A 72089-nucleotide genomic window follows, 5' to 3' on the forward strand; every position below is an offset into this window, starting at 1 on the left:
GCTGTTATTGATGTATATGTAGAACAAATAGAGTCGACTTTGCACAGGGAATGATGATAAAGCTCGAGAAAACATGGAAGGTGCTGTAGCGAGATGGAGAACTGGGAAGTAGGCAGAGATGACGAGAAAAGAAGTAGAAGATATTGGTTGGTGTTGCTATATTCAGAAGTGAAGAAAGAGATTTCGAAGGCGCAAAACAAGAAACTCAGGAGAAAATTATTCTCACTGATACACGAATGCCCGAGATTTTGTTAAACTAAGTTTGAAAAGTCAGGGGAAAAATATTCTCACGGACGGAGAAGTGTCCGTGGAACGACTGTGTCGAGAAACGAAATCCAGGGAAATATATTTTTCACGGACAACCTGGTATACTTGAGTTACAGAAGCTCACGGACAGAGTAGTGTCCGTGAAAGTATAGTGAGTTTTATGAAAAGTCGGGGAAAAATAATTCTCCCGGAGGGATGTCTGTCCGTGGATAGAGAATGAAGAGCTAGAAGAATATGCTTGTCAGTCTCTGGGAACTGACAGGCCAACGACAGATTGTTAAGGTAAATTGGGCTGGGCCTCTGCCACTTGCGCAAGCCTATTCAGAATTCTCAAGCCATTTTGGCACCGCCAGACTTGGAGGTGTGCTGTTTTTGGAATTTTTGGCTAATTTTGGCAACCGTTTTGCACTGGATTCGAGCACGGCCACTAGTACAATTTGGACACTGATTAATGTTTTTTCTGGGGTTGTAGTAATGAGGTTCAAACTCTCGGACTTGTGAAGGATAATTTTTTAAACTTAATAAAAAAGATAAATATATACAATAAAAATATTAACACTGGTGCGAGAAACTGGGACTAAAGATTCAGCCATTTTTCATTTTCAAGTGGTTCCGAATTTAATTCTAGGCGATTATAGTTCAAAACAAAACAAATATTAACTTTAGTTTATTGCCAAGATAGATTTTATAAAATATTACTTGTATTTCTTAAGCATGGCATATCAAAAATCCCTAGGACTAAGCATACTCCATCAAATGAAATCACAAGTAATTAATTTAAAATCTTAATTCAATTAAAATTAGTGCAAAAAGTAAATAAAAGAATTAATGAAATTACCACATGGATAAAATTCGACCTCCTCCGTCGTCCCAGTGTTGGGTTTAGCTCATCATGATAAAAACACGCTCAAAATATTTATTTATTGCTCAAAGGGTGTTTACAAGGATGAAAATGGAGATGAAATAATAAAACAGTGAATGTGTGACCCACAGAAAGCGTCCAAAATGAACGACAAAGAAGAAGTGCTATTGTTACTGTAGCTCTAAGACCCACACCTACGACCCACGGCTGTGAGTCTGTTTCACTGTTGATAAACGACTGCTGGTGCAGGTCCGTTCTTCATGTTCTTCATCTTCATCACGAACAGCAGCAGCAGCAGAGAGAATTCGTGATTCTTCCTCTGCAGCTTCCTCTCTTCTCCTCCCAACTCTCGACACCGCTTCTACATCACCCTAAGAGACTATTTATACCCATATCACGCATTGAATCTCGTCATAACTCCAAATAATCTTCATTGAACACAAATATTTTCCACGGGCAATAATTTCTATATTTTCTTTCTCTTCGCGTTTCTGAGATGTTTCGATCATTCCAATATCTTCTAAATATGTATATGAATCCTCAAGATTATTTTTATTGCCTTTACCTTTAATTTCCATAAATCAACTTGAAACCCTATTTTCCTTTTTTAACTGTTGTGAAAAATATCCGGCGATTGGGCCCAAATCAGGCCATTCCAACACTCAAAATATATTCATATACCCATAAGGAGTCTATCCCTTGAATTTCAGCTCTTTAGTCTACTCATAACCCTTTCAAATCATGCCCGTAAAATCTGCCAGTGTATGAAATAATTTTCCCGCCAAAAATATTTTCAAATTCTGGGAAGAAAGTGACCTCCCCCTAATCCATTCCTGGGGTCCCTTTAGTAATTGTGGCGGAAATAGTAATTTTTGGTGCGTAAACAATAATTTTTCTGGGGTTCCTCCGGGACATTTCTGGGGTTCTTCCGGTGCATTTCTGGAGTGTCTTTAGTACTTTATCTTAGGGTGTAAAACACCAATTTTTGAGACAATTTTTGCCGCAAGAGCTTATTTCTCTAAAAATACCTATAAAGACATAAAATAACAAAATAAATAGAAAATCGAGTACTAACAATACATACAATTGAGACATATTAGACACATAAATGTGTCTATCAACACCCCCAAACTTAATATTTGCTAGTCCTCGAGCAAAACTAATATTGAAAATAAAATCCTAACTCACTAGGTGTCCCTAGTGACCGAGTTAATCTCGGGAGGGTTTACCAGAGGTGTACCCACAAAACCAATACTCCAGACCCTAGCTATCTACAACGAACCTTGGAAGGCACTAAAGAATCTCCTTGGTTGGCATACTTATTGACTACAAGAGGAAGTACCCTGATGCGAAATTCCAATTGATGTACACGAGTTTGCACTCAAGCATACTAAAATTCATATATAAGTGACAGAGCTCTACTCAGGTAGTTGCACTATGGACATCATATTCGGAGTCAAACTAATCACATGGAAAGATTAAGAGATGGATATAGAAAAACATAGATGGTTTTGATGTTTACTAAGTGAACGTCGTTTCCCATATCTGTCTGAAGGCCTCCGCCAAAATGAACCTATCCTAATGGATTGAGATACTAGTCTGACTAATATCAACACACTGGCATGGCATATACAAGGATACCAGTGGTCGATAACCTAACTCTAAGTCAACACAACTGGCATATACAAGGGTACCAGTGGTCGACTTTATTGAATTTTCCTTTTGGTCGAATGGTCTGGTCTCAAATTTGTTTTTTTTTTTCAACTTTTTTTTTCAACTTTTTTTTTTTTGGTAACTCAATCACTCTAATTCATCCTAGCATTGGTAATAACTTGAATCGTGGGCCCCACCTATCACTTAGAGAAACATGGTGTAAAAACAAAATAAAATAAAAATAGAAGTGAAAAGGACTCAACGAGATATGGTGAAACTATCATGTTATTTCTAACACCTGAGCTCTGTGCTTTTATGAATAGACTCTTTAGATGTTTCCATCTATTCAGATTGGTTCCTCAACTCCTACAACCAAAATGCTTCCATCCACTTAGATTGATTAGTGCCATCCTAAATACGCATAAATTTCTAGGCTCTGGAGTTTATTTATTCATACTGCAACTAAAAAGTTTCTCACATACCCCAAACTTAAATCTAGCATTGTCCTCAATGTTCTAAAGATGAAATTAAAAGCATGAACAAGGAGAAACTGTTACCATTTGAAGCAAAAGAGATAAGGAAAGATATTACCGTGTTGCATGAGATTGGGTTACCTCCCAAGAAGTGCTAAGTTTAAAGTCTTCAGCCAGACATCGGAAGGAATTAGTCACCTCATAGAATCAAAAAGTAACAGCCGAAATAACTGTGGGTCTTCAAAACCAAAAAGAGCTGACCAAAGGAAACTACAATAACCCAAGAAAGTGAACAAGGATAACATGCCCTTATCTAGTTTCCTGATTAAGATATTTATATCTAATTGTGTTTCAGGTTCTAAGAAAGGGTCTAAATAAAATATTTTCATAGGTTGCGTTTCTTCATAGGTGGGATCCGAATCATTAGGTCCTAGAGTCTGGAAAAACTCAGATATGATCTTAGAAGCGCACAATAATAACCTAAATAACTGAGGATCCTCTAAGTCAATAATATTTGACTTACAATATTTACCAAAATGATAGTAGTGGTCATTCTTAAGCAAATGTGTCGATTCTAATTTCCTAAAGCATTTAGGTTTAGTCTCACAACTTAATATTCGACACATTTGAAATATAAATGTTCCCACATTTGGAAGAAAACTATTTGGTGGGAAAACAAAGTCAATCTGGGTATCATAGCCTGGGAAAACCACATCAACCATATGATGGGTTTCTAACGACTGAACTTCTTCCTGGACATCATTAGGTTCGGGAAAACGAGTATGAAGGTAATCTTGAAAAATGGTCGAGGCAGAGATATCAAGTCCTAAGTGTGGGGACTTTCTGAGAGTTAAAGGTAAGGCACTAGGAAAGTGATAATCACCCCCAAACTTAGAGTTTTCAGTGTCTCTAGATAGACCTCTAATTATTTCTTGAATTTCCGTATCTTCAGAGTTCTTAAAATATTCAAGAGATTCTTCTAAGTTATTATCAGGTAGTGCATCTTTACTCATATCTACGGGTCTATCTTCTTCTTCCAAGACTATTGTTTCTAAGTGACTAGACTCTAAAACAGTATTTTCGAAATGAACCCGTTCCTCTAAACCACTATCGGCTTCGTAATCAAAAGGAAAAACTACATCGTCTAAAACGGTGGTATCCCTAATCAAATCCTCGTCCTTTTGAATAGGTGAATAATCATAAAAATTATTTGGATTTGAACTAGAAATAATATAATCACTATACAGCTCAATTGGATTACTAGACTCCTGACCACTATGCCTACATATTTCAGATTCTTCATTATTGCTATCCTCATCATCATAGCACGAAGATGATTGAACCTTATCTAAATAAGTAGTGTCTTTTATTCTAACCTCGTCCTCTAGATTAGGCAAATATTCACTATTTACATCAAGGGTAAAATTGGAAACACTATTTTGGAAATTTAGATCTTTTAGAGAAGTTCTATTATGGGTCTCTAACAAAAGCTTTTGGGCCGACTCACATGAATTCCTGACTTAATCTAGGAAATCAGGTAAAGAAAGTTCACTCATTGCATTATTTTCGTCCATAACTAAGTTATTCATTTCAGCGAACTTACGTGCTGTCTCAGCTAACTTACGTGTCGACTCAAGTAAAGAGGAATTAGCAGAATTTTTCTCGTATGACTGATGGTTATGAGGATAGTGATTGGGCTCACCATGGTATGAACCATAACCTTGAAAAGTTTGGCGTTCCCAACCACTATTCCCACCATGGTAATAAAACTGATGATGTCCATATTCAAATTCAGGTCGATATTCATTGTATTGGCTTCTATCATACCAGCTCGACATTCTTAATTGCAAGGGAATTCTACACAATCACAAACAAGGCTGACTCGACCAAATAAAACCTATAAAATCTAGCAAACAAAAAGCATGATGGCTCCACTTAGATTGTTTCTAGACCAGCTTCTATCTTTCGAAAGGGAATTCGTTACAATTTAAGCAAACCCCTCTGGAATCAATCCGAGTCAAAGTAAGTTGAATTGAGGCGAGGGAAGCTCAGTGGAGCTTTGATACCCAAGGCCTCACCGCTATCACAAGGCGGCGCAGTCACGCATTCAACTCACAGAAACCATCATGAACTTTGGAGTGTGCTTAAAGAGCAACCAATATTTTTCGAACGAGTTTCCTATTCAGCTCTTTACCCTATCGGTCTCGTTCTATTCCAAATTTTAAGCTTGGGTTCGCGTTAGGTTTCGTTTTCCTAAGGCGGGCAAGAAGGGAGCGGTGATGAAATCCGAACCCTTATCTTGTATTGGCCAGGCCTTGCCCTTTACTAGGAATTTAAAAACAGTCCAAATTCGTCCTCAATCAATGAATCACCTTAAGGAATACAGTAAACCCGCTGATAGGAGATTTGCGAGTGTTTCGATGGACTTACCTCCCGTACCAGACGGGGGATGAACCGTTGAAGTCGACTCGGGCCACGACTCCTATGTCATGTACGAACCCGAGGGGCCGAGAAGATATAGTAATCGTCGTCCTTCCCTGCACACAGTTTATATAATTTTTTTATCTTTTTTAATAATAATACCCTTCCGTAGGGTTGAAAAAAAAAAGAATAAAGTCCAAATAAAAAGTCCAAAAATTACAAAAATTATGAAAAATAAAGCCTATTTACAAATCCTAAAAAAAAAATTATGTCTTTTTTTTCTTCTCTTTAAGCTTTTTTTTCCCAAGTCCTTAGTATTCCACTTCGAACCTGTAAATCAAAGACACAAAAAAAAACGTAAAAATGAACAAATAATAGTAAAAAAAATAATAAAAACCTAAAAATTCTACCTAAGCACAAATCCGCGTCGGCGGCGCCAAAATGATTATGATTTTTTCTGGGGTTGTAGTAATGAGGTTCAAACTCTCGGACTTGTGAAGGATAATTTTTTAAACTTAATAAAAAAGATAAATATATACAATAAAAATATTAACACTGGTGCGAGAAACTGGGACTAAAGATTCGGCCATTTTTCATTTTCAAGTGGTTCAGAATTTAATTCTAGGCGATTATAGTTCAAAACAAAACAAATATTAACTCTAGTTTATTGCCAAGATAGATTTTAAAAATATTACTTGTATTTCTTAAGCATGGCATATCAAAAATCCCTAGGACTAAGCATACTCCATCAAATGAAATCACAAGTAATTAATTTAAAATCTTAATTCAATTAAAATTAGTGCAAAAAGTAAATAAAAGAATTAATGAAATTACCACATGGATGAAATTCGACCTCCTCCGTCGTCCCAGTGTTGGGTTTAGCTCATCATGATAAAAACACGGTCAAAATATTTATTTATTGCTCAAAGGGTGTTTACAAGGATGAAAATGGAGATGAAATAATAAAACAGTGAATGTGCGACCCACAGAAAGCGTCCAAAATGAACGACAAAGAAGAAGTGCTATTGTTACTGTAGATCTAAGACCCACACCTATGACCCACGGATGTGAGTCTGTTTCACTGTTGATAAACGACTGCTGGTGCAGGTCCGTTCTTCATGTTCTTCATCTTCATCACGAACAGCAGCAGCAGCAGAGAGAATTCGTGATTCTTCCTCTGCAGCTTCCTCTCTTCTCCTCCCAACTCTCGACACCGCTTCTACATCACCCTAAGAGACTATTTATACCCATATCACGCGTTGAATCTCGTCATAACTCCAAATAATCTTCATTGAACACAAATATTTTCCACGGGCAATAATTTCTATATTTTCTTTCTCTTCGCGTTTCTGAGATGTTTCGATCATTCCAATATCTTCTAAATATGTATATGAATCCTCAAAATTATTTTTCTTGCCTTTAGTCTCCTTTAATTTCCATAAATCAACTTGAAACCCTATTTTCCTTTTTTAACTGTTGTGAAAAATATCCGGCGATTGGGCCCAACTCAGGCCATACCAACACTCAAAATATATTCATATACCCATAAGGAGTCTATCCCTTGAATTTCAGCTGTTTAGTCTACTCATAACCCTTTCAAATCATGCCCGTAAAATCTGCCAGTGTATCAAATAATTTTCCCGCCAAAAATATTTTCAAATTCTGGGAAGAAAGTGACCTCCCCCTAATCCATTCTTGGGGTCCATTTAGCAATTGGGGCGGAAATAGTAATTTTTGGGGCTGAAACAGTATTTTTTCTGGGGTTTCTCCGGGACATTTCTGGGGTTCTTTCGGTGCATTTCTGGAGTGTCTTTAGTACTTTATCCTAGGGTGTAAAACACCACTTTTTGAGCCAATTTTTGCCGTAAGAGCTTATTTCTCTAAAAATACCTATAAAGACATAAAATAACAAAATAAATAGAAAATTGAGTACCAACAATACATACAATTGAGACATATTAGACACATAAATGTGTCTATCAGACACCTATATAAGAGATATCTCTATCATATATCTTTTAATTTTTTATCAAGCTTTTGGGAGGAGAACACAAGAGGAGAAATCTGGGGTTTTGGATTTATTTTCATCACCGTAATTATTTCTCTTACTTTTATCATATGTATCTCATGGGTTTCATTAATACCATGAGTAGCTAAACTTCTTAGTGATTGGGGATGAATTCTAAGTTCTAATATATGATTCAATTTAGCATATAAATCTATTTTAACTCTTCACATGATTATTGTTTGTTTTTACAATAATTAATTTTATGTTTGACTGATAAATTGTTTAGGTGGCCAACTGAACTAGTTTATTGGTTAACCTAATGCTAGTAGAGAATTACGATATCCGTAGTTGTTGAATAATTCTCTACACGAGTAGAAATTGTGAAACCTTGCAGAGGGATTCTGTGGAGCAATCGCAAGTAGAAACAACACTAGAAAGTGAACCTTGCGCTAAGAGTTCAACTACTAGGATTGACCTAAATTCACAAAATATAAAGCATTCGGCCAAATTACACTTAAAGTGCGCTACTTCTAGGTGGTTTATAAAATATAATCTGGCATTCGAGCGCTTCGGTGTCTAGTGACTTAAGGAATTTTGAGGATAGCACTGCGTTAGATGCTTTCCTACGGTTGAAAATAATCTGTGAATGATAAAGAATAGATGAATACGCTACTTTGATGACTATTTAGTAACGAAGAAGGATTCCATGATCATATTTCTCCCTATTGCTTGCAACTCAATTTTCAATTTCTTTATTTACTTTGTTTACAATCTAAAAACAAAACCCCCGAATTGTGACCTTTTTGACAACTAAACTCCCTGCTCTTCGTGGGAACGATCCTTGCTTCCATTATATTACCAGTTAATTGTGTGGAAATAAGTGATTTAATTTGATTGCACTCACGACACGCACCACATAGAAGTATGCAAGAAACAATCGAAGCAAAGTCGGTTTTGATTCACTCGAATAGATTCATGAACATTATAACCACGGTTTGCAAAGATTGCATTCCTTATTATAATAAATGTTTTAGTTCATGAACAAACCGATTTTATAAAGTAACAACCTAAGTATGCAAACGGGTACGCGTACTTAAGTAACCGGATTGAGTTTGTTTTTACTTTCAAACTCCGGCAGAAATTCACAGATGTGAACTTTCTGCCAGTATGCGTATGGGTACGCATACCTACCCGGATTTCCAATAACCGCCAGTACGCGTACGGGTACGCATACTTTGGGTTCCCGGTTTTGGACTTTTACACAAATGTGAGAACACACTATGTTTATATCCAAAGATGGTTACAAACTCTCATTTCAATCATTGAAACTTTCTTAGAGGATGTTATATAGTTGTTATTCACAAACTATTTTTCATCAAAGCGATTTTCAAGTTATTGAAATAATCAACATGACTTTCATCACGAGTAAAGATGAACTTGGCCAAAGCGAAAGCTTACCAACACATATTTCGAGAAATAGATAAGCGAGATAAACTCGGCTTGAAATAGCAAATGTGTATAATCGAAGTCTATATAGCAATACGACTTTTTTCTCAAGATAGGAGATACAATATATAGACTTTTGAGTGATAGATAAGTTCAAGTCTCCGCATACCTTTTTGTCAATGAAGTTCCACAAGTTCCTTGAGTAGTTCTTCGTCATCGCATGATGAACGCCGTGGAGTCTAGATCTCAACTACACTTACCATCCTAGTCCGAGACTTAGCTATAAGTAGACTAGAAATCAAGACTTATAGTTTTGGCAACTAAACTTGACAAACAAGCTTGAGATAGCAACGCTTGCGAGTTCGACCGAGCAGTGCTCTAACAATCTCCCCCTTTGTCAATTTTAGTGACAAAACTATCAATACATAATAAACTTTGTAGCTTCTCATCAAATGCTTGATCTCCTTGGTTCTTCAACATTACTCGAAATCTTCGTCACTTCCAAGTACTCCAATGATACCAAAGGTATTCAATTCAGCATCATCGTTGTTGAAGGTCCGTAGCCATAACAATGAGAAAACAATAGCTCTCAATCATTGTTATACAGTGTCATAGTATTATTACACAGCATCAAAGTTCAATTGTATCACAACTTTGACAACAATACTATGGTGATATGTATCACTCCCCCTTGGTCAATACTTCATCTCACATGAAAACCACTCTCCCTTACATAATGATCCGAAAACCATATGCATTTGTAGTGTGAATTACACATTAATTCTCCCCCTTTTTCTCAATAAAATTGGCAAAGGTACGAAAATTAGTGGGATCCTAATGAAATTTCCATAGAGATACTTCATGACCAAAAGAAAAGCAAATATCAACTTTTTAGATGCAATCATATAGCCGAAACTAAATGCATTCATCAAGGAGTTTATAAAGATACAAGATAACCCCTATAATATTCCAAAGCCGCACTCCCCCACAAATATTTGGTAATTAAGCACAAGTTCAATTAAGAACTCTTCCCCATAAAATGTCATTCCCGAAAGACCAACAAGAGCGACCTTACTTTCACAAGAAAAGAAGGAATTCTTTGGATATTAACAGATCACATAAGAATATGAATTTGTATCCAAACATCTCAATTAAATTAACCACAAGAGAACCATGACTAATTTAATCGGAAATGCTCACATAAGAAAACTTACGGGGCCGCACAGTATATACATAAAAATATGGATCAGAGAAGATCAATGTTGCGGAATAAACAAAGATTCATTCTATTCTTCATCACTATTTACACAATGACATATAATAGACTTAATCTTTGTAAACAAAAGTTTATCCTACCTTCCATCAATATTTGCATAATGACATAATAGGCTTAACTTTTGTTTGTGAAAAGTTCATGCAATCTTTTATGAATACTTGCATATCGACATATGAAAGACTTAACTTTTGACCATGTATGGGATAATAACAGTTCACGGACGCAAACACACATATCCCATAACAAGTTGCAATATATAAAACCATAAAGATTAATACTGCAAAATCATCTTCCAAATAAACTTTAGAATTTAAATAAATAAATCTAAAAACATTGCAAGATGAAAATCGTTGGAAATAGCTATCTCTACTCACAATAATGGCTACTTCAAACCCTAGTTATCCTTATTAAAACATAAGAATAAATTCTCATAAGAAGTTTCCTAGACAAAAAGAAATCAAAAACCAAAAACTGATAAAGTACGAAAAATTAATCATCATCTTCATCATCAGAGACCATAAGAGTGGATTGAATCTTATCCATGTCATCCTTGATTTCTGGAAACTTAGTAGAAACCACAAGCAATTGTTCTTGCACACACCTTACCTTGGCACTAATCTTACCAACACCCTTTAGAATTTGATGGAGAAGATTAATGGAGGAGGAATCATATGAGCCATCAAGGGTGTCACACCTTTGTCTCTTACAAGCATTCTCCTTAATACGTTTGAAAGTACATGGACGAACGATCTTGGGAGTTCCAAGAGAGTTTCCGATTGGAAAAATAGAGTGTTCAAGGCAAATTTGTCCAATCAAGCAAGGAAAGCCTAACTTCTTGTTGGGTGAAGTCATCAAAACCATTTGAAAAATGATAAATCCACAAATATCGAGACTTGGGGTACCCAATTCAAGGAAATAGACCAACTCCGCAAACTCGCGACTCCAACGAGAATTTTCAATTGTGGAGGGACAAAGATTAGAGATACCAAGCTTTTCGAACGACATCAAGGCAAGACTAAGATAATTAGTAGGGAACTTTCCTTTATTCCAATTAACACTCTTGCCACAAAGACCATGTGAGATGGTTTCATAAGATGGTCTTTCATCACTTGGTCTAGGAAGACGAAAATTACCCAAAGAGATTTTGGTAGTCTTTGAAATCAACTCTCTATTTACACGAATCCTTTATCAATTAACCATGGTCTTTAATTCCATGTATTCATGATTAACATCATAGATGTTAGCATAGAAGATTCTTATAAGAGGGTCAAAACCTTCACCAAGACCATCGAAGATATTTCCAAGATTGAGATTTCCAAAAAAAATTAAATCCTCTTTATGTCCACTAGTAAAATCCAATTTCTTTTCTAGAATAAGTCCATTAGAAGAAATCCTTTCAAAAACTCTAGCACAAGAATCATTGACAAATCTAATCCTAAGAGAATTTTGGTCTATAGGAAAATTCATGCTAGAACATGAAGAACCCAAGTTTTTTGAAATTCCTTTTGAAAACTTGAAATTCATCATGAGATCTAGAAATTGGAAAGAAAAGAGGAAGAAAACACTTACTTGGAATGAACCTTGAAAACTCTTTTTCTTATTTTTCTCCAAAGATGATTTAATGGAGGAAATACATGAACCCTAGAACGTTCACGTACGCGGACAAGATGGGAGAAGGAAGAGGGTACGCGTACCGCTCCTTTATATATACCCACAGATGGGATTGGACCCGTTTATGAACCGCGATCCACAAAGGAAATATAGGATTTTCTTTGATGTTCAAACACCAAGGTTGTGCAACTCGTGAAAACACACATTCGTGTGAAAAGACGGTGCAGTAGCAAGCTTATTCAATCATCCTAAGAAAGACAGACATTAAACCAAGTATATATACACAAATCAAACCATTTTTTGCCCCATATCAAGATATACACAAATGGGGTAGTGCCAAGCAAGTTACCAAGTGGCAAGATGTGCAGAGAGATCCTCATGCACCATTTCCGGTTGATATTTGTGAGCAGTACCAGTGATATAATCATAGTAATGATGATAATCAGGGTTAACAGAGCTTTCTATCTTCTTTTTCATATGACCAGAAAGGAGATTTTTCCGATATCTTAAACCAGTATCAAACACACAAGAACCCGTTTTATTGGACCTGCTTGTGTTGACAATATGTTTAGTTTGTACATCATGATTGCATGATTTGACATGTGCGGAACTTTTATCGGATCGATTCTTATTCTTAGCAGAATTAAGCTTTTCTAAAAATCTAAAAACATTTTCAAATGCTCTAAATAGATCTTTGTCATTTGATCCATCACGATAGTACTCCTCAAAAAGAGTAAGAGTTAATCTAGTGAGATTTCATATCTTGAGCATAAGAATGTTTTCTCAACCTTCCTTTCCTTTTAATTTTTCCTTTAGATTGTCTCACATCATCTAAGTTTTACAAAGTCTTAGATGTAATGAGATTATCATGAGAAACCAGAGGTTTGGTCCATACTAATCTCTGACAATCTTTAAGGAGTTCTGGCGTGCGTTACAGATGACGAGAGCAAGTTTCCCAAAGAAATTTCCCATAAGGGAAAACTTTAAGGATCAGTCAAACACAAATTTATTAGGTTTATAGTGTCTGCCTGCTCTGATAACAATTGAAAAAGCGGGGGTCTAACAACCTCACCCAATCTTTCGCTTAGCAATTTGTATGGACTAAATCCAATATACTTCTAAGAGAATCAACTAGACAGTCAGACTCAATCTTAATAAAACTTATATCAAAGAGTTATATCTCAGTTTCTCAATTCAATCCGCAATCAAGTAAATAGGATTTTGCGAGCCTGATTGAATACAAGAGAAATAACTTGAACGGTACCAAAGATCAATATTCAAGGATCAATCAATTTCAATCAACAACCAAAGGTTGAATTTACCAATTGATCGATTCAACGCACAACCTGTGATATTTCAATTATATAACAAAATATAATGCAGAAAAGATATAACACAGACACCAGAAGTTTTGTTAACGTGGAAACCGCAAATGCAGAAAAACCCCGGGACCTAGTCCAGATTGAACACCACACTGTATTAAGCCGCTACAGGTTCTAGCCTACTTCAAACTAACTTCGGTCTGGACTGTAGTTGAACCCTAATCAATCTCACACTGATTCAAGGTACAGTTGCGTTCCTTACGTCTATGATCCCAGCAGGATACTACACACTTGATTCGCTTAGATGATCTCACCCATAACTAAGAGTTTCTACGACCCAAAGTCGAAGACTTGATAAACAAATCTGTCTCACACAGAAAAGTCTACAGGAATAGATAAATCTGTCTCCCACAGAAAAGTCTACGGTTTTGTTCCGTCTTTTGATAGATCAAGGTGAACAGGAACCAATTGATATACCGGACTTATATTCCCGAAAAACAGCCTAGAAATATCAATCAACTCACAATAATCTTAATCGACTAACGAAACAAGATATTGTGGAATCACAAACGATGAGACGAAGGTGTTTGTGACTACTTTTCTATCCTACCTATCGGAGATATAAATCTCAATCCAATCTTACGATTGCACTCAATCACGATAGAAACAGCAATATCAAATCACACAACTACAGAGAAAATAGTTGGGTCTGGCTTCACAATCCCAATGAAGTTTTCAAGTCGTTAACCTACAAGGTTTCGTGAAAAACCTAAGGTTAAAGGAGCATCGACTCTAGTTTATGCAACTAATATCACACAGGAGGTGTGGGGATTAGTTTTTCCAGTTGCTAGAGTTCTCATTTATATAGTTTCCAAACCAGGGTTTGCAATCTAATTTACCTTGGTAACAAAGCATTCAATATTCACCGTTAGATAAAAACCTGATTAAATTCAAGCTAATATCTTTGAACCGTTAGATCGAACTTAGCTTGTTATGCACAAAAGAAATGTAACTTCATTTAGGTGTGAGTAACCGTACCTAAACGTGTACACTTAGTTGGTTCAACAATAGTTAACCAATGGTTAGCCATATGAGCATTTTCATATCAACCTTATTCATCTTCACCATAACTAGTTCAAATGACTCAAATGAACTAGTTAGAGAGTTGTTCAATTGCTTAGATCTCATAGAAGTATACAAGACACAATCAAAGCAAAATCGGTTTTGATTCACTCGAATCGATTCATGAACATTATAGCCGCGGTTTGCAAAGATTGCATTTCTTATTATATAAATGTTTTAGTTCATGAACAAACCGATTTTAGAAAGTAACCTACCTAAGTATGCAAACGGGTACGCGTACTTAAGTAACTGGATTGAGTTTGTTTTTACTTTCAAACTCCAGCAGAATTCATGGGCGTGAACTTTCTGCCAGTATGCATACGGATACGCATACTTACCCGGATTTCCAACAACCGCCAGTATGCGTACGGGTACACATATTTTGGGTTCCCGGTTTTGGAATTTTACACAAATGTGAGAACACACTATGTTTATATCCAAAGATGATCACATGTTCTAGACTCTCATTTCAATCATTGAAACTTTCTTAGAGGATGTTATATAGTTGTTACTAGGCTTAACCCGTGTCGTAATGGCACGGGCATAATTTTTATGCAGTTATGCATTTTTCGACATATGAATATTAAATATAATATGTATGGATATCATATTTAACTTTTTTCTCATTACAAAAGTAAAGGACAATCCTATAGATATTTTTATTCTTCACTTCACAAATCATTTCTAACATTTTCCGCCTTGACATTCTCCTATACTATGCCTCTCCTTTCTCGAGTTGTATCCTCAAGCCAACAATGAAATTATATCGAAATTATTTTTTACATATTTTGGCCCCCAAAAAACGTTATTTGATATGTTTTTTTAGTTTATAAAGCTATCTTATCGATCCTTTGAATGGTATTACTTTTCTGCGCCTTCCTTATTTTAGTGAACGATGTTAAGACTTTCATGGACAAAAAGAACCTACTATAGGCCCGACCAAATATCACCGATGATGTCCCTACTTGACCACATTGGGATAAGAGGTGTGCGATTTTAACCTAAAAGGCCTCGTTATTACGTAAGGATCTCAAGCTTATTAAGCTCCACATGTGCTCTTCTTTCTTCCATGTTGGACTATCCCTATCTATACTTTTGTGGTTTATCGCGCCACATACTCCAACAATCTCCACCTTGGAAAGATTAAACCACTTCACCATTCCAATCATACTTCATCATATGATTACCATCTGTATATGCTACCCATCGATCATGATTACTGTCATTATGCGCCCTAGAATCCTACTCCTCCTTGAGTTAATTAGAAGGCAAGCACTAACTCCACCTTGAGCATTTCCTTGCCCACCTATAACCCTGCTTCACAGTTAATATGTGAGAACTAACTCCACCTTGAGCGCCAGTTCAATCTTGAGCATTGCCTTGCTGATCTAGAACCCTGATCCACCTGAGTTAATGGGTGAGATACTAAATCCACCTTGAACGCCAGTTCAACTTTAGGCATTACCTGCTCCATCTTGATTATAATTCCACTTGCACCCTAAACCAGGTGACATCCACAACCACTTTAACGTTCGGATAGTAGCCCCAACCATGGGCTCTGATACCAATTTTTAGGATCTTCACGGACCATCATACACTACTCAGGGCCCGACCACATAACCCTGAACCCCACTTGACTACCTTGGGATAAGAGGTGTGGGGTTTTTAACTAAAATACCTCGGTGTTGTGTATGGAGATGCCCAAGATTATTAAGCTCCACATGTATTCCTCTTTATTTCATGAGGGACTATCCCTAGATATACATATGTGGTTTATCGTGCCACATACTCCAACAAACGAGCGGAACCAAAACATTAAACTATGTAAGATGTAACAAATTACAGCACCTGAACTCATTTGTCTCAAGACTAATTGTGTAGATATTAACAATGTTCGGATCCTTGTTGTTTTTCCCCCTTTAAGAATAGTCTGGAAAGAGTAAACTCAGAATTGACTCAACAGTACATATCGTATTGTATGTTCTTACCATTTCAATGACATAATGAAAAGCTAATTCATTCACTTAAGGTATTATACTTTAAAATGTTAAGTCATTTGCGATGGCAACCATTTTACTGACACACGATGTAGTTATAGTTTTTCAAAATTCCCATATATAGTATTCATGTAATTCAATTCGAAAGAAAGAGTTCACCGAAAAGAATACAGGTAATGGCTTGTCCTTTCATAACATTATGGCCTTTTCGACGTAGTTGGATCCAGAGTTGGTAAAAATCACTAAATGTATGTTTTTTCGGGAGGAGTAATCTAGGGATGGGATACCTCCCAGAAAACTGCCGATGGATGACCACATCAATGTCAGTTGAAAATCCCACACTGTAGGATAACCACAATGACTAAGTGGGGACAGTGTTGGCGGAGGATCAGGTCCTTACAAATGGTATTAGAGTCTCCCACAGGTTACCCATCGAGGGTGAAAGAGTATTCTTGAAGGATTGTGTCGGGAAAGGGTCTCATGAGTGAGAAAAAATGCCATAGTCTAGGATTGAACATATTCCCGAACCAAGGACGGCTCCAAATTAAGTTGGTGGTATTATAGTACTCCGACTCGGCAGGTACGATTCGTCAAATGGAATATAGGTAATGGTTTGTGCATTCCTAACACCGAGACCTTTTCAAAATAATTGGATTCATAGTTGGTGAAGATCGTTATAGTTAAACATGCTCGGTATTGAGTAATCCTAGGATGGGTGACCTCCCGAGAAGCTGTTGTTGGATGACAGCAGCGGTCTGAAAATCCCATACTGTCAGATGACCGCAGTGACTAACTGGGGACATTATCGGTAGCAGGTCAGTCCATTACATTTTACGACATTACGCTTCCAAATGTGAGGTTATTCGTTGCATAAAAATAATAAAACCATGATTAGTTAGTAAGTCAAATCGTTAAGTACTTAACCTAATAACGATAAGCTCTACTAACAATAAACTCTGTTATCCATCATCACTAAATAAAAATAATGTTAAATCGATTATAAAGAAATACGTGAGACGATGCGAAATTATCCACTGGGCACCAATGCTTGCCACCGTCACTATGGTCCACTTATATAATTGTTAGTCAATCTAACTAAGTTTGGTACTGATTTTTTTCTTTAAAAAAAAAAGAATTTTGAAAATATATTTGTAGCAATATTTTTTCATCATAGTGTTTGGTAATTAAAGATTTCAAAAGTGTTTTTTTATGCAAAACACTTCCAAAATCTATCAATTTTAAAAGTGAGGGAGAAGGAGCTTTTAAAAACTTCAAAAACAAATACTAAAGTTCACCCTAATTTCATATTATATTTTCCAATTCTATCCCATCTTTTTGTATAACTGATAATAAAATTATCCTTGAATCTATATATGATCACACCAATTTTTATTCGTTATATTTTATTCTTTAAAGATAATTATTTTCCAATTCTATCCCATCTTTTGGTGTTTCCAATTCTATCCCTTTTTTTTAGGATTAGACTTCTTTGTCATGATTAGTATTATTTGAGTTTCCACCAACCGGTGGTCTTTCTTTTATCTATATTTAGTTTGTTGTTTTATTTCTTTTCTTTTGGTATGTGTTCCACTTATGGATCTATAACTCTTCTGTGCAGGGAACCTCGTCTGCATCATGAAAAGCATCCAGTATGGATCCTCTCGGTTGTTTATTCTCCTTCTGTTAACTTTGTTGTTACAATCAGCTAAAGTTTTATCGGCTCCGACTACAGTATTGCAATCCATCAGTCTCAAGATGGCTTTAAACAATATGTTCAAGTATGATAATCAAGATCTTCATGTGTATGTTCGATTGAGTTTTCGTGGTGACAATCAGTTCGTCTCAGCGAAGCCGTTTCACGAAAGTCAACTAAATTTGAATTTCAAATTTTCCAACCTTCCCACAATCAAGGAACGGAATTATCTCAATTACTCTAGCTGTCTTCCGACTATTTCTCAGTTGACCATGCAATATCTAAAAGATAACAATTATCCTGCGGGTATCTCTGCTAATCTGGTATTCTCAACTGTTCTCATTGATGATAGTATTATTTTCAGTTATGAATTTCATATTCTCCTTCTTCAAAACTATAAAAGAAATTCTCAGGAGAAAAAGAAACCCTACTTCCTTCATTTGAAACTTCTTATAGTTCTTCACAGTGAAATGGCTTCTTCCTCTTCCAACAATCAGATTTCTGCAATCACTCACAAGATGCAAAACTCTTCTATTAGGGATCTATGTGCCAGACAAATGAGACGTCCTCTAGGGTCAAAGAAAACCATTGTTGCCGAAGCTTCCAGTGAATGGAAAAACACCCTTATTGGAAAACTTTTTTCTATAGATTCATTGATACTGAAGATGTAAGGAAAGCAACTATATCTCTTTGGAAAAGGTATAAGGTAAAAGAGGTTATAGGTCTTGATAGAAATATTTTCTTATTTAAATTCTATTCAGAAGACACGCAGTTCTCAAGAAGGGACCATAGAATGTCTTCAAGTGTCTCATTAATCTCAAAATTTATGATCCTTCTATAGAAGTTCAAGACCAAAAGTTTACTCATCAAGAATGGATGGAGTGTACAATTCCAGAAACTCCTCTTAGAGCATGATTCTCTTTCAGTGGTTAATGATGATGTAAAAGAACTTGGTGTAAAGATAAAAATTGATCCTGAAAACTGTAGGCCAGGTGCTGGTGGAACCATAACAGCAAGAGTGAAAATAGATCTTTCTAAACCACTTCATCGAGGTGGTTAGTGGAGCATAGCAGCAGGTGGTGTATCTTGGGTTCAATATCACTTGGAACGACAAACTCACAATCTATGTAAGCATTGTTATGTTTTTGATCATGTTGACGATGAATGTGCTAATATAGAACATGACCTAAAACTAAGGCGTTATGCAAATGAGAAATATGTAACTTACATTCACTGTTTATCTCAAGAATATGGAGTGGATATTGTGGAAGATCTTAATCTTCTAGTGCAGAAAATATGTGAAGCCTGTCAGCAAAGATCACAAGAGAAAGATGATGAAGATGTGGAAGCTAGCCGGAAACTTAAAAGATCTAGAAGCGACGAGTCAGAAGATACTCTTTTAGAGGAGGAAGATAAGTCTGAAATGATTCATAATAATGTTGAAAAGGGTCATTCTACTGAGACTGATGTGATGGAGCACGATATGGTTGAGGAAGGGGAGCTGGCTGAGAAGGAGAATTTTCATGATCCGGACGTATCCTCTGCTGTTGCGGTAAAATTCTTTTATAAATCCTACCCTACCTACTTATATGTTTTACAGTTTTATGTGTTAACCTCTTTTAATAGTTCGTTTTACTTTGCCTTTTCTTTTACTCATTCTTTCTTCAAGATGAAAGTTCTTGGCTTGAATTGTCAAGGTTTCTTAGGGAAAGATACTAGAGAACATTTACAGCATCTAAATAGGATTTATTCTCCAGACATTGTTTTTTGTCTCAGACTAAAATCAACGATAACAGGATCCTTAAACTTTCTAGTTATTTAAACTTCTCTAATAAACTTTTTGTACCATATGTGGGATTAGCTGGAGGTCTTCTTCTCTTATGGAAGGATGGCTTTTCTTTGGATATCATGGACTCGACTGATAATATGATACATGCTATAGTTTCGAATGACCCTAGTAAAGGTGAGTGGTTTCTCTCATGTGTCTATGGTACCCCATATAAGAAAGATCAGCCAGCGCAATGGTCTCATATCTTAGACCTAAGTAAAGCAGTTAAAATTCCTTGGGTTATTATAGGAGACCTTAACATCACTTTTGATCCTCAAGATAGAAACTTTATTTCACAGAATTCTACCCCTCAAGAAGTTTTAGATTCTATTAATAAGGTTGGTTTAGTAGACCTTAAATTCAGTGGTAATCCATTCACTTGGTCTAGTAACAAGTATGGAACCGGTAAATACAAGTCTAGGATTGATAGAGCTTTAATAAATGCTGATTGGTCTCTAACTTATCCTGATTCTCTATTGTCTCATTTAGCTCAACGTGGTTCGGATCATTGTCCCATTTTGTTAGATTTGTATAAACCTAACAGTTGTACAGGAAGAAACTGGAAATTTTGGGAGCATTGGCTCCAAAATAATCAATGCACTGAGGAGATTACAAAGGCCTGATCCTCTTCTTTTCAAGGTTCAAATGCTTTTGTTTTGACAAAAAAACAATACAACACAAGACATATTTTGTCGCAGTGGAGTAAAGCGACTTTTGGTGATATTAAAGGTAGAATTATAAGGTCTCAATCCTTTATTACTCAGCTTCAGGCAACAGATAAAGAAGGCAGCAATACCAATGAGGTGCTAGCAATTGAGAAAGAAATATATTATCTTGAAGAAATCCTAGCAAGCTCTAATAAGCAAAAATCTAAAGACCATTATTTCAATGATATGGATAAGAATTCCAAGTATTTTCATTTAAGGGCAAACAGAAGAAGATCTCGTAATAGGGTAGATGCACTTCTTGATTCTAATGGTAACTGGTGCTTTAATAAAGCTTCATTAGAAATTCTTCTTCGAAATCACTTCCAAAAGATAATGTCTTCTTCTTCTCCAAGAAATAGTTTTTTCTTTATGGAACATATCCCATTGCTGTTGAATGAAGCAGATAATCTCGAACTTGAATCAATCCCAACTGACGAGGAAATATATAAGGCGCTGATGACCATGGATCCATGGACCAGTCCAGGCCCGGACGGTATTCCACCAGGTTTCTATCAAACCCAATGGTCAGTGGTAAAAGATGAGGTTTGCAAGATGGTTAAGTCGTTTTTCCAATCTGGGTATCTTCTCAAAGAACTTAACAGAACAAGAATATCTCTTATTCCTAAAGTGAAATCACCAAGTAAACCTGAAGATTTTCGACCCATAGCTTTGTGTAATACGGTTTATAAGATTATCTCCAAGGTTATATCACTAAGGATGAAGAAGCATATTACAAAAATTATCTCCCCAATGCAGACAGCATATGTTCCAGGGCGCTTAATCTCAGAGAATGTGTGTTTGGTTCAAGAGATAGTACAGGCCATGAAGAAGAAATCTGGTCGCAGTGGCCACTTAGCCCTTAACATGGATATGTCGAAAGCTTTCGACAGATTAGAGTGGAGTTTTATTCTTGATGTTCTCAAAAAATTTGGCTTTGGGGAATTTTTTTTCAGTTAATCTAACAGTGCATCAGTACAACTCAAATTGAAGTACTTCTGAATGGCAACCCGACTACAGCTTTCACTCCAACTCGAGGGATTCGCCAAGGGGATCCATTATCCCCATATTTGTTCATTATTGCAATGGAGTCTTTTTCAAGAGTATTAGCCCATTGCGAAAGGAAAAAACAACTCACTGGGATGAAAATATCTAGATCATCCCCTAAGATCAATCATCTTCTCTTCGCGGATGATTGTCTTTTGTTCTGTAAGGCTAATCTTGATCAATGCAATAAACTTCTCCAAGTTATTGAAGAGTTCAGCGCCTGTTCTGGACAATTAATTAACTTCAACAAATCAGCCTTGTATTTGAGCTCCAATCTATCGCCATCAGACTGCCAAACTATCTGTGGTATACTTCAAGTCCGTGAGATGAATCCAAAGGAAGAACGTTATTTGGGTCTGCCATTTTTTGTTGGTCGTAACAGACAAGTGTCTTTTGGTGTTTTACATAAGAAGATGAATAGTCGTTTCTCGGCTTGGAATGCAAGCAATATGTCAGAAGCGGCTCGTTCAGTAATGATTAAAAACGTCTCTAATGCACTCCCTATACATCATATGCAGAGTTTTAAGCTCCCGGATGCTACAATAAACAAGTTGGATAGATCTCAACAACAATTCTGGAGAAACAAAAAGAGTTTAAAAGGAAGGAAAATCATTCAATGGAGAAAGGTCTGTCATCCAAAATCTGAGGGTGGGTTAGGTTTTTGCGACATGGAAACCTTCACAGATCTTTGCTAGCAAAGTCTGCTTGGAGGATATGCACAGATCAAGAATCAATCATGGCGAAATCTCTTAGGGCGAAATATTATCCGGACGGGAATCTCTTTGAACTTCAGAAGAAATCCAACACCACTTGGTCTTGGCGCAGCATTAGCTCTGAGATTCAATTTATTAAACAACACAACTGTTGGAACTTAGGTAATGGGGATTCAATCCTTATCTGGAATCATTGTTGGATCCCTGAATTGCAAAGTCTGCCACTACCAAAACTAGGGTGTTCTTCTGCTCAGGACTATACATACGTGAAGCAGATGTTTCTACCTGGATGTGCAGAATGGAATTCTTCATTGTTGGACCAGTTATTTAATCCAGTGTTAGTGCAGCATATTCTTCAGATTACCATCCATCCTTCTCGGGCAGATAGATTGGTATGGCTTCTAGAGAAGAATGGTAGATTCAATGTAAAATCCTGTTATAAAAAGATGTACCAGAAAAGCTCAAGTATACCACCAGTGGACATACGTATGGGGAAAATTTCAGTAGATTATGGAAACTTCCAAGTCTGCCTAAAATCTGCCAGTTCCTCTGGAAAGCCATCTCCAATCTTCTATCCACCAAAGACGTTCTGGATACTGTAATTGTGGGTGATGACACATTATGTCCGATGTGTTTATCGCATGAGGAAACTGCAACTCATCTAATACTGCACTGTAACTTTTCTAGAGTAGTATGGTTTGCTGTGTTAGGTTGGACTTCTGACAACAATGGATCTCTCTCGGAATGGATATTAAGCTGGTTTGACAGTGTGTACAATGGTTCCATCACAGAAAAGGATTTAGTTAATAGAGCAATCATAACCTGGAATATTTGGACGTAAAGATGCAAAAAAGCTTTCAACGGTAGCACGGCTTCTCCAGATGTGATTATTCAGAAATGCAAGAACGTGATTTTTGAACATTCAAACAGGATCATTATTCCCTCTCAATTAACTCCTAGAATTAATGGTCAAAATGTTTTTTGGATTCCTCCCCCGATGGGCTTCTTAACCTTTAATTGTGATGGTTCTTTTGATGCTAATACGCAGTTAGGTGGAATTGGTCTAATATTAAGAAATTTTGCAGGTATGCAACAAGCAGCAAGGTGCATTAGCATGAACGGAGCTAGAAGTGCAGAACAGGTTGAATGCATGGGATTTTGGAATGCGGTGCAATGGGCAAAGGATTTAAATCTTGAACGAGTACATTTCGAAATGGACGCTAAATTGGTTGTAGACGCTGTCAACACTGACAATAGTGCCATTGATTGGAGACTTCTTAATACTGTTCTAGACATTAAAAGTTTTTTCTTAAGTTTTTCTTCCTGGAAACTCTCTTATGTTCCAAAAGAGAGAAATAAAGTAGCTGATCTCTTAGCCAATCCGGCAAGAAAAGATAGAATTTCTTTTATTTGGAATAACTCTCCTCTACCTGGAATTGTTGATCAAGTTGTTGTGGAGTGTTCTCATGTTCTGGGATAACCTTTATTTTTCAATATAATTTTCTGTTTCAAAAAAAAAAAAAAACAATTATTTTTTATTTTCAAACTACATTTTATGTTATACCGTATCACTGAAATATACTTTTATTTATCAACAATAAATATTAAGGAATTATTGATTTTCAAAAATTGGTTAAGAAAAATAATACTTTTCAGTAATAATACTAATTAATAAATTTACTTATTTTATGCACAATAAAATAAAATAAATAATTTTCAGATATATGTTTGTTTTTGTCATTTTCTCACTAACTATAGCTGAACCTGATATTTTCTCAGACACAATTTGATCATTTTTTAAGATAGTTTTAGCTTTAGTTTATAATTTTCAACCATTCAATTGCTTTTTTTATTTACATAGCTCGGCAGAATAACGTACATCGACAACCATTCAATTGCTTTTTTTACATAACTCAGCAAAGTAACGTACATCGGAAAAGCACTTTTGTAAAGCTCGCAACAATACCAAACTAATCCTAAGTATTAACTAATAAAAATATATTTATTATCATCATTAGTAGAATAATTTATATATTATCATTTTTAGTTTCACATTTAATAAAATATTATCATGGAAAACTAATATAGTATTTATTATGAAGCAGAATAATTTATATATTATCATTTTTAATTTTACATTTAATAAAACATATCATGACAAATTAATAGAGTATCTATTATGAAGAATTATGGAACCTTAATGACATGATAAATTTTGTCCGTTAGATGCATTTCTAATCCCAATCACAACCAGCACTTATGACAAACAATTACATCCCTAGATTTATCTCTTGTGAGGACAAATCTAGACCACCACTTACACAGGCAAACTTAGCCATACTGTGCTTTATACTCTTGATTCACAAACTATTTTACATCAAAGCGATTTTCAAGTTATTTAAATAATCAACATGACTTTCGTCACGAGTAAAGATGAACTTGACAAAGCGAAAGCTTACCAACACATATTTCGAGAAATAGATAAGCGAGATAAACTCAACTCGAAATAGCAAATGTATATAATCGAAGTATATATAGTAATACGACTTTTGTCTCAAGATAGGAGATAGAATTGATAGACTTTTGAGTGATAGATAAGTTCAAGTCTCCACATACCTTTTTGTCGATGAAGTTCCACAAGTTCCTTGAGTAGTTCTTCGTCTTCGCATGATGAACTTCGTGGAGTCTAGATCTCAACTACACTTACTAACCTAGTTCGAGACTTAGCTATAAGTAGACTAGAAATCAAGACTTATAGTTTTGGCAACTAAACTTGACAAAGAAGCTTGAGATAGCAACGCTTACGAGTTCGACCGAGCAGTACTCTAACAAAAACCCTGACGAATAGCTCTTTCACTGGTGAATAACCCTTGAGGACCACCGATTATGTTAATTGAAAATGAAACTGTAGTAATACGTTCCATAATCAAAGCATGAGATTTCCCTGACACACCCATCACACGCAACATATCGTCCCGGAATTTCCAATTTACCCAACCGTATGCCTTAGCCATGCCTAGTTTCAGAGTAAAAAATTCATTAGTACAGTTATTTGTAGAATGTAGGAGATCTTTTGCAATGAATATATTATCTAAGATTTGACTACCAGGTAAGGCATCTGACACCAAAAGACGAGATTGTTTATGAATGGTTTTAAACTATTAAAAAGTAATTTTGCTACTACTTTTTAAAGGCATTCCAAAGTGCAATATGCCTATAATCACTAGGTGTTGTTGGACTCTTCATATTTGGGATTAAAGAGATATGGGTATGGTTAAGACGATTTGGAAAACGAGCATATTGAGAGATAGACTTTATTAATTTCATAACATTATTACATACAATTGAACAATAATTTTTATAAAAGGTTAGAAAGTACCCATCCGAACCAGGAGATGTATATGATCCCATCCTTACAATAACATCTTATACTTCCTTAGTTGTAGGTTCTCTAAAGATATTTTCATTCTCCTCATCTGAAATTAAAGTAGTATTTGTATAATGGCTGAGAGATGCTCAATGAGAGGTTGCTGAAATAACTTTAAAGGTGTTTCACTAAATCCCTCGCAATTTGATAATCTAAGTAGAGTTTTGTTTTTGAATATGGCTTATAATATTATTTCTTCTACATTGTTGTACAAACAAGTGAAAGTGTATATTATATATGTCACCAGATTTAGCACTATTATGTTTCATACGTTGTCCCAATATGTTGCTTTCATGAACAAGTGGTCATTAAGCTGGTTATTGATTAACTTTTCTTGTTGAATAGTTGCAGTATGAGGTCTCTATGATTGCACTCTCAAAAGTTGATTTTTAAGCTTTGTAATTTTGTATATCTCACACATCCAATTGTTGTATGGCTCCAATAAAGAAGAAAAAAAATCCAACTTGAGTAGTTTGGCTTGGATGTTCTCATCTGAATCTTGAGACCAACAATCCCTGACTTTATCTTGGAATTTTGGTTGTGAAATTCAAAAGGCTTCAAATTTATAATTGTGTGAGACTCTACCAATGTTTCTAGAAGTGTTCAACAATATAGGAGCGTGGTCACTTGCAAGTCTGGGAAGATAAAGAACTTCAGCATTTTAATTACAAATACACCATAAGCATACGATGGCGCACTATAACCTAGACCGACTAGATGGTTCTGTTAATAAATAAGTTCAAGTACGAAATATTTGTCTCCAGAACTGGTAGATCACCAAAATTTCCTCGTCCTGAAGAAACTGCATTGAAATCCCCGATGAAGCATTTACTGACATGCACACGCTAAACTTTTTGTGAAACATTAAGCCAAAATTTATTTTATCTGTATTTCTTGGAGGACCTTAAATACAAAAAAATATGTCAATCTTGTCTTGGTCCATCATTATGTACGATGGCACGAATAAGATTTGAAGAAGAATAATATACTATTTCAAATGTTAATAGAATCGTTCCAAAGTAATCAAAGACCGTCACTTCTATCCACATACGACACAATATGATAATTTGCATAATCAAATTGATTTTATTTTTTTTAGATGAAGACTCTTTAGCTAAATTTTTTTCTAAATGAAAAACAATCGAATGATTTGTACCTCTGAGGAATGAGTGTAAGCTCTAATTGTTGGGATATTCCCTAGACCCCAACAATTCGAAGAGAAGATCAACATTAATCATATTTAAGATGTTAATTGATTTATTTATTTTTATTTTCTTTTCACATCCCTTTATATATTTTATGTTCTCCTTGGTTCCTATAACAAGTGAAAAATATTTTCACTAGCAATATCGGGAAGTATTACTCGTCCTTGTTTTCCTAAACCTAGGAAAGTAGTGTTTTAAAAAAATAAAATAATAAATGATGGAAGAAGACTAGAGTATGTTTGATAATAACAACTTTTGAAGAACTACCTATGCTCACGAAATAGAGATCACTAATCACTAATTACACGAAAAATCACTAATATTAAACAGATATCACTAATTACATGAAAGATGTTACCGAATGATAGGAATTCATATTCAACCTATCCTTTGTATACTTAATGTGGAAGCAGAAGATGTAATTTTTTTTTTTAATTTGTTCGATAATTTGGAAGAATCGGGGTTATTTGATTGAATTGTATTCTAACGGTGGTTAGTGCTCAATATTGATTGAGCAACTTGGAAATTTGTTTGCTAGCTCAGTTAATAAGGTTCTTATGTTATCTTTAATATTTGGGAGGGAAATATCAAATGGGGTAGCTTATGTTTATTTATGTAACTCCGGAATTGTTTCAAATGCCAGTCCCTCGTCACTTTTTGTAAATATTTTTTCTAGATAACATATATATTTTCACTTTCGATTTCATTTTATTTATTGTTAATAATTCACAGTGAATTGATTTAAGAGGATCAAGAAACAAATATGTTGGCCTTAAAAAATAATTTTAATAAAAAACATAGACAAAAAAATATAGATTTATTTTCTAAATCCTCTCTCAAGATGCGAACATATCTTGAATTTAATATCTAATGGCTAAAAATTGCATCCTTACTTACATAATCCGTCTCGGCCGGACTTAAAAAGCTAATTTAACATTTTATATATAATTTTTTTGATGCAAATTTAACTTTTTATATATTTTCAGAACTTCGGACGAACTGATATCTCTTGATTATTGGTGGACCAAACCGATTTAAACCGGCGCAAAAATGGACCAAACTATTATTTTCCTTGTACAAATCCCCATTTCCTTCTTAAACATCACCACTAGGAATAGAGTTGTCATCCATAGCTTGGAAATATTGGTACGCAACTGCGATTGGTTGGTAGGGTGTCTGTGTGTTTACTTTCATAAGCTGTCTAGTGGTGCAAGCAAACAAGTTGTTAAATTTGACAATCTTGTGAAGACCATACAGACTTTTTCTGCCACTTTGTAATTATTAAAATTCTGAAACTGATTCGGGAAACTGATTTTTGGATTCTTAAAAGAGACACATACAACAACGTATGGAGAGAAGATATGGATGTTTGGTTTGTTGTCACTCACTGCATTCACGAAATGGCCACAAACTCGCTTCTTTTTTCCATAAGAAAAAGGCAAATTTTGGTAAAATAAAGTACAAACTCTAATTTGCTAAGATCTCGACTTGCATTGAAGATTCAGAAAATACTCCCCATCTTAAACACAGTAATCTCATGTTCTACAGCATACAAGATTACTTACATGAGAAAACTGTCTAAAGCAAGTGATCCATCTTACAATCACTTGGCTTGGCTAGTGGTTCTCTCTGATGAAGTTTTTGTAAAATGAATCTCATTCAAAAAGAACTCGAGACCTCTGGCACAGATTTACCCGAGGGCTCAGTCAGTATATGTATTGCCTTACCCCACACATTGTTTCAAAAATTAGAAATAAATAACATTTCTATCAAAAATAAATAAAGAACACACTTTGCTCAATGATAAATAAAGATTGAGTTATACCTTAATAACGGAAAATCATAAAGATTGGTCTTCGGACTCAACTAAAAACCTCATATAACTACGAAAGATGCTTCAAATATCGAAGTATTCCACATTATGCCTTGTATTATCAAGTGACCGGATACAGAAATTATCAAGCACATCCGGACTGGTACTTCCCTATGGAGCTTTACTGATCGCCAGGGTACTCATTCCTCTTCCATTGGAACTTCAGGATAGTTAAACCGATCTTCTTCAATCGGCTTTACAACAGAAGATGGTACAGGGATGTCAAGGAAACAATAGATGATGATGCATATGATGAGTAATTATATTATACTCAAGCAGATGTGAATGTGCAACAAAAAAGATGATTGTGTAAGTCAGATGCCACAGATGGGGCAAATGCAGGAGAGATTAAATGGTTGCCAAATATCAGCTTATGAGTTTCCATAAGAACCGGAACACAGGGTAAGCTGCAGTGAGGGAATTGAGCATTCATCCGAGCCACTTACTTCTAAACTCTACATTTAAAGCACCTAATTCGAGTCCAAAATTAGAGCCAAATGGAAAAAATCTTAAATCTTATACTAGAAATCCCAAAGAAGGATGCGATTATGTTAAAAAATTCATTATTTTGTATTTGTTAAAAAGGATATAGATAGACATGGGATCTTCCTTTTCACCACGGTTTCGACTGTTCATTAGCTCCCTCCTGATTTCTTCTGTAACCTAATTAAATGGGGAAAAAGATAACAGCATTAAGTTACCTTCACAAGAATTTGATAGCAAAAGTCAGTGTACCAGCTGGAGGGGATTAATGTTCTTACCATGTAGTGTTTCTGGTGCTGAACTAGACGCTCAAAGTTCTCTTTATCCTCTTTCGTTAGTTCATTCTTGTACCTGTTTGGAGTTGATTTCATTCAGAACATATAAATACATGCGAGAATAAACTAAATCCAGAAAACTAACTGATATGAAAGACTTGCGAAGATATTGACTATGCATGCATTCGCTGAAGGAGGAGAGTATCATTAAATAAGTACTAAATATCCCAAAATAAGTACTAAATATCCCTAGAAATCGTGATGCTTTTCCAATACCCTCTCATCTTTCTCTCTTTCTGCGAGAAATACCTCCCCACTCGCAATTTGTGTTTCATAAGTAATAGAAGAATATACAGACCTCTGGACAAATGATAGAAGAGACTGGTGCCATATTACAGGCATGACCCTTGAATCTTCAAGAAATCTCATAAAGTGAGCAACAACAGCATCGAGAACACGGTAAGGCAGGGCATACTTCTTATCGAGAATAAGCTTTATGAAGTAACTGCAACAGTCATAGACAGTGATTTAAAATATAGTAATAAAATATAGTTTTAAATAGGTGGAAGCAGATGATATATTTTTCTAGATCGCAATACATACTAGTGAATAGGATACTAATCCTAACTATTAGCTGTGAAAAATGTAGAGAGTAAATAGCAGTTGAGCTTCATTTAACATGGTTTTTAAAACATAACAGCTGTTTACTACTGGAAAGATATAGATCAATACCTTGTGGTCCCACAGTACTCCATTTCCGCGAGCTTCATGAGTGCCACACTATACAACAAACAGAATGTTATGTAAGCCAACTATAATATGCTGTGAAATTTGAGCTTCTAGCAGGTACATGGACTGAATATAATATTCTAACACAAGCTAGCGATTCTAAGACTTCTAAACCTTTCAAAAGTAGATGACACTTGAAAACCATTTTAAGACTTCTAAAGCTTCAAAATGGAACGGTCTTTCAAATGAGATCACCAAAAGGAGTTTGACTGTAACAATCCAATATTTCACACCCTACAAAGAGAGAACAATACCTAGAATGAAGCGGGGGAATAGAGACTTTCTGAATAATGCTTCCAACAATGACAGCCTCCCTAAGATTGCAAGTCCCTGACTGTATCAGAACCTTTTAGTTTAAAAGAACTAAATGCACCCATTTCATCAAAAATAAAATAAAAAATCAAATAATAAAATGAACAGGCTCAGTAACTTGGGTTAGAGAAGCAAGAAGAGAAAGACCATAATTTCCTAACTGGCTCCAAAGTAAAAAAATGGCAGCTTAGAATAGTAGAGGCCCAAGAATACTCTAATTGATTAACGTAGTAGTATCTAACTCACAACAGGTGACTTCAGTACTAGAATGTTTGGTATTGTCTAGTATGGCACCACACTACATCTACCACCATTTTTGTTCAGGAAGTAACACAAAATGTTTTAAACATGTATGCTAAAAGTATATCAAGTGACTAGAATATTTGGTGAAAATGGAATACTGTACTATTGGTTAAAATGGTAAAAATGAATAACAGAACACAGGAAATCTCACTTTTCCGTTCCTTGATACAAAGCTTGAAATTAGGGAAATAATCTATGAACAAAGATCACAAGGTAGCTAATTACATCATTAGAGGCATATCATAACTGTCGGTAGAGATTCCTTTTAAAGCATTTATGGTTTCATACCTCACAAAGTGGAAACAATATCCCCTTGTTGAAGGCTGCTGGCTTATAGAGAGCCTTTTTTAAAGCTTGAAAAAGAGCAAAATGGAGTCTCTTATTCTTTCTGATGTCTTCTCTAATTCGAGGGAGCAATACAAAGGTGTAGAATCTCTGTGCCTTTTTCGGGGTCAAATTGGAGGCAAATATTCTTGTAGCCTGGTAAACTGCATTAGGGGACCACTTCTCTGGTTCAGTCAAGTAAAGCACATCCTCCCAATGTTGCATTGCAGGAATGTGTTTGAATGCTTTTGGAATTTTCCCCGTAGTGTATCTACTAAAGAGTTTTCCAACTCTGCGTTACAAATTTCATAGAATCAAATGACAAATCCAACTAACAATGGAGAATCTGAACCATGAAAAATAAATTGCTCTAGTACCCTTTATATAAGTCTATGATAGAGTTGTCCAATTTAGGAAGCGGCCTCGGTTCTGTACCAGAAGTTCAATCAAAACAATTAGCAATTGGCCAGGCAAACAAATTCAATTCAGAGGCTAATAATCATACTCATTAAATAAGAAATGAGAAATTCATTACCTGAAGAGACTTTCTCATCGCTCTTTTTAATTTTGTTTATAATAAGGTCGGACAACGTGAGCGGATTACCAGGTTTCTTTAACATAAAATGCTCTAATATTTCCATTTCTTCTTCATCCACTTCCTCCTATACATATACTCAAACATAAACTTTCAAAAGTCTAACAAAAACAAAATTGAAAATTCATATGAAAAGAGTAAACAAACTCAAACTCACTTCCAAACCACCATTATATTGGCTTTGAGTTTCAGATAGTCCATCTAATAGGTCATCATCATCATCACTATCATCTGAAACGGCATCAACTTCATCATGAATAGAAGAGAAAGGATCTTCTTTTTTCGCTTCATCGTCTAATTCCTTCTGTTGAATTAACGCTTCTTTCAAGATTTTCGAACTCATGTCTGTTGAGATTTGTTTCTCATGTTGTTGATGTTGCTTGGGGGCACGAGAACGTTTTTTGGACACAGAAGAATAAGATTCATCTGCAAGAAAAGGTTGTTCATGCTTTTGCTGTGCTCTGTCTCTCTTCTTCCCCGCCATTGTTGAAAGCTTCAAAAGTATACACCAGGAAAGGAGGACTGCTTGTTCGAGAGAGGTTTTGCTTCGACTAAGAAAAACCCTAAATAAGCTGAGAGGAAAAAAAATTAGGGGTATTTTGTAATTATTATCAGCTGCCCTACTTAGTTGCTGGGTGGGAATAACCATCGACGGTGCCCTTATCAAAACAGTTTGGACCTTAGTAGCCGGCCAGAAGCGGGAACGGGGTCGGGGTCGGGAGCAGGATCGAGAACCGGAACGAGAGAATCGTAAGATTTTCAAAAAATGAAATTCAAGGAGAGAGTCGGGAGCGAATTACGTTTACTTATGTTCCTAGTTTTCCAAACTTATAAATAAAAAAGAAGACAACAACATATAACATTCAGAAAAACTTAATGAAGTACCTATTTTCTTTTAGTTTCCTACAATCTATTCTCATTGATGCTTGTCTATCCTGTGAACCCTGGGTCGGAAGTGGCATAATGTATAGACGTGTAGGGGAACTGAGAAGACGGAATACTCATTAGTCTAGATAAACAGTGACACTAACTTCTTAACAAGATAAAGACTAAAACTAACTAGATAAGTAATACAAACGTTATATGGTTATATTAAAGCTAACCTAATATATAAAATATATAGGAGCTAGATATATGATATACTAGAATATATGTGAAGCTATGAGAATATACGGTTAGTATATTTAGCCAAACATAATTAGATATGCTTCAATAAGATGTTTATTACAGCCGGAAATTGTGAGTTTTTAACTGAAACGTTCCTCCCGTATATATTAGGAGTGCTTTTCTTTTTCGTCAGGAGTGTGTTCCCCTCAAGATTTTCGCTGAGGAACGCAAATTTGCGGTTCTCACTGAGATTCGTGATGACTCTTCACGTTCCTGGCTACTAAGGTTTGGATTCGGGGTCAGGTTCTTGAGCAGCGATAAACGGTGCAACGCTTGGGGCACTGAACCATTTTGCTCACCACTACATCCCGTAAGAGATAGTTACCCTTCAGAGTGACGTTCCTTATGGCTGCGAAGAGTTGTGACCACCTGTCTCACAAAAAGTGACATTTTCATTTTTGTTTTGTACAAGGCTTACAATCTTAATTAAGATTTTCTAATCGGTTCGCATTTAACATTACTTGTGATGCAAACCTCGATAATTTTCGAGATTTGTGTAAGATGATCAGTTTTCAGTAGTTGATTCAATCCCACCAGAAATCGTTGATGATTCCACCAGAAACTGTTGATGAAGCTGAGATTGGTGCCGAAAGGCAAGGGTACATGTAAAGGCACTCCGACGCTCAAGTAAGGAAATGGCATCATGCAGAGGAGAGAAGGAATATAATTTGCATACCCATTTGATTTGGAATTCAGCCTCAAAAAAAAAACAAAAAAAAAAAGAAAATCTAACTGGGGGTCGGTAATTATCCTAAGGTAGGTTCTTGTATTCCTTAGCAAATGCTAGTATTTGTCGCATTTGCAACCAGCATGGTTATGGCAAAGCGGCAAACATAACTGGCTAAGTGACATATTTTCAACTTAGTCCATCGAGATGGAGTGTTGACCACTCAATATAGTATAAGTTGTCCGGTGATATACCATTCAATGGCTACTTATCAATCGTCATATAAGTACTCGATTTCAACCTCATTTCGAATCATAAGTCACGCCTTATTTATACTTCTAAATCTCTCACTCAAATTTGTTCTAATTTAAAACAAGATTCACCATTTTCACCCTCAGCTTCTCTGTAATTCACTATTTTTTAATTTTCTGTAATATGGCTTCTCAATCTAACTCCCAAAACCACCTGAAGTAACAAAGTTCGGGTGTATGGGGGCCGAAGATGAATGCATGCAGAAATTATATTTATTTTACACAAGTTGATATCAATAGTGCACATCAATATGTTTAAGAAATGCTAGCATTAATAATCCCGGTGCAACTGGGTTGTCAGGTTACTTCGTTATAATCAAGAGCTATTTTGTGTTTCCTCCCCTCCCAAGATCGATAATTAGCGTTTCCTCCTCAAATAGATCCAAATTAGTGTTTCCTCCCATCGTTAGTTTTTTTATCCATTTCTTGGTTAGCTGAGTCAGCACCTGTGCATATGTGGCAAAAACAAAAACCATTTTAGTAAACTATCCAAAATACCCTCACACCTAAAAATAATGATATCATATTAACGGAGACTTTTAGTCTTCTTCTTCCTTTCCTATCTAATTAGATCTTCATCATCTCCCACGTTCGGCTGTCGGTAGCAAAACTAATTTTACAATCAATAGCAAAACGACGATCACCCAAGAAAACACAATTTGAACCCTGTTTCACAATCCTCAATTTGTTTCCTTCTTAAGTCTCAACACATCAAACTTTCCAAAATTTATTGAGCTAAAATACACTAAAATTTCCAAAAAATTTTGAGTTGCAGTCTTCAATTTCACCATGACCCAATTGCATAAACGCCCAATTACATAAAATTTCATATAAAAACCAAGCCTAAATCAACAAAAACTAGAAAAAAATTGCAAATCCATTCAATCGAGGCAATCTAAAAATTTGATATCAACAATCAAAATTCAAATGATGAAAAAGAGTTTGGTGATACCTGGGATCAAACAAACTGCAAACCGATTCCACCGCGGCAAACCAAGATTTTGAAAACAGAAATCAAATTTCAAATGATGAAAAAGAGTTTGGTAATACCTGGGATCAAGTTCAGGAACATGTTCTTCGATCTGCTTCTGTTTTTTGTTCAATCGTTGCAGAAGATTTCGTTTAGCCCCAACCATTTTAAATATACAACGGAAGAAAAAGGAAACCCTAGAACTACATAGAACCAGTGGAGAAGAGGTTAGTTTGATTGAGAGTGAAATTGATGAATGCTTAAGAGTCCTAGTTTGTTAGATATCAATGGGTTGTGTATGAATTTGGTTTTGCAGGAAGGATATTTAGTAAAGAACTAGACGAATTCCAACAGAGTTCTTTCCGTCACCGTCTGTGAAATGGATATCACATGTTCGAGAGAAGACCTAAGTGACCGGATCACTGTTGTTATATTTCTAAAAATGAAATAGGATGTACACGCATATTTCCCATAAATTTAAGAGGGTATTTTGGGTACACTATAAATAATAATTTTAAATTTTCCACGTGGACAGTGCTGCTGACTCAGCTAACAGAGAAATGGATGGAAAAACTAACGATAGGAGGAAACACTAATTTGAATCTATTTCGGGAGGAAACACTAATTAGCGATCTTGGAAGAGCAGGAAACACAAAATAGTCCTATAATCAATAATAAAATAGCCATATATGTTGATGCAGTGATGTCGATGTTCATGTGGAACGAAAGTATCAGAATAATTGGCACCACAAACACGGAAATAAATTTCCATTCGAAAGTAGTTACTATACCTCAAAAAGTGTTGTCAAATATAATCTATCCTTTCTAGCAAATTTTGCAGCAGAAAGATCACCGTACATTTCTTGTCTTTTAACACCAAGTTCACAATCATCTCAACCAGCTTCAGATAATCCATTTTATTCACTAGTTACCACAACAAACACAAACTCCAACTTAAATGTCAACACTCCTAGTAAGAGAAAACAATTAAGGAGAAATGCGGTAATATCGGTGAGAAATTTAACCCATGAAGGATAAAGCTCTTAGAGTTTTAACATGCGGGATTTTATGAATCATCAACGAACATTCGATAAACAAAGAGCACTTGAGCGGAAACAAATGAAAGGGAGATGAAAAGACTTCGTCAAGCTCAATTCAAATTTGAGGTAAACTGTGACAAACATAAGATTTTTAATGCAGACACTTCAATAATAAGTGAGCGCCAAAAATATGTAAGTGAAATGGAATGTAACAAGTTGACAGAGAAGATGGAAGAAAAACGTAATAAGCAAAATTTGCAACAACAGTTTGGAGATCATGAGCAAGACGAAAATGATGATGATCAATATGAAGATGACAAAGTATAACTACTACAGTTATAATTGGTGTATTAGTTTTACTTAATTCTTCAACTTTAAAATGCAGTACTTTGAGTTATTTTAACTTATCTCATTTTGATTGAAGTGGTAGTTTTTTATTACTTAAATTTTGAATCATATAAAAAAAAACTTAGAAACACATAACAACATAACCCACATACTGACAAAACGAACATCCCATTAAACTAGCTGTTTATGGGCAAAAACCGTTTTTGCTGATTTTGGTAATTTCGGTGAGTGGGTGAGAAACAAATCTAAACTCTAAACAAATGTACTGCACGAGAGTACTTTAGATTCGAGAGATCAATCTATACAAATATGGCCTAAACCAAGAAATGGTCGTTCCGGATTTGCTTCGGTCACAAAGAGGAGGAGAATGGCTAGTTTAGGGAGGGAAGCGAAGAGAGTGTTGAGACCAGAGCAGTTCTGGAAGAGTAGTACTTGACTTGTATCAGAAGATGAAAGCTTTGAGAAAGCTAGCAAGAGTTGTCTTTCTGAGTGTTATATTTCTCCCTGACCAAAAACTTGTGTTTTGGTGGAAATAGGTAAAACCTATTTATACAAGTCTAAGTGAAATGTACTCTGGCCTCGTTAGAAAAGAAACGAATGATTTAAATGGGAAGAGGTGGTAACGCCTGGTATTGATGGAATTGATGTTCTATAATAAAAGAGCGTTTCACCATTACTTCCTGCATTTACTAACCGTTTTATTCTTCTTACACCTTCTTGAAACAGGCATTTTTGTATGCCGCACGTTGTAGACCGCCAAACCAAAACCCTAATGAGCATCCCCTAGTTTGTGACATACGTTTTTATGGCTCGAGTGTTTTCGTGGAAAACATGTATCATGTCGCTGGTGTTTGATAAGTTGAGCTTGAGAGACTTGTCGGCTCAGTGGCGACCTTCGACAGTCGAGATTTTGTATCAGAGGAATCGTGGCCTTTGATGTAGTCGTGGCATGCCAAAGTGCAAGGGTTGCACGACATGTGCCAATGACATTTGTGGCATGCCTTGGTCCTGGGTAGCACATTGGGTGCAAGTGGTAATGCCAAAGTGCCAGTGTTGCACGGCATGTGCCAATGGCATGTGTGGTACGCCTTGGCCCCAGGTTGCACGGATTGGCATGCCAAGTTGCAAGGGTTGCATGGCATGTGCCAATGGCGTGTGTGGCGTCTTTGGCCATAGGCATGCCAAGTTTCAAGGGTTGCATGGCATGTGTCAATGGCGTGTGTGGCGGCTTTGGCCCTAGGTTTGGCGTGCCAAGTTGTAAGGGTTGCATGGCATGTGCCAATGGCGTGTGTGGGAGCTTTGGCCCTAGGTTGCACGGCTTGGCATGCCAGGTTGCAAGGGTTGCACGGCATGTGCCAATGGCGCGTGTGGCGGATTTGGCCTTAGGTTGCATGGCTTGGCATGCCAGGTTGCAAGGCATGTGACAATGGCGCGTGTGGCGGCTTTGGCCCTTGGTTGCACGGCTTGGCATGCCAGGTTGCAAGGGTTGCATGGCATGTGCCAATGGCGCGTGTGGCGGCTTTGTCCCTAGGTTGCACGGCTTGGAATGCCAGGTTGCAAAGGTTGCACGACATGTGCCAATGGCGCGTGTGGCGGTTTTGGCCCTAAGTTCCCATATCCTGCGTGTTTATTTGTGGTTTGGCATGGTTGCCATATTTTGCACAATGATTGCATGGTAGATGCAATTGTTATGTTTTGTGTGACGAGTGCACGGTGCGTGCATTTTGGCATGTTTGCCATGCTTTTGCGCAATGATCGTACGGTACGTGCAATTGCTATGTTCTGCGCGATGTTTGCACGGTACGTGCATTTGGCATGTCGCGTGACATGTGTGCGTGGCATGATTTCCATGCTTTTGCGCAGTGATTGCACGGTGCGTGCAATTGCTATGTTCTGCATAATGATTGCACGGTGCGTGCATTTGGCATGCTTGCCATGCTTTTTGCGTAATGGTTGTGCGGTATGTGTGAACTTAGAGTTTCGCGCATCGAAACCCTAATTTAGTATTTGAAAAAGGGTACCCTGGTAATTTTGACATAAGCGCGTTAAATGCTCTAATAAATGTGCTGGTGTCACCGGTGACATCATGCTATACGTGAGGTTTTACGGTTTTACCCCTTGTTCAAAAACCACCATCAACATTAGGTCCCCTGCTTAGCTTGGAACAGGGGCCTTGTTGCGAGGTAAGCATAAGATGGTGACAGACGAGGATAGAACTGAGACCGTAAGTCGTGAAAGAGGGCCGAGGAGATTTTTCTGACCTTTTTCGAGATGTAAGTAAGAATCCACAATCCTCGTATCTGGCAGCTTTGCACAAATCCCAGTATGACTAGGTGTTTTTAGAGCTAGGCTTTGGAACGCGAGGCGGAGTTGCTAGCATAGACTTGGCATGAAAGGGACTTGTTGGCATCAATGGGCTTGGAATGGGCGTGGGCCGCTTGGCAGAGCATGGTGCTGGCAAGGGGAAACGTGGATTGGCATGGCTGGCGTGGTGTTGGAACGGAAAGGCGTATGCCTTGGAGTGGCAAGACTTGTTCTTGTGGGTACGATTGCCCTTCTACACGCACGTCTTCAATCAGGGCATTCTTTCCTCATTCAAAATCTGGAAGCGTTACATCCGTCACTTCTTCTTTTCTTCTTTTAGGGTTCCCCAGTATTTATGCCCGGTGAAGTTGCGTCGTCTTCCTAGTTTTACAAAAAAGGTTTCTCCTTGTTGAGTCTACCTCTCCTCATTATGTCGACCATAAGTGAATCATCTTCGAACCGACTAGATTCTATGGACAAATGTGTGAGGCTTGACTCTTGTAACAGTACCCCAACCGGGGTTATCAGGGTCAAGAAGATTATACCGGTATGTTTTTACTGATCAACATATGTTTCATTGTTTGCCGATAAATGACAAAAAATTTCTTCTGTGCAGAGATATCCTGTCGGAGCATGCGTTACCATCATTGATGAAGATGATTTGGTCACCTCTCTTCCTTCAAACACGATCCCATCAACTGCTGCAGATCTAGAGAATGCTGATTTAGGAATTTCTTGTCACGAGTACCCCAATGCAGGTTCGTCGTTTGGGACCCGTATGAGGTGCCTTTCCTCCAACTACCGGAACATCGGTGGGTTCCTGGTGCGGAAAGAATTCGTGAGTCTTTACACGAGGATATATGGTCACATTGCTACCAGGAGCGTGGTGAAGTATTGTTCGTCTGCTCTAGTTTCCACAGTGAATTGCCTCTTGCCGATGGTCGCCGAAATGGAGAGTATGTCTACCCGCGCTGTCGCAGAATCGGCCATTCAAAAGTGGGAGAACATGGTGTCTACCTGTGAATCTCTGGAGTTCAACTTCAGTTGGTTGCGACATCGTCTTGATATTGTGAAAGTCGACAAAGCCGGCATTCTTGCTGGTGTGATCCCTGCTACGAAAGCTATGCTGGAAAAGGATAAGGCTTTGGCTATGGAGTCACAGAAGGTTGAAGAGTCAATCCGGAATTTGAAAAGTAGGACTGAAAGATATCAGAGTCGGTTAAAGATGATGCTTTCTAGGGATTACAATCTACTGGATGGGATTTTCTGACTCATGTTATGAGATGTAAGGTTTTTTTTTTCCGTACTTGTTTTTGAAGAAATAAAGAAATTTTATTAATCTGTTGAGGTTGCATCAAAACTTGATAATTGAAAATGAAAAGAAAGCGGAAAGGGTGCCTGGATTTCCGTGCCCTGGTGTAGCATGTTGCGAGATAGTGGTTAGGCGTAGTATGCCTTGAGCCACTTCCCGTTGATGACTGCCTCTAGCTTTCCTCCATCTTCCTTGATAATCTTGTAGTACCCACTGTCATACGCCTTTGTAATTATATACGGCTCTTCCCATTTGGGGAAAAACTTTGGTGCAAATATGTCTTGTTGTATGTGTTTAGCAGTCTTTAGCACCAAATCTTCCGCTTGGAAAACCCGGGGTTTCACGGTTCGGTTATATGCTCTGGAAACTCTATTCATGTACGCCTGTGCGTGTTCTTCTGCCCTGAATCTTCTGGAATCTATGGTGTCTAGCTCCGCTATTATAGCATTTAGTGTTTCAGCTTCATCCCATTGAACTCCACTTGCTGCGGCAATTCTGGCCGACGGGATTTTGATTTCAGCTGGGAGGATTGTGTCTGCACCGTAGACGCGAGAGTAAGGAGAAGCGCCGGTGGAGCTTCTTGGAGACGTTCGATATGCCCAGAGAGCCATTGGCAGTTGCTCATGCCAAGTTCTGGGGTTGTCATGTACCGTTCGGCTGAGAATTCGAATCAGAATCTTGTTGGTGCTTTCGGCTTGCCCGTTTCCCTGAGGATAGTACACGGTAGAGAAGAATTGTTTAATACCGCATCTCTCGAGTGATTCCTGCACTTGTTTGTTAGCAAAAGGTGTGCCGTTGTCGGTGATGATGTGTTTAGGCACGCCAAAACGGCAGATGATGTGTTCCTTGATGAACGCCGCGATTGTGGCTCCGGTGGTTCCTCGCAATGGGATAGCTTCGACCCATTTGGTGAAGTACTCGGTCGCGGTTATTATGTATTCATGCTGCTTTGAAGATGGCGGATTGATCTTCCCAATGATGTCAAGTCCCCAGCTATAAAAGGCCATGGACTACTTATTGAGTGCAGGGGTGTCGGAGGCGCGTGGATGAGGTCCCCGTGGACCTGGCATTTCTGAACGAAAGCAGCTGCGTCATCTTCCATGGTCGTCCAGTAGTATTTCTCATGTATTTGAAGAAATAATTTATGTTTCCCTTGGTGTTCGCCTTTGTGCATTTCTCTTAACATGACCGGGATTTCCGCCTCGTTCAAACATCGCAGTAAACTTCCTCCAAAACTTCTGCGATATAAAATCCCATTATGGAACACAAACCTCTTAGATCCATGTTTTATCTTGGTCGCGTTTTCTTTGTTGGTAGGGCGTACGCCGTCGCGGAGGTAACTGACATATGGCATCTGCTAGTCCCCAGCGTGATTAATATTGAAGACTTCTGACCGATATGGTGGTGCTTGGTAATTGGAACATGTTTTCTGAAGCGATCGAGATTGAGCCTCCATTTTTGGCCAATAGTAACCAAGTCGTTGCAAATGACGATAAAGGGTTACTACTGATGTTATCCCGCAGACCTCAGCATGGACGCGGTCGAGTTGTTGTTGCGCCTTTTCCTTTCCGAGGCATCTCGACAGGGAGATGTCTGGGTTTCGATGGTATAAAACGCCTTGAAGCATAAAGAAGTTTCGCAAAGTCTTGAGACTGACCTTTCCCTGGGAAAGTGAGCTGCTGAGCTCTTGGATAATAGGGGTCCTCCAGTCATCGTTCCCGGTCTTCTCAGGTTGCGAAAGCCACGTGGAAGCTATGGTTCGCCTTTTCACTGTCAGGGTTTCTTCAAATCCTTCAAACTGAAGTTTTGATGCTAGTGTAGCTAGACAATCAGCGTGCTTGTTACTATTTCAACCGACGTGTGTGATGGTCGCGTCAGCGAAGTAGTTCAGCAGTTTTTGTGCTTCAGCTCTGTATGGCGCCAATGTTATTTCTTTTAGCGCGTAGACTCCGTTCATCTGGTTGACGAGTAGTTTGGAATCACCTCTTATTTCCAAATGTGTGGCTCCAGCTTGTTTAGCCAGTGATAGTCCTATGAGGAAGGCTTCATATTCCGCTGAATTGTTGGTGCAAGGGAAGTCTAACTTGAAAGAATATGAGAATACTTCACCAGCAGGGGATACCAGAACCACGCCTGCTCCTCCGGTACCAGTATCAGGAGTGGCAGAGCCGTCGAAGAATAGTATCCATGCCTCTTTTTTGACTAGAAGAACTTCTGGAAGATCTCCAGGGAGATCCTCGCGTAACTTTGCAGTATTTTCTCCTGGGAATGCTGCTAACAGATCCGCAACAGCTTGTCCCTTAATAGACCTCGAGGAAGCGCATGTTATGTCGAATTCTGACATCTGAAGGAGCCATTTAGCCGGTCTCCCTATCAGGGCCGGTTTTGAGAGGAGAAACTTCACAGGATCATATTTGGATATCAACACCACCTTGTTGGAGAGAAGGTAGTGTCTGAACTTCTGGATGGAATGGATTAGAGGCAGACACGCCTTTTCCGCTTTGGGGTATCTGAGTTCAGCATCTCTTAATATTCAACTGAAGTAGTATATGGGATATTCGATCCCTTCGTCGTCTTCTTGAGCGAGGAAGGCTCCAACAGCAGTATCGTTGAAGGCCGTGTAGAGACACAACGGTCTTCCTTGTACAGGAGATTTCATGATGGCCGGGGAGGATAACATTTGTTGGATCTTCTGATATGCTTCTTGTTGAAGCGTAGTCCACACGAAGCTCGCCCCTTTCTTTAGTAAAGGAGTAAATGCAGTGACAAGATGTGCCAGTCCCGGTATGAAGCGATGAATGTAGTTTATTTTACCCATGAAACTCTGGAGCTCTTTCACGGTTCGTGGCGGTGGCATCATAAGAATAGATTGTGTCTTGACTGGGTCGACTTTAATCCCTTTAGCTGTTACCTGGAACCCTAAGAATTTCCCTGAAGAGACACCAAAGGCGCATTTCAAAGGGATCATCTTTAGCTTGTATTCGCGACACCTTTCAAACACTTGTCGTAGCGTTTCTGGATGGGACGCTCGAGTTTTTGATTTAACCACTACATCATCTACATAATCCTCGACTTGTTTGTGCATCATGTCGTGGAAGATGGTAGTCATGGCGCATTGGTAGGTGGCGCCAGCATTCTTCAGACCGAAAGGCATTACGGTATAGTAGAAATTTCCGAGAGGAGTTCGGAAAGCGGTCTTACTTGCATCGTGTTCATACATATTTATCTGGTTGTAGCCACTGTACCCGTCCATGAAAGAAAACATGTCGTGCCCACTGGTAGCGTCTACTAGCATGTCGATGTTAGGAAGTGGGAAATCGTCTTTAGGACAACATTTGTTTAAATCTCTGAAGTCGACACAGCATCTGATCTGTCTATTCTTCTTCTTTACGTGAACGACGTTAGCCAACCAGGTGGGATGGTGAATGGGTTTGATGAAACCAGTGGCTAACAACTTCTGAATCTCCACTTTAATTTGTTCTTCCACGTCATGTCTAAACTGTCTCGGGGGTTGTTTGACTGGTTTGGATCCGGGTATTATGTGCAGATGGTGGGTTACTAGCTTTTCATCTAAGCCAGGCATCTCTTCGTATGTCCATGCAAATACATCTTGATACTCTTTGAGTAGGTTGACCAGCTTCGAGTGTTCCACAGAATGTAGAGCTGAGCTGATCAGGATGGGTCACGGAGACTCCTCGCTCCCTATATTGGCAGTCTCGAGTTCGTCCGTGGTCGAGTCGGTTCCGTCCTGCAGCTGCTAAGGTGCGTCCGGAATTTCCTCCTGGTTATTGTGAAAGCATTCTACTGGGCGGAGAGACCGGGTTGTGGTCTCCCCTGTTAATTGCTAACAGTGGCGGCGATACGTGGTCTTCCCTTTTCTGTCATGACTTGCGGTGAAAGCGCATCCTCGCTTGGTGCGGGCGTGGGTTATGCCTTGGCTTGGCAGAGGAAGACTGGAAAGTTTCCCTTCTGAGGAGATGGTGGGAGGGCGGACTTCTCCGTGGAGCGATGTTGACTTATCGCTTTCCTTGAGCGACGTCCATTTCGGCAGCAGAAAGTTGTGAACTCTTTCCGTCGTGTCTCGTGAAACTTTCTTTGCTTCAAACGTATCTACGCAATAGATCGACGTGTAGGGAGATAATGATGCGGAGAAACGGACAGCTTCCCCGTTCAGCAAAGTTTTTAGGCACTGGTGGTATGTTGAAGGAATGATTTTGTGGTCGTGTAGCCACGGTCTTCCTAGTATCATGTGGTAATCTGATTCTTTCTCGATCACTTCGAACTTCACATTCGATCGGAATGGTCCTACTGTCAACTTCAAGTTGATGCACCCGTACGTGTTGGTTTGGTTACCTTCAAAATCTGTCATCGTAGTAAGTTGCCGTATGACTTCGCTAAGCCGCACCCTGGCAGCTTTGAGCGTTCTGAGAGTGATGACATTGGAGGATGCTTGATTAAGATTTTTGATTGTGGTTGTTGTAGTAGTAAAGATTCGAACTCTAAGACTTGTTAAGATTAATTTCAAAGGAATAAAATAGAGAGTTACTGGGTCTAGGATTCGTCCAAACCCATATCAATAGGTTCAATTGTTCATTCTCAAACAATTATCGCTCGACAAATAAAACAACGTCGACTCTTATTCTTGCCTAGGTAGATTCTCCAAACATTAATTATAAATCGTAAGCATGGGACATCAAACATCTAAGCAAGCATGACCCATCTAATAAAATAATAACTAATTTTTTCAAATCATAATTCTATTTTAATTAAGTGCAAAATTCAAATAGAAAATAAAACAAATTCACCCAAGTATGAAGTCCGGCTTCCTCCGTCGACCTGGTGTTGGGGTTTAGCTCCACATGGTGAAAACACTCTCAAAATAATATTTCATTGCTCAAAAAGGTGTTTACAAGGAGAAAAGGTATAAAAACAGGGCTTTTGTAACAGTTATAATTGTTACAGATACAACAATAAACTGTTACTGACGTCGTAGCTTCTACGACTGTCACTATGTGTCGCAATCACTGTAGATATACGACCCAAAGCTAAGTGTCGTTGTCACTGTTGGAAAACGACTGTCTTTGCAAGCCTGTTCTTCGTTCTTCACTGTTTTTCTGCTGCTGCTGCAGATTTCTCTGCAGCAATTCTCTCGACTCTGTAGCCTCCCCAATCACTCGATATCCTTCTAGGATTCCCAGCAACTTATTTATACCCATAGCGACTCCAAATCTCTCGAGTAAATGCAAAATATTTTTGATTATTCTCCATGCAAGGTACGGGTATTTTCTTCCTTTTTTTATCTCCTCACGCGCTCTGCTGGTATTGACATGTTCCAATTACTTTGATACACGACTCTTGAATGAATTGAACTCCATCCAGCCACATGCTACCACCAAGAATATCTCAACAAAATACCAAAAATATCTCTCGAGAATATTCTTTCACTGTTTCAACCAATCTCCACGTTGCAGCCATATTTGATCAATTCCAACACACATACCTTCCCTGTTTGGATGAAACATGTCATTCTGCAACCAATTCCGACCAAAAATACGATTAAATTTCAGCCAAATCACTTCCACAAATACATGCAGATATAGTCAAACCCGTGAACCCTGTTTTCTTTGGATCCAACTATCCAGCCAACCTGGATTGATTCTAAGACCCTTACCGGCCATGTTTCACCTAATGGAGTTATCCCAAACAAGTATAGCCATTAAATCTCACTACAAAGCTTCGAATACTCATACCCTAATTCTGGTCCGTGAAGAACAACTTTCCCGCCAAAACTGTGTTGCTTCAGATCCATGATTCTAGCAAACCCAACCAAAGTTTATGAATTCCATCAATCATACCAACCCTGTTAAGCTTTAACAGACTCACCCAAGAAGTTTCAGCGATTAAATCTCATTATTCACACCACAAACACAAACCCTAACTCTGTTCCGTGAAGTTCAAAATTTCCCGGCAAAACTCAAAATTTGAATTGTTGAAGATGAAGTGCCCCTATCCTGAACTGGGGTGCGAATAACAGATGCCTTTTGGGGTGACCTGGGATGCCCCTTAGTAATTGAGGTGCCCCTTATCCAATGGTGAAAGTCCGAATAACACGTGTCCTCCGGGGTACAAAAACCACTTTTCGAGCAACTTTCTCCAAAAGAGCTTATTTCACAAAAACACCTACAAACAAGTTTATTAGTGATAAAATGAGTCCCGGCTAATGTATTTATGGGTGAAAATGTGTCGCACTTTCGTGCTCATCAAATTCCCCCCCACTTGCATTTTTCTAGTCCTCGAGCAAAACAGAAAACTGACCCGCTACACAGCTGGTCATATAATAAGAGACATAGAGAGACCCGCTACACAACTGGTCATAATTTTTTATTTTTTTTAAGACCCGCTACACAGCTGGTCATATAATGCAAGAACAAAGAAAAGACCCGCTACACAGCTGGTCATAACATGCAAGGAAATTCCTGAAAAAGAAAATTAAAACGTTAACCACTCCCCCACACTTAAACATTACATTGTCCTCAATGTAATTGAGTCATCCAATGCAAAATTTAAGATGGGAAATCCATAAGATGAAAAAAAAAAAGTAAACGAAAATATAAAAATAAAAATAAAATACACCTACTGGAATGTACAAAAAAGGATCCCCAAAAATTAACAACCTGAAAATTTGGGGATCGGCCCAAAATACAACATTTGTAAATGACAGCTTCACACTTATGTTATAACGATGCGGAGACACTGAAACTATCAAAAACAAAGATTTACCCCTAAACCAAGTTTTTACTGCACAAGGAAGCGCGTAAAGAACAAAATATGGGGATACTATTGGGACTGGGAAATTGTCAATTGGCTCATGCACGGTATTAGAAACAGGGACGTCCTCTGGGTATTTGGATGCAAAGTATTCCAACAAAATTTTTGAAGCACATAATTCTAACCCTAAATTAGGTAACTTTTGGAAGTCTAGGGGACTAGAAACAACCTCTAAGTTGGGTGAAAGATCTTGCGAGATAGGTTCTTCTATAAATTAGACAAATCATCTACACAATCATTCACAGGGTCATCTATATATTCAGTATGGGACAGAGAGTCACTACATGATTCATCATCATCATCAGCAAATAATCTTTGACATTCAAGAACTCTCAATCTTTGTTCCAAACTAGGTGGTGTGTGTTTATAATACTTCTCGTATATCTCTAAAGGAGATTCTTCATTTACCACATGTGGATCAAAAACTCCGTACCGTTGCCTCTGCATGTATTCACCAAGCGTCATCTCAGATGAGGATGCATGCTGATTTGAATTTCTACGATTATATTCTGCCAATGTCATCTTAGGTGACGTCTCCTCGGAAGAAGTCATCATCCTCAAAAATTCCCTGAAAAGAAATACAAAAAGAAACACATAAAAAGAAAAAAAAATCTAAAATAAAATGAAAATATTGTACAAATAATAATAAAAATAAATAAATAAATAAAAATAAACCTAAAAATTAATCTAAAAACAAATCCGCGTCGGCGGCGCCAAAATGATTAAGATTTTTGATTGTGGTTGTTGTAGTAGTAAAGATTCGAACTCTAAGAATTGTTAAGATTAATTTTAAAGGAATAAAATAGAGAGTTACTGGGTCTAGGATTCGGCCAAACTCATATCAATAGGTTCAATTGTTCATTCTCAAACAATTATTGCTCGACAAATAAAACAACATCGACTCTTATTCTTGCCAAGGTAGATTCTCCAAACATTAATTATAAATCGTAAGCATGGGACATCAAACATCTAAGCAAGCATGACCCATCTAATAAAATAATAACTAATTTTTTCAAATCATAATTCTATTTTAATTAAGTGCAAAAGTCAAATAGAAAATAAAAAAAATTCACCCAAGTATGAAGTCCGGCTTCCTCCGTCGACCCGGTGTTGGGGTTTAGCTCCACATGGTGAAAATACTCTCAAAATAATATTTCATTGCTCAAAAAGGTGTTTACAAGGAGAAAAGGTACAAAAACAGGGCTTTTGTAACAGTTATAATTGTTACATATACAACAATAAACTGTTACTGACGATGTAGCTTCTACGACTGTCACTATGTGTCGCAACCACTGTAGATATACGACCCGCGGCTAAGTGTCGTTGTCACTGTTGGAAAACGACTGTCTTTGCAAGCCTGTTCTTCGTTCTTCACTGTTTTTCTGCTGCTGCTGCAGATTTCGCTGCAGCAATTCTCTCGACTCTTTAGCCTCCCCAATCACTCGATATCCTTCTAGGATTCCCAACAACTTATTTATACCCACAGCGACTCCAAATCTCTCGAGTAAATGCAAAATATTTTTGATTATTATCCATGCAAGGTTCAGGTATTTTCTTCCTTTTTTTATCTCCACACGCACTCTGCTGGTATTGACATGTTCCAATTACTTTGATACACGACTCTTGAATGAATTGAACTCCATCCAGCCACATGCTACCACCAAGAATATCTCAACAAAATACCAAAAATATCTCTCGGGAATATTCTTTCATTGTTTCCACCAATCTCCACGTTGCATCCATATTTGATCAATTCCAACACACATACCTTCCCTGTTTGAATGAAACAGGTCATTCTGCAACCAATTCCGACCAAAAATCCGATTAAATTTCAGCCAAATCACTTCCACAAATACACGCAGATACAGTCAAACCCGTGAACCCTGTTTTCTTTGGATCCAACTATCCAGCCAACCTAGATTGATTCTAAGACCCTTACCGGCCATGTTTCACCTAATGGAGTTATCCCAAACAAGTATAGCCATTAAATCTCACTACAAAGCTTCGAATTCTCATACCCTAATTCTGGTCTGTGAAGAACAACTTTCCCGCCAAAACTGTGTTGCTTCAGATCCATGATTCTAGCAAACCCAGCCAAAGTTTATGAATTCCATCAATCATACCAACCCTGTTAAGCTTTAACAGACTCACCCAAGAAGTTTCAGCGATTGAATCTTATTATTCAACTACAAACACAAATCCTAATTCTGTTCCGTGAAGTTCAAAATTTCCCGGCAAAACTCAAATTTTGAATTGTTGAAGATGAAGTGCCCCTATCCTGAACTGGGGTGCGAATAGAAGATGCCTTTTGGGGTGACCTGGGATGCCCCTTAGTAATTGAGGTGCCCCTTATCCAACGGTGAGAGTCCGAATAACACGTGTCCTCCGGGATACAAAAACCACTTTTCGAGCAACTTTCTCCAAAAGAGCTTATTTCACAAAAACACCTACAAACAAGTTTATTAGTGATAAAATGAGTCCCAACTAATGTATTTATGGGTGAAAATGTGTCGCACTTTCGTGCTCATCAATGCTCCTGTGTCGATGAGTGCCCTTCGGAACTCCGTGTTCCTGACGAGAGTCGTGACGTGTAAGGCTCGGTTATGACCTTCTTCTACCATCATGTCGTCATCAGTGAACATAATATTGTTGATGGATATCTCTGGTGTTCTCGGAGTCCCCGCGTGTGAAGGAATCAGAGATGCATTCAATGCTATCTGATTGATAGCAGAGAATGTCTCTACTCGTTGATCCTTGGAGAGGTGCAGCAGTTCGCATAAGTTCTCCACCAGTGAGGATGCAACCTGGTTGACTGGCTTCCAGTTAGTGACAAAACCATTGATTTGAGAATGCTCGTCTGGGATATTAGTCCTCGGTCCCTGATCTTTTGGGAAGCGTGAGTCACTTAATTCCGACGTCAAACTGATGAGGAAGTCAAGTATGATGTTAATTGCTTCCTTTCTTCAGGTCCATGTTCTTGGTATGGATCTCCTGAGCTCGTGCCAGATCAACCAGTCTTGGAACTTCTCCGTTGGTTGTGCCGTTAGCTGGAGTAGAAAACTCACCATTCGTCTCGGTGGGATCTGAGTTTGTTGAGACAGTCTGAAAACCGACCATCCTTTGAAATCTAGAATTGAGAATAAAACTTAGGATCTGATATTGCAACCGAGAGATCAATCTCTCACTGTGGTCGCTAATTGTTTATGGGCAAAAACCGTTTCTGCTGATTGTGGTAATTTCGGTGAGTGGGTGAGAAACAAATCTAAACCCTAAACAAATGTACTGCACGGGAGTACTTTAGATTCGAGAGATCAATCTATACAAATCTGGCCTAAACCAAGAAATGGTCGTTCCGGATTTGCTTCGGTCACAAAGAGGAGGAGAAGGGATGGTTTAGGGAGGGAAGCGAAGAGAGTGTTGAGACCAGAGCAGTTCTAGAAGAATAGTACTTGACTTGTATCAGAAGATGAAAGCTTTGAGAAAGCTAGCAAGAGTTGCCTTTCTGAGTGTTGTATTTCTCCCTGACCAAAAACTTGTGTTTTGGTGGAAATAGATAAAACCTATTTATACAAGTCTAAGTGAAACGTACTCCGGCCTCGTAAGAAAAGAAACTGATGATTTAAATGGGAAGAGGTGGTAACGCCTAGTATTTATGGAATTTGATGGAATTGATGTTCCATAATGAAAGAGAGTTTCACCATTACTTCATGCATTTACTAACCGTTTTATTCTTATTACATCTTCTTGAAACGGGCAATTTTTGTATGTCGCACGTTGTAGACCACCAAACCAAAACCCTAATGAGCATCCCCCAGTTTGTGACATACGTTTTGATGTCTCGAGTGTTTTCGTGGAAAACATGTAGCATGTCGCTAGTGTTTGATAAGTTGAGCTTGAGAGACTTGCCGGCTCAGTGGCGACCTTCGACGGTCGAGATTTTGTATAAGAGGAATCGTGGCCTTTGATGTTGGCACGACATGCCAAAGTGCAAGGGTTGCACGGCATGTGCTAATGGCATGTGTGGCATTCCTTGGTCCTGGGTAGCACGTCGGGTGCAAGTGGTAATGCCAAAGTGCAAGTGTTGCACGACATGTGCCAATGCCATGTGTGGTATGCCTTGGACTAGGTTGCACGGCTTGGCATGCCAAGTTGCAAGGGTTGCATGGCATGTGCGGCGTCTTTGGCCCTAGGCATGCCAAGTTACAAGGGTTGCATGGCTTTTGCCAATGGCGCGTGTGGCGGCTTTGGCCCTAGGTTTGGCGTGTCAAGTTGCAAGGGTTGCATGGCATGTGCCAATGGCGCGTGTGGCAGCTTTGTCCCTAGGTTGCACGGCTTGGCATGCCAGGTTGCAAGGGTTGCACGGCATGTGCCAATGGCGCGTGTGGCGGCTTTGGCCCTAGGTTGCACGGCCTGGCATGCCAGGTTGCAAGGGTTGCACGACATGTGCCAATGGCGCGTGTGGCGGCTTTGGCCCTAGGTCACGGCTTGGCATGCCAGGTTGCAAGGGTTTCACGGCATGTGCCAATGGCCCGTGTGGCGTCTTTGGCCCTAGGTTGCACGGCTTGGCATGCCAGGTTGCAAGGGTTGCACGACATATGCCAATGGCGCGTGTGGCGGGTTTGGCCCTAGGTTGCACGGCTTGGCATGTGATAGACACATTTTTGTGTCTAATTTGTCCTCAATGTCCGTATTGTTGGAACTCTATTTTTGTACTAATATTGTGTTTTTATGTATTTTTAGGAAATAAACATTTTTGGAAAGATCTGCTCGAAAAATTATGCGGGACATCCCCGGAGGACATTTGTTATTCGGGCTCTCATTTTGGTTAAGGGGCAACCCAATTACTAAGGGGCACCTCAGTTGGGCATTTGTTATTTACACTCCACAGACGATTAGGGGCACTTCATCTCTTTAAATTCAAAATCTTTTTTTTGGCGGGAAATGAAGTTCTCAACTGTTAGAGTTTCAATCAACAAAATGAAGGTGTTTTAGGGAGATTCAATCGCTCAAACTTGGTAGGAAGATGTGATATGGCATGAGGAACACATTATGGGCAGTGGGTTCGATCAGAAGTGGCTGGAAAACGCGTGATGATCCTTGAGCCCAAAACAGAGCACGTGCACTGTAACACGAGCAAAAATGGAGTTCTTGTGTGCATGGAAGAGTCCTACTAGCGTTGGAAGAGTGTTGAGGCGTGGAGAAGACATTTGGGAGCGTGCAGGATCAAAGTTAACGCGTGCATGGGATTAAAACTGGAAATTTTCGTTATTATTGGCAGCCGAGAATATTTGGATTAAATGGAGAATATATGCAATCAATGGTCGGATTTTTGGCTCCAATTCACTATAAATACAAGGCAAAACAGTTTGGGAAAGGCTAGCAAGTTTAGGGAGAGTTTGGAAGAGAATAGAGACGTAAAATCGAAGAACTAGGCGCTGTGAAGAAGAAGTTCCTGCTGTTGCTGGAACTGAAGAACACGAAGAACATTGGACGAGGCAGGAAAGTCGTTAAAAACTGTCACTTTATTGCGACACTTTTCCACTCCTTTCCGCGACTGAGTCATTGTACCAACAGCACTATCTCTGTGTCGTTGATTCTGGACGCCTTCTGTGGGTCGCAGAATCATGTTTTATACAATTTACTTCTCTTTCTCTTCATTGTAAAACACTTTTGAGCATCAATGAAATATTTTGAGAGGTTTTCCAACATGATGAGCGGCTAAAATACCTGGTGACTGAGGCGACGGAGGAGCTATTCACTCATGTTTGATTGGTAAATTATTTTTATAATTTATTAATTATTTATTTTATTTAATTCACTTGGATCAATAAAAAAAGAGATAAAAATGGTTTTCTTAACTAGTTGTGAATCAGCTTGATGTTTTATGCTTAGAATTAATTCTTTGATAAATCATGCTTAAGGATTACAATTTAATATTTGGACACCTTATAGATTAATAAGTGATTTAATGGAAAAAGAGCTAGATAATAATTATGAAATATTTTTGTAACCAATCAACTTGAAGTAATAGTGAATCCGGAGCCTTAGTCCATTTTAAATCTTGACATCACTCTTTGAAAATTAATTTGCTTTATTTTTATTAAATCTAAAAATTATTTCCTTCATAAATCTGAAACGAATCTTTTTACCACTATCACTACAACAACTTTTGAAAAATCATCAGCATGCCAGGTTGCAAGGATTGCACGGCATGTGCCCATGGCACGTGTGGCGGCTTTGGCCCTAGGTTTCCATATCGTGCGTGTTTATTTGTGGTTTGGCATGGTTTCCATATTTTGCACAATGATTGCATGGTACATGCAATTGCTATGTTTTGTGTGACGAGTGCACGGTGCGTGCATTTTGGCATGTTTGCCATGCTTTTGCGCAATGATCGCACGATACGCGCAATTGTTATGTTTTGCGGGATGTTTGCACGGTACGTGCATTTGGCATGTTGCGTGACATGTGTGAATGGCATGATTGCCATGCTTTTGCGCAGTGATTGCACGATGCGTGCAATTGCTATGTTTTGCACAATGATTGCACGGTGCGTGCATTTGGCATGCTTGCCATGCTTTTTGCGTGATGGTTGTGCGGTATGTGTGAACTTAGGGTTTCGCGCATCGAAACCCTAATTTAGTATTTGAAAAAGGGTACCCTGGTAATTTTGACATAAGCGCGTTAAATGCTCTAATAAATGTGCTAGTGTCACCGGTGACGTCATGCTATACGTGAGGTTTTACGGTTTTACCCCTTGTTCAAAAACCACCATCAACACTAACATCCCGTATGGGTTATGTGAAACTCTTTAAGGATTTGGAAATGAGCTTTGTATTAAAAAAAATCATTTCCGTATTCGTCATTCCTCTTGAGATCGCGCTCCAAATTTAGCATTAGTTTCACCCTAAAGTCGATATTGATTATCAATCCAACTTAAACTATAAATTCATCAACTTGTTTTCTTTTTGTAACAAATCTACAAAATATCGTGGCACGATCCCGATGTGTGGATTACATGTGTCAGTGCATAAGGTTTCATGAATTTTAACCCAATAGCTCATATTAACTAAACCATTTTATCGTTGTTCTTCATCCTTCTTCAGATAGTATATTACATAGTTTCTGCAAATAAATATCTCTTTTTAGTAAAACTAGGGTTTAACCATATTTTCTAGAGATAGAGTAGGAGTACATTTTTTTTTTGTAATGTTAGTGTAGAAGGTCTGATTTTGAAATGGAACGGGTAGGGGTATATATGGGGATTAACATCCCCCTTTACTTTCCTTATGCCACACCCACAATGCACCTAGCACTTTTCTGGCACGAGTATAACTTGACAACAATGTGGTTCAGTGAATCAAGCTTCAGCAACTATTGTTTCAGTCTTATAAGTTTGCACCAATGCGAACAACAACACTACACAATTCTGCAACGAAAGACTTTAACCTTTCTTTCTCTTCTCTTTTCTTTTCAAATACTTACCATAAAGCATTCAAACATTGACGTACATTAACAACAACAATCAACCAACCAAGAACACTTAGAACATGACACAAATAACCCATTCTACTGCATCAAGGGGAAAATATACAAAACTTCCTCACTTAGAGCAACTGCAATGGTGCGGTCAAAACCAAAGATTAAAGACCAAAAAGAAGACCAAATTTTGGGTTTAGTCTGTGGTGCCACACTACGGTGCTGGAGTGTATTTAGTCGAGCGGGAGTATAGCCTTCGTTTGTTGTGGAACGAAGTTATAAAGTTCATCCCAAAGAGGCGTACATAAATATTACGCTTGTTATGGGGCGGTGATGAAATATACGCCTGGTATGGGGAGTACATATAATCCACGCGGGTACAAGGGAAGGAGATATTACCCACGCCATATGGGGCGGTGGCTCCTATAAACAATGGGGCGAACATTTTATGACCGCCTGTCATCAGGCACACATTATATTCACGCCTGGTGGGGCGTACATTTTACTCACGCTTGGTGGAAGCGTACTTTATATAGACGCCTCACCACGGGACGAGAAATATATAGCCGCTTCATGTGAAACGTAAGTTTTATGTTCGCCTATTAACAAACGTAGTTTATAGCTTCGCTCGACAAAATTTGATTTTGGTCCGTGTTCCAGACCAAATATAGTATGATATTTGGGTTTAGTATGGTTTCTGATCTTTAATCTGTTCGACTGCGTCACGTTTCTCGACCAAAAGTTTGGGTTTAGTCGTCCATTGTGGATGCTCTTAGGGACTTACACAGACTTGTTCCTCTTGAACCAATCTTTTTCCTTACTAAAACTCTCTTAATTTAGTCTCGCAATCTCCTATGTAAGCCTTCTGATTTTTTAATGCCTTTATACTATTTTTACAGTAGCTACAATTGCCAAAGACCGTGCACAACACTTGTACACACATGGGACAACCATCTGTCCCATAAGGCAGTTCTATAACCGCCAATAATTGTGTCTACTGGCCAGTTTCTTCTCCAACTCGAGCCAGCCTTCTACACATGTTCTAAAACACTTGTGAACACTCCCTTTATGTTATGAACTCATTATATAGCCATTCACCCTAGTCTCACACCTTTGGCATGCTCACAAAGACGATAGATAACCAACTTATAACCATCACTTGAACTATAATGTCCTAACCTTGAGCATTATTGAAATTTGGCCTTGAGACAATACTCAGCCAACATCGCACTGCAGTTGTTTTGGAATAAGTCAATGTATAGCTAACATTGCGCTACAATCATCTCGTCTATTCCCTTAGCTCATTCTGGTTACTCATGTGTCATATGCTTCACTTAATCAATTTTCTCGACAATAGCAATGCCTACTCTTGCATTATTAGCTTGCTTGTACTGTCCATGCTCTGAATAGTCTTGGACTAATGCATAGGCCAACTCTTGGGTTATTCTACCATCTCGCATCATCTTTGAGTTTGTGCCAACTCAACTTCATGGATGTGCATCAATGCCAATATCGCATGTCATTTGGTCTTGTCTTGCCTTCCTCAATGAAGCTTCATTGTGTCAACCAATAAGCTTCATTACTTGGCCACTAAATTTACAGTGTAGCGCTAGCTTAGCACTTTACTAGCCCTGTAGGGTTCCGCTGTCTTACCGCTTCATGGTCTATGCAGTGTAGCGCCATCATGGCTGCACACTGACTAGGTCGGCTAAGTTGTAATGCGTCACTATTGTGCTTCACTAGCCTTACCTGTTATAGACCTCCCCCACCCAATATGTTCATCGTCATCATCAAACGCGACCAAGTATAAACTTGCAGTAGGGTGAAAACTGATTATGGCGAAAATGGTAAAATGGGGTAGGTTGATTAAAAACCAGTATAAACCCTAAACAAATGTACTTCACAGGAGTACTTTATATTCGAGAGATCAATCTATACGATTATGGCCTAAATCAATAAATGGCCGTTCCAGTCTTGTTTCAATCACAAGTGAAGGAGAATGGTTGGTCTTAGGAAGGAAGCATATGAAGTGTTGAGATCAGAGTGGTAGACTCTGTGAGGCGTAATAGTATATGACTGTGTGTCAGAAGATAAAACTCACTTGTTGACAATAAACAGTGTGTTCTCTCTGTATTTCTGGATACTCGTGTTAATGATTCCTCCTTTGCATGTATAATGACAAGTGAAAAAGCTGGGGTAAAACAACCATACCCAATAATTCGTTCGACAATCTGTATGGACGAACTCTAATATTATTCCGAGAGCACCAGCTTATAAAGCGAGCTCAATTAAGAGATATATCAAAGATCTTAATCTCAATTTCTCAATATCAATCTGTGATCCCGATTGATATGAGAAATAACTTGGACGGTACCAAAGACCAATGCCCAAGTGACAATCAATTCCTATCCAACAATCAAAGTCGGATTTACCAATTGATTGAACTACGCACAACCTGTGATATTTCAATTATATAAACAAATATAATGCGGAAAATAAATAACATCGTTAGAGCACTGCTCGGTCGAACTCCAAAGTGTTGTTATTTCAAGCTTGTTTGTCATGTTTAGTTGTCAAAACTATAAGTCTTGATTTCTTGTCTACTTATAGCTATGTCTCGTATTAGGATAGAATGCGTAGTTGAGCTTTAAACTTCACGGCGTTCGATTGAAGACGAAGAACTACTGAGGGGATCTTGTGGAACTTCATCAAAAAAAGGTATGTAGAGACTTGAACTCATATATCACTCAGAAGTCTATTTTATCCTATCTCTTATTGAGACAAATCGTATAGCTGTGTAGACTTTACATTATACACATTTGATATTTCGAGCCGAGTTTAACTCGCTTATATCTTTCTCAAAATATGTGTTGGTAAGCTTTTTGCTTTAACCACGTTCATCATTATTCTTGACGAAATTCAAAAGATGATCATGTGAAATCACCTAGTTACATCTTACATGATTTGTGTGAGACAGTTATTTGATATAGGCTCGGAATGTTTCATATTGATCATTCGATCACTTTAAAATTATTTATAAGTTAATAGTTTGTGTGAGACAGCTATTGTCGTCTTCTAAGAATGTTTCAATGATTGAAATGGGAGTTAAGAGCTCAAATCCATGCTTGGATACATTAGGTTTGTGTACTTAGTGTACGAACTGTTTTGACGGAATTCAGGACGGAAGTTTGCATACCCATTCGCAAACTTATTCAACTGTTTAAGTCAGGGTACTTAATTTTGCATACCCGTTCGCAAACTGATTTAACTGTTGAAGCCCGGGAACCAAGTTTGTGTACCTGCTCGCAAACGGTTTCAACTGAATTCGGTCCGGAGCTAAAGTTTGCGTAACCGTTTGCATACTGTCGGCTTGTGACCAATGTTCGGAACTTAAGTTCGCGTACCCGTTTGCAAACTTAAGTGATTCAAGTTCCTTAAATCGGTTAAGTATGATTTCATACTCTTGAACAAATACATTTATAAATTAAGGAATGCAATCTTTGCAAACCGTGTCTAAAATGTTCATGAACTGATTCTTTTCAATCAACCCGATTTTCCTTCAACTGTGTCTTGCATACTTCTATGAGAATATAAACAATTGAACAACTCTATGAATAACACAATTAGATTCATTTGATTATCAATTGATATAGAAGTGTTAAGATGAACAAGGTTAAGAGAAAGTGTTGATATGGCTAATTTCGGTTAATTGTTATTGAGCCAACTCAATATACACGTTTAGGTACGGTTACCCATATCTAAATGAAGGTATATTTCATTTGTGTGTAACAAGCTAACGACCATCTAACGGTGAAAAGATATTAGCTTGAATCTTAAATTAGGTTTCATCTAATGGTGAATATTGAATGCTTTGTTACCAAGGTAACATTGATTGCAAACCCTGATTTGAAGACTATATAAGGGAGAACTCTAGCAACTGGGAAACCTAATCCCCACACCTCATGTGTGATACTAGTTGCAACTAGAGTCGATTCTCCTTTAACCTAGGTTTTTCCTAAAACCATTATAAGTTAACGAATTAAAGACTTCATTGGGATTATGAAGCCAAACCCAACTATTTTCTCTGTAGTTGCGTGTTCTTATCTTACTTTGTTATATTGTATTGAGTACTATCTTCTCTGAGATTTGCTCGAGATTTATCTCCAATAGGTAAGATATAAAAAGTAATCACAAAGCTCTTCGTCTCATTCTTTGTGATTCCACAATAACTTTTTCTACTACCATATAGTTAAGTTATTGTGAGGTGATTGATATTTATAGGTTGTTCTTCGGGAATATAAGACCGGATTATCAATTGGTTCATGTTCACCTTGATTTATAAAAATACGGAACAAAAACTTCGTAGGTATTTATATGGGACACAGATTTATCTATTCTAATAGACTTTTCTGTGTGAGACGGATTTGTTTATCAAGTCTTCGACTTTGGGTCGTAACAACTCTTAGTTGTGGGTGAGATCAGCTAAGAGAATCAAGTGCGTAGAGTCCTGCTGCGATTCAGAGACGTAAGGAACACAACTGTATCTTAATCAGTGTGAGATTGGTTAGGGATCAACCACATTCCATATGTAGTAGGCTAGAGTCTGTAACGGCTTAATACAGTCTGGTGTTCAAATATGGACTAGGTTCCGGGGGTTTTCTGCATTTGCGGTTTCCTCGTTAACAAAATTTCTGGGGTCTGTGTTATTTCTTTTCCGCATTATATTTTCTATATAATTGAAATATCACAGGTTGTGCGTAGTTCAATCATTTGATAAATCCAACCTTTGGTTATTGATTTAAATTGACTGACGCTTGGATATTGGTCTTTGGTACCATCCAAGTTATTTCTCATATTGATCAGGCTCACAGATTTGTATCTGTTCGATTGCAGATTTATTTGAGAAATTGAAATATAAATCTTGGATATATTTTCCTTGATTGAATCTGACTGTCTAGTTGATTCTTTTGGAATTATATTAGAGTTAGTCCATACAGATTGCCTAAACGAAATATTGGGTGTCGTTGTTAGACCCCCGCTTTTTCAATTGGTATCAGAGTAGGCAAACACGCTAAGACCTCATAAGTCTGTGTTTGTAGCAATCTGATCATTATGGACGAGTCTATCTCTAATAACGTACCAGTTCAGAAATTACCAGATGATCCTGAAGCTTGGATCCACTTGAGAAAACTGTCACATCTAAGTCAATATCTAGACGTTTTATTGGTGTAGAAACCGTTGATTGATAAACACGCCTAGAAGAACAATTGGATGAACTTTCTGATGAAGGTAATTCAGATATTGATAGAGATGTTGATGAGGAAGTCTCAGAGTATGTTAAGCTATTTAATTCGTTGGAAAAGAAGAAGATGACAACTTCTCTTGTCACGCCTCTTCTGACTTCTCTCTGTCGAAAAAATAAGAAATTGAAAAGGAATTACGGAGGTCTTTGTGTTTTGAATCGCTCTTGCGAATCGATCCTCAAATATTCTGAGGAAAACCTGAGTAGAAAGTCACTTGAATGTGATACTATTTATCAAAAATACTTCTTGTTGGAAGAGAAACTTGCAGAAACTGAAGCAAGGATTAACTCTCAGAAAGCAAGTTTTGATGACAGAGAAAGCGCTTATAATCTCGCTCGTGAAAAACGCCTTGAGGCTGATTTAGCTGCTGCTCTTGATAAAATCAAGATGTTGGAAGATGACTTGAAAAGGTTCAATACTAGTTCAATCAAATTAACCACTATGCTAGGAGCAAGTAAAAACCATCGTGATACACGAGGATTGGTCTATAAGGGAATATATGCTCCAAGTATTAGCAAAGAGGTAAAATTTGTCAAGACTAGTGATTCTTCTCAACAAAAGGTTTCCACTGATGGCAAAAGTGAAATTCCTTCACCGGCAGTTAAGGTTCGAAAGAAAAAAAATATATCAACCTCCAAAACCAGCACACATGAATCCGGGTAAGAACGCTCCTTATATTTGTCATTATTGCGGAAACAAAGGTCACCTGGAAATGAGATGTCGTTTTCGTATAAGGAATGAGAAACTTCATGATGTTCTTGTTTGGGCATCACAAGAAGTTTTGAAACCAATATCACATGTTAAGGCTAATCTTCTTAACATTACAGGTTGTAACTGTCCAACCTTTAGGCAAAGGAATCAGTGTTGTGGTAAATAGATTTGCCTATACACATCATAAGAAGCCTTTTCACAATCGTAATGATTATCAAAAGGATAACTTGTAAAGACGAAGACAAGATCCGATGCTCCAAATTGGAGAAAGACTAACTTGCAAAAGAATAGTCAATCCAATTATCTTCCGAGAACTCTAGAAGAGAGTAATGGGAAGAAGTTTCTGGTTGTTCCTAAACGCACTCAGAAGTGGATACTAAAGAAAGTCAATGATGCTTTGAGTGTGAAAACTGAATGATCTCCTAGAAAATTCCATGACTATGGAGAAGGAAATATCCATGATGTTGGAACTTAATAAGTTCTTTGGAAAGGTGGATTTGGATGTGAAAGGTTCTAAAAGAGATCTCTTTCATGATAATCCAAAAGTGAAATGGAATAAGCCAAAAAATTATAGATGGTAAAAAATCCATAGTTGCGGAAAAGTCTGTTTCAAGCACTTGGTGAGAAAGGCATTGTTCACCTAAACACAACTTGATTGTGTTTTAAGTGCATCCTCGTCAAGAATAATGATGAACCTAGCTAAAGAAAAAAAGCTTCCAACACATAATTCGAGAAATAGATAAGTGAGTTAAACTCAGCTCGAAATATAAAATGTGTATAATATAAAAGTGTATATAGCTATACGACTTAGTATCATGACTTCTGAGTGATAGATAATTTTTAGTCTTCACATACCTTTTGTTGATGAAGTTCCTCCAAGCTTTCCTCAGTAGATCTTCGTCTTCAATTGATGAACGTCGTGAAGTCTAAAGCTCAACTGTACATTAGATCTTAATTCGATACATAGTTGTAAGTAGACTAGAAATCAAGACTTATAGTTTTGATCATAAACTTGACAAACAAGCTTGAGATAGCAAAGCTTGCGAGTTCAACCGAGCAATGCTCTAACAACAAGTGATCTTTAAGAGAATCAGTCGGGTTTGCCGATGTTTCCCTGATCTTGGAATTATTTTTAAATTAACTTGGTGAAATGGAATATTTTGCAAACAAATAAGAAATTCTCTACTTATAAAGTGTATATATTTCAACACTACAAATGTATGCCTTCAATTACAATGACAAAGTTCAGAGCTTAGGATGGCTAATAGAGTAGAATATTTATTTACCGAAGGTATTAAGTTCAGTGTTACATTCATAATTTAGTTTGACATAAAATACCAATATGGCTTAGGATGGCTAATATCGTAGAATATTTATTTTTGTGGATAGTCATATGTATTATACTATTATGGCTTATCAGAAGTATGGATTAGCGGAAATAATCTGAAAAGATAACACCATACTAATCGTGGACTTGATTGCTCGATCTTCATCTAGCTTCCCAAATTTTGGGATTGGATGCTCTGTCTAAAGCATTCCAAGGGGAAGGCTTTAGGAATTCCCACCAGAAAGACACAAGAAAGCGCTCAAACTCCCCTGAAATAGGTGAATTTTCAACTCTTTTTCTTTACTGCCTACTGATATTGTAATTGTGCGTACCATTAGTTACTTTAGGTTTGTCTAAGCGAGTAGGCGTCGTAAAGTTTGATACGTCTTATCTGAGATGGGGGCATCCCATTGTGTTACGAATGCTTTTATTCATAGTCAATAATTTTGAAACGCTTTTCCATGTTTATGTTCAGACTCTAGATACGCTTTTATTCTTAATTTATTCCATGTAATGCAATCACCTTACTTTAGACTGGAGTGTTGAAGTGGTGATTGTAAAAAAGAATGTAGATAAAATGAATAAGATGGGAACTCATCCACAATGGTTAATTGCAATTCATGAAGGAATGATGAGGTTTTGTCGGTGTAAAATGTTCAACTTTGGTTAGATTTTGATACAACTTTCACAGTCTTACGTATCAAATGAAACTCAAGTGTTAAATCGGATTATCCTTTTGTGGTTTCCATATAAATATTGAAGTATTATAACTTAAAATGACCCGGAAAGTATTTAGGGATAATTAATGAAATGACTAGGAAAGTATTTAGGGATAACTAATGAGAGATAATTAGATGACTTTTTTTATTAGGGTTTACTTGCTTATTTGTGTTGAATTAGATAAATTTAGTTACCAATCCTTCTTTCGGTTAGTATTTTGAGACAATCTTTTGAGCTGATGATGATTTCGTTGTTCTCTTTGTTCAAGATCCTAGTTCTCACATAGAACATGGTCATTTAGATTGTTAGTACCGTATAGATCATAAATTTTCAGTTAGTTGCTGAATTTTTTTTAGAAAGACCTTAAAATCCTCATCTTAAAGGATGAGACTATGAAACATGCAACAGGATTTAGCTTGATAAGTGGCATAGTTGGGACTATAAAATAGTTTAGGCAAAATCAAAAATGTCAACTAGATAAATATCAATGCAACTTCTTAGACAGAGTGGTGCTCAACATATCTTAAATTGTCAGGATAACAGTACTCTAGTAGTGAATTGTCGACAACAAATGCATCTGCTGATTAGGATGGATTCATGCAGCTTAATGTTTTCTAACAACAATTTAGAAAGATATTTATTAACCAGTTGAATAATATAGTTCCTTGGATATGCAGTTGTACAATTCCACACAAGGAAACCGTACTTAAAAGCTATGACGAGATTGATCCAATAACCAAGGTACAACTTTCACATTTTTTGTTGAGCATTTTTATAATGAGTGAATGGTTTCGTATTTTGAGTGATGGATTGATTTATGATTATTATTATTATTATAAAAGGGAGTCACTAAGGCATTTATTAATCAAAATCAATATTACAAGAGATGGTGGGTAGCCTAGCAATTATTATAAAGAACAATTACAAAGATTTGGTTGGGAGTCGCGTAACAAGTTGCGCCCCAACACCTTTCTGAATAATAATACCTAGCATATGAAAAAGAGAACTGCCTAGGTTGTTGTTGACATCATGGCTTGCCATGTAGTTCTTCAATCTCTTCAAAAAGACAGTAATATCATCTCCCAATTCTCCTAAATTTGAAAAGGCCAAAACACCAAAATCATACCCAAGGGACGAACATAAATCCGCATATTTGTTTCGTTTACGGGTTATAACGGCAGAAATAGCATGGCCAGGGGTGAAATTACGGTTTCCACCTTTAGAAAACGGTGAAACCCCAGTGACATCAAAGCACGTGTCTCGGCCATTCTCCCAGTTATAAACCATAATATCCGCCGGTTTAAGAGGAGTAGTCCTATCGGACATAAGGCCAATGGACATTTCCTTCCTCGCAACAACCCCTGCCTTATAACCCCTGCCTTATTATTATTATACTATTATAAATTAGATAAAGAGTATTACATTAACTAGTTGGAAGCCTAACTAGCTAAGCTCCAACAACGTACTACTACATTAATTGAACAGGTTGTCGTGCTAGCCTACCAGCGAGCCTCATGGGTAACCTAGCCAAGGGAGCCGAAGCGGATGGGCGGCTGAGATTGTGTCACAAGGGGGGAAGCTAACTCTACCTTCCATGTTAATTCCTGCAATATTACGCCATTGGGGGCTCGAACCTGGGATCTCCTGTAATATTACGACATTGTTTTTCAGTTGCAACCTTATTATTGCCCAGCTTGTTGCTAGGCTTCCAACATACCATGTGTAATTATTTACCTTATGAAAGAGCGCCGCTGAGGCATTTATTAAGAAAAAAAGGAAATATTTACACAGAGCTGTTTGGAAGGGTTAGGAGCCTAGCAACAAGTTGCGCCCCAACGCCTTTTTGGATTGCTACACCAATCCGTTGGAAGAGAGAACTACCTACCTTATAGTTTGCATCATAATTGGCCAGGCATTTCTGCAATCTATTCAGAAAAATAACAAAATCACTACCTAATTCACCTAATGTTGTGAAGGCTAATGATATGGTTTTTAATTGTTGTAGTAAATAGGATTCGAACTCTAATACTTGTGAAGATTAAATTTAAAGATTTAATAAAAGAAAAAGAGAGTTACTGGGTCTAGGATTCCACCGAATTCATATCATAAGGCTCAATAATTATTTTCGACAATTATCGCTCAATAAATAAAATAACATCGACTCTTATTTTGCCAAAGTAGATTCTCAAAATATTAGTTATAAATCGTAAGCATGAGACATCAAACATCTAAGCACGCATGACCCATAAAATAAAATAATAACTAATTAATTCAAATCATAATTCTATTTTAATTAGTGCAAAAGTCATATAGAAAATAAAATAAATTCACCCATGTATGAAGTTCGGCTTCCTCCGTCGACCCAGTGTTAGGGTTTAGCTTTTCATGATGAAAACACACTCAAAAATTTAATTCATAGCTCAAACGGTGTTTTTATTGAAGAAAACTAATAATACAATGAATCTGCAACGCTGTATTGGCGTTACAAAAGTCACCGTTACAAGAGATGTTGCAAATACAAAACAAGCATGCCAAACTGACTGTTACGAGTACTGTTTATAAACGACAGTTCTCTGCGACAGTCAGTAGGCGTCAAATGTTCTTCTTCTTCTTCTCTACTGCTCTGCAACCCTCTGTTCTTCTCCCCAACTCTCGATATCCCCACTGCAACTCCTCAGCACTCTATATATAGTCGACATGAACAATAATAACTCCTCATCACTCCAAAATATTCTCACCGTAAATACAATAACTCCAGAATATTTGTGTTTCCTTTTCTTCATGTGTATGTGTCTGCAGCTGCCAATCTTCATTCCAACACGCAAGAATTGGATGTGCACACGACTCAGATGGTGTGAAGCACTCTGGAAACATGCGCCAACACACCAAGTCCCAAGAATATCTTTCGGAAAAACACACGCCTCTGTTTTCTTCATCCCGACGATATAGCCCAAATTTACCGGTTCTGATGGACTTACCTGTCCCGTTCGAGTGTACCAGGACTTATCCAACTGACTTTAGTGTTTTAATCTCTTAGAACTCGTTTAAAACCCAGAACAGTAATATCGGGTTTTCAAAAGAAAAAACACGCAACTCTCTGGTTTCTTTAAAAACCCGTAATAGCCCTATTCTTTTAAATATGATGGACATACCAGACCTGTTTAAGAGTAATAGGCCCAATACAATCATTAAGACTGACTGATTCTCGCTGGAAGTCCTTCAAATCCATAACAACAAATCTCGCAGTTCAAACCTGAACTTTCCCGCCAAAATTTGTTCTTTCTATTTTCACCAATCGGTGATATCCCAGCCAAATATAACTGAATCTGAGCGTATTACCATCTTTGATTAGTCCGTAGGAACAAACCCATTTGATTTCAGCCATTTAGTCTCACTTAAACACCTCCAAAACCGAAACCCTAATTCTGCTGCCATTTTCCCGCCATTTTCTGATTTTGAATTTGAGAAGAAGATGTTCTCCCCCTAATCCAGTACGGGTGTCCCTTTAGCACTTTCCGTATGGGGTTTAAATAGTAAGGAAGGTGTCCCTTATCCATTGAGGTGCTTCTTAGTAATTGAGGTGTCCCTTAACTAACATTGAGAGTCCGAATAACACGTGTCCTCCGGGTGCAAATAACATTTTTTCGAGCCAATTCTCCACAAGATCTTATTCTTCCAAAAATAAGTAAAACTAATTTATTAGAGAAATAATGAGTCCTAGCTAATGTATTTATGGGTTAAAATGCGTCGCACTTTCGTGCTTATCATCTAAAACACCAAATCTGTATCCATGTGATGTACAATGTTCTAAATATTTAGTGCGTTTACGGCTAATAGCAGCTGCAATGGCACATCCTGGAACGAAGCTGCGAAGACCATCACCCGCAAAAGGAGAGACTCCAGTGACATCAAGGCATGCATCTTGACCGTTCTCCCAATTATACACTATGCTATCAGAAAGTGTGTTTACCTTACTATTATTTTTTATTTTTTTATTATAAAGCGCCGAGAGAGGCATTTTATTAGCAAATACAAAAAAAGTCTATTACATTTCGGTAGCAGGTAGCCTGGCCACTAGCTAGGCACCTGCACCTTTTTGAATCACGATACCAATTCTATGAAAAAGTGAGTTACAAAACTTGTAATTAGCATCACGGCTAAGAAGACAGTTTCGTAACCTCTTCAAGAAAGCAATTAATTTATCACCCAATTCACCCAACGTAGAAAATGCTAGGACTTGAAATCCATATCCATGAGCCGAGCACGTCTCCATATATTTTTTACGTTTCCGCGTGACTGCCATAATCCGACCTGGTGTGAATATTGTAGTGCTGGCGGTAGTAAAGGGTGAAACACCCGTAACATCCAGACAGATGTCTTTCCGTCCTCCCAGTTCAGTACAAGGATATCTGCAGGTCGAAGGGGAGTAGCTGAGGTTGACGAAAAACCTAGGGAGATTTCCTTCCGTGCAACTACACCGGCCTTATAACATATGTCTGCGAAGACGTCTTTCACCATGTCATGTCTGTATATTTACCCAACTTCTCCAGCACAGTGGACTGCGTGGTCGCCAAAGATATCCATGTTTCTATTGCAGCAAGGGCATACTGCACCTTCATTAAAAATAGGTATACCAAAGCGGTACATGAGGACATATCGAAATTGCATGGGGCCAATAGATTGGTCGAGTCCTTGAATGGGTACGGCCTTAAGAAAGTCCATCGCATGCGGTAGTATGTTGCTAAACCAGAGAGTTGAGTCACGCTGTGTTAACGAGAATCTAGTGGGGATGTTATCCTTTACGACGCCAAAGTAGATGACTGCCAATTTATTCATAAACTAGGGGGAAGCATCGTTGATGTCGAAAGTGTTGGTGAGCCCACACGACTGAGTAAATGATTGCAATGCATGCTGGTATCTGTGGCTAGAGTCCAGAACTGAAGACTGCATAAGGATGGAGTTTTGTATGCATTGAATCTGCACACATGAGGCAAGGAAGCAATATTGGCCAGTATCCTTCATAGTGTACACACCAAGGCCCCTGTCCTTAATGGGGAGTGTAGCCAAGCGTTGTTGAAGCGGACCAAAACCAGCCCCGTCACCTACAATAATGTTCTGAAGGTACTGCATAAGGTGTTGGCCGTAAAATGAAATAACACCTTGAATTGCACGGGGGTATTTTGTTCGGGCCTCCAAGAAGCTTTATATGGGTCACCAACGGTATTATTATTATTATTGAGATCCATATAGATAATAGGAGTTGCTAATACCATTTTTAAGTGACAACGTGATGGGAAGTTTAACTGATCGTACCAACAAGTATATGGTCATATTTCTACCATATAAGTGGTTGCTTACCCTTTTGCAAGCTCATTGGAAATACCTATGAGATTTAGTCAGGGGGAAGTAGTTATTCTTGCTCAAAAAAAAACTTTATACCAAAAGATGGAATGAGTCTTGAAAATACGACCTTAATAAGGTTGCAACTGAAACACATCCATACCACAGGTTTGATTCATATTTAGTGTAAGTTTAGTGGTCTAGGGTGTATTATGCAAATTATACGAATATTGAACCCAAATTATTAACTTTATCTGGACATTGGCTTATCGTCTGGATGTTGGATTATCTTCTTTAATGTATTTTAACATGTATATTTCTTTTGGATTAATATTTCAACTTGCAATCATTTAATTATAAGTTGACAAATTAATCATTAAGTATTTGTGTTTCTCCAGTTTGTAATATTTTGATGTGTTTAAGCAGCATGACTTAAATATGTGTTATCTTAATTTATGACACAGATTGTAAGACTATTTTAGTGTAACATGGTCATATGAAAATCATCTCTGAGCAACAGTGAAAATAATCCATATAAAGTGTAACGGTGGAAATAAGCCCGGTATTTGTTAGTTTTTTCTGGGTATAGAACTCCACATCAAAATGATGTGTAAAGTGGCAAGCACCAAAGAGTGTGTTAACAACCCATATAAAGTAGCAAAATCAAATGTATATGTATTATGAGAGACTAATTGTGTATCATCACATGTGTTAAAAAGTGTGTTTAGGGAAACCATCATTTTTATTAGAGATTAAAGGATAAAGAAAATAGTTACATAACAGGCAAGTGAGCAACAAGCTGCGCCGCAAGGCCTTTTTTTAATTTTTTTTTTAAAAAAAACGTAAACTTTATTGCAAAAAATGAAGAAGAGAACATTACCTTGTTGTATGTGTTAATAACTTCCTATTTTATAGTAACACCAACGGCCCGGGCCATATTCTTGTTAGAATACATACATAGTCAGTTGCTTCAATTTTAAAATTTATGATTGTTTGAGCGTTTTTTTGGAACAAGCGATTTTAATCATTGTTTTTTTTTCCTTCTAGTATTATTTGAACGCTATGAGTTACTAGTTACTACTAATTTTATGAGCCTAGTAAATGTCTAGTACATCCATTAGAGATGATGTAATCGGTACTCCAAAAACATATTTTTGGACCAAAAAATTTAATCACATGTCTATACACATGTGGGGAGTGTTTTTTTTTAATTTTTTTTTCCAAAAGTGACCTTCTGTGGGACGAATATATAAAGGAGAAAATAACAAATCAACTAACAATTTTTTTCTGCTTTTGATCGAGCTCAGACCTGTTTTTCTTTCTACTTTTGCAGGTGCTCTAAGAATTTAGGTTTTATTTTTGAATATATGTTATTTAATCACAACGTATGATTGCTTTTATATATCTTGATTTTTTCTTTTTCAACTGAATCATGATGATCAACTCGATTTCATGATTTGTCGTTTTTTTCACTCTTTGGTTTATCGATTTGTAACATACATGTAATCGGCTTTTGTTGATTTTTGAATCTTTTTTTTGTAATCATGTTATTTGGTTGATTTGATCATCATATTATTTTTATTTACACTTAGTTTGATCATTAGTTGATTTGGTTTACTATTATTCTTTTACATATAAATACGTATTGTGGGATCATACATTTTTTCCTTCAGCACATATCAATATGTAATGTTGTCCTGCTCCCAGATGTCGTCGTCACACCGTTGTAAACACCGATGCAAGTTGGATAATTCCCACATATTTAGTGTAGGCGTTGTAGGTAGAATGGGTTCAGGTAAAATTATTATTATTATTATAAAATTCCAGGTTATGGTTGTGTGTTTTATCAGTTAGTGGATGCCCCTGCGTTTGACGGATCTAGAAGATCCTGTCCTACGATTATCTATATAGAGTTTTTTGGCGTCAAAATGGTTTTGGCAGACATTAATGAAGACGAGTTCCCAAATCTACTGATAAGATACAAGCGTAAAATGGGATTTTACTCAGTACATATTGATTTGTACAGTTGGATCATACATATGAATATGCACTATACGATTAAATACTTTTTCGTTTAGTACATATCAATATGTAATATTGCAACATACATATCAATATGTATTTGTGACACATCATACACTTTTTCCTTCAGTACATATCAATATGTAATGTTGGACCATACCTAAAGAGTTATTTTGTAAAAGGGTCGTATGTTTATGGTCATATTAGGTTCTGGGTCATAGAACATGCGGTTGATGCGTTAGGGTCGTAGACTAACCTAAGACCGTTATGAAACCGTTTGCTGACCATTTTTCTTTTATCAAACCCCCTGACCATCAGTCAACGGATGTTGACTGTTTGAAGATTATCAAGGGTTTTCTTTATTTTGCTTTAAATCACGCGACACAGTACTCTTCACCATTCATTGTCGAATGGAGATAAAAATATGTAGTAGGAATAAGATTTGAAATGTCAACAATCATACCAAACCAATTCTTATCTACAAATCGAGATGATCAGGGAACCATTATGTCAATATGCAAGAAAATTCCTACCAATCACAACCTAGTAATCTCCCAGATGCAGATGGGGTCACAGAGAGCTTTTGTTTTAATCCTCAAATTTCATTTTCTTTTCTCTATTAGGATGACATCTCAAATGACTGCGTAATGATTTCAAAGAACAAAAATTATTACCTCATTCAAAATAATTCGGCTTCATTTACTACAACTTCTGCTCCTATCTTTATCTCCACCATTAAATTCTTAGCCTTTGATAAAATTTCAGTCTTGTTTCTGAAAAGAGATTTCTTTATCTACTCAGCCACCAAAATCATTATTTATTCCGTATCTCAAATATCCAACTTCACAAGTGGTGGAACTAGTTCTTCCCCAAAACAAAACCCACAATCATAATTTTAGAAAGTCGACCTCTAAAAATTGCTAGCCTGTGGTTAATTGCTCGAGTTAGGACAAAGTCAAAAGCAAAAAAAAAAAAGAAAAAAAAACATGTCGAAAATTGTTTGGTTTTGTGGAAGAATTATTCAAAATCGAGAGCGATGGACGTTCAAGGTTTTTATCTAGAGATTGTAGAGATTTCTGGGTTCTTCCTTCACAGATGGTAATTGAACCTAGTTAAGTATCCGACTGTTGTGAGGACATTTTGTCTTTAAAAAAAATACTTAAGGGCATTTTAGTAAAAAATTAGACAGTCAAAGCTAGTCTACGACCCTAATGCATCAACGGCATGTTCTAGGACCCAGATCCTAATTTAACAATAAACATACGACCCTTTTACAAAATATCTCATACATAAACTATTTATGATGTATAGTTAAGCGTAAGCTAGGATTTTACTTAGTACGTATTGAAACACAGTAAAAAGATGATTATATACAAGTTCTTTTTCCAAAAGATGTCAGGGCAATAATACAATGATGTGTATACACTAATCATACATGATTTACTCCTTTTATCTCTTCTACAAGTATGGGAAACAAAAAGACACAATCCAGGGGAAGGTTGTATAAATTCTTACAATGTTATATATAAGATTCAATCAAAACCTCAAAACCTCGAGGCTATACACAAGTTTTTTTACTCTTAAACCATCTTGTTAACATGTAAATAAACTAAACAATTTTTCTTATTAGATAATGATTATAACTGTAATATAATAGAAAGATGACTCAAAAAATATATCAAAGTTATTGTTTATGAGTAAAAACCAAAGTTTGCAGAAGCAAAGTCTCTAATAATAGGTATCAAATAATTCATTTATTTCTCTTTCAGTGGAGATCTTCATGGCTTTTAGACCCGGAGCCATACCTAAGTATCATTAGGTACAATTAAAATAAATTATTAAAAATCATAATAAAAATCGATGCCTTAAATTTAGTTTAAACAAAAAAAATTGAACAATCAAAATTGTATGATTAGCATTCCTTAATTTTTGATTTACTTCTTGTAATTAGTTAATAAGTTAAGAAACTAATTAACTAATCAAAATAATTAGTTAAGAAAACTAGTGATTTACCTCCTGTATTATACGAAAAATAATGCCTTAATGTTTGTTTTTCCCCTTTTAGTTCTCTAGTAGTAAAGTGAAGAAGAAAAACAATAAAAACGCATAATCTCATAGTAAAAGATTTTTTCTTTTTTTCTCATAAAATTTCGGGTAAAAAAATCAAAAAAAAAATTGCCTTCGCTGGAGCTTATGGTTGATTCTGACCTC

At 37.5% G+C, this 72089-nt stretch overlaps 2 protein-coding genes and 1 long non-coding RNA gene across 3 annotated transcripts; 1 reads left to right on the forward strand and 2 right to left on the reverse strand.

Moving 5' to 3' along the window:
- Positions 1 to 22466: 22466 nt before the first annotated feature.
- LOC113353346 lies at positions 22467 to 23923 on the forward strand. Its single transcript, XM_026596984.1, has 3 exons — positions 22467 to 23041; positions 23131 to 23202; positions 23374 to 23923. The coding sequence occupies exons 1-3, from the start codon at positions 22467 to 22469 to the stop codon at positions 23921 to 23923; spliced, it is 1197 nt and encodes a 398-aa protein (XP_026452769.1).
- A 4787-nt stretch (positions 23924 to 28710) lies between these two features.
- On the reverse strand, positions 28711 to 32592 carry LOC113306579 (bystin-like). Its single transcript, XM_026555513.1, has 10 exons — positions 32187 to 32592; positions 31970 to 32096; positions 31812 to 31863; positions 31399 to 31726; positions 30750 to 30829; positions 30439 to 30486; positions 30065 to 30211; positions 29710 to 29782; positions 29539 to 29611; positions 28711 to 29159 (listed from the first exon to the last, which is right to left on the reverse strand). Exons 1-10 carry the CDS (start codon positions 32511 to 32513, stop codon positions 29089 to 29091), a joined length of 1326 nt encoding a protein of 441 aa, XP_026411298.1. The 5' UTR covers positions 32514 to 32592; the 3' UTR covers positions 28711 to 29088.
- A 1656-nt stretch (positions 32593 to 34248) lies between these two features.
- LOC113333801 lies at positions 34249 to 35564 on the reverse strand. Its single transcript, XR_003352370.1, has 2 exons — positions 35225 to 35564; positions 34249 to 34620 (listed from the first exon to the last, which is right to left on the reverse strand). It is a non-coding gene; the product is annotated as an uncharacterized LOC113333801 (long non-coding RNA).
- Positions 35565 to 72089: the final 36525 nt, after the last annotated feature.

The sequence above is a fragment of the Papaver somniferum genome, chromosome 1 (genome assembly GCF_003573695.1).
Source record: "Papaver somniferum cultivar HN1 chromosome 1, ASM357369v1, whole genome shotgun sequence".
NCBI lineage: Eukaryota > Viridiplantae > Streptophyta > Magnoliopsida > Ranunculales > Papaveraceae > Papaver > Papaver somniferum.

Bases quoted from the DNA above. Each gene is read 5' to 3' on its own strand.
- LOC113353346 (XM_026596984.1), top strand. From the start codon at position 22,467: ATGGCGAAATCTCTTAGGGCGAAATATTATCCGGACGGGAATCTCTTT. The intron at 23,042-23,130 runs GTAATTGTGGGT...TAACTTTTCTAG, and splicing joins CCAAAGACGTTCTGGATACT to AGTAGTATGGTTTGCTGTGT. The intron at 23,203-23,373 runs GTTTGACAGTGT...ACATTCAAACAG, and splicing joins TCGGAATGGATATTAAGCTG to GATCATTATTCCCTCTCAAT.
- LOC113306579 (XM_026555513.1), bottom strand. From the start codon at position 32,513: ATGGCGGGGAAGAAGAGAGACAGAGCACAGCAAAAGCATGAACAACCT. The intron at 31,727-31,811 runs GTACTAGAGCAA...TTTGTAACGCAG, and splicing joins ATCATAGACTTATATAAAGG to AGTTGGAAAACTCTTTAGTA. The intron at 30,487-30,749 runs GTATTGTTCTCT...TTTGTTGTATAG, and splicing joins ATTCCCCCGCTTCATTCTAG to TGTGGCACTCATGAAGCTCG.